Here is a 61133-nt window from a genome sequence, read left to right on the forward strand (position 1 = left end):
CTAACCCTAACCCTAACCCTAACCCTAACCCTAAACCCTAAACCCTAACCCTAACCCTAACCCTAACCCTAACCCTACCCTAACCCTAACCCTAACCCTAACCCTAACCCTAACCCTAACCCTAACCCTAACCCTAACCCTAACCCTAACCCTAACCCTAACCCTAACCCTAACCCTAACCCTAACCCTAACCCTAACCCTAACCCTAACCCTAACCCTAACCCTAACCCTAACCCTAACCCTAACCCTAACCCTAACCCTAACCCTAACCCTAACCCTAACCCTAACCCTAACCCTAACCCTAACCCTAACCCTAACCCTAACCCTAACCCTAACCCTAACCCTAACCCTAACCCTAACCCTAACCCTAACCCTAACCCTAACCCTAACCCTAACCCTAACCCTAACCCTAACCCTAACCCTAACCCTAACCCTAACCCTAACCCTAACCCTAACCCTAACCCTAACCCTAACCCTAACCCTAACCCTAACCCTAACCCTAACCCTAACCCTAACCCTAACCCTAACCCTAACCCTAACCCTAACCCTAACCCTAACCCTAACCCTAACCCTAACCCTAACCCTAACCCTAACCCTAACCCTAACCCTAACCCTAACCCTAACCCTAACCCTAACCCTAACCCTAACCCTAACCCTAACCCTAACCCTAACCCTAACCCTAACCCTAACCCTAACCCTAACCCTAACCCTAACCCTAACCCTAACCCTAACCCTAACCCTAACCCTAACCCTAACCCTAACCCTAACCCTAACCCTAACCCTAACCCTAACCCTAACCCTAACCCTAACCCTAACCCTAACCCTAACCCTAACCCTAACCCTAACCCTAACCCTAACCCTAACCCTAACCCTAACCCTAACCCTAACCCTAACCCTAACCCTAACCCTAACCCTAACCCTAACCCTAACCCTAACCCTAACCCTAACCCTAACCCTAACCCTAACCCTAACCCTAACCCTAACCCTAACCCTAACCCTAACCCTAACCCTAACCCTAACCCTAACCCTAACCCTAACCCTAACCCTAACCCTAACCCTAACCCTAACCCTAACCCTAACCCTAACCCTAACCCTAACCCTAACCCTAACCCTAACCCTAACCCTAACCCTAACCCTAACCCTAACCCTAACCCTAACCCTAACCCTAACCCTAACCCTAACCCTAACCCTAACCCTAACCCTAACCCTAACCCTAACCCTAACCCTAACCCTAACCCTAACCCTAACCCTAACCCTAACCCTAACCCTAACCCTAACCCTAACCCTAACCCTAACCCTAACCCTAACCCTAACCCTAACCCTAACCCTAACCCTAACCCTAACCCTAACCCTAACCCTAACCCTAACCCTAACCCTAACCCTAACCCTAACCCTAACCCTAACCCTAACCCTAACCCTAACCCTAACCCTAACCCTAACCCTAACCCTAACCCTAACCCTAACCCTAACCCTAACCCTAACCCTAACCCTAACCCTAACCCTAACCCTAACCCTAACCCTAACCCTAACCCTAACCCTAACCCTAACCCTAACCCTAACCCTAACCCTAACCCTAACCCTAACCCTAACCCTAACCCTAACCCTAACCCTAACCCTAACCCTAACCCTAACCCTAACCCTAACCCTAACCCTAACCCTAACCCTAACCCTAACCCTAACCCTAACCCTAACCCTAACCCTAACCCTAACCCTAACCCTAACCCTAACCCTAACCCTAACCCTAACCCTAACCCTAACCCTAACCCTAACCCTAACCCTAACCCTAACCCTAACCCTAACCCTAACCCTAACCCTAACCCTAACCCTAACCCTAACCCTAACCCTAACCCTAACCCTAACCCTAACCCTAACCCTAACCCTAACCCTAACCCTAACCCTAACCCTAACCCTAACCCTAACCCTAACCCTAACCCTAACCCTAACCCTAACCCTAACCCTAACCCTAACCCTAACCCTAACCCTAACCCTAACCCTAACCCTAACCCTAACCCTAACCCTAACCCTAACCCTAACCCTAACCCTAACCCTAACCCTAACCCTAACCCTAACCCTAACCCTAACCCTAACCCTAACCCTAACCCTAACCCTAACCCTAACCCTAACCCTAACCCTAACCCTAACCCTAACCCTAACCCTAACCCTAACCCTAACCCTAACCCTAACCCTAACCCTAACCCTAACCCTAACCCTAACCCTAACCCTAACCCTAACCCTAACCCTAACCCTAACCCTAACCCTAACCCTAACCCTAACCCTAACCCTAACCCTAACCCTAACCCTAACCCTAACCCTAACCCTAACCCTAACCCTAACCCTAACCCTAACCCTAACCCTAACCCTAACCCTAACCCTAACCCTAACCCTAACCCTAACCCTAACCCTAACCCTAACCCTAACCCTAACCCTAACCCTAACCCTAACCCTAACCCTAACCCTAACCCTAACCCTAACCCTAACCCTAACCCTAACCCTAACCCTAACCCTAACCCTAACCCTAACCCTAACCCTAACCCTAACCCTAACCCTAACCCTAACCCTAACCCTAACCCTAACCCTAACCCTAACCCTAACCCTAACCCTAACCCTAACCCTAACCCTAACCCTAACCCTAACCCTAACCCTAACCCTAACCCTAACCCTAACCCTAACCCTAACCCTAACCCTAACCCTAACCCTAACCCTAACCCTAACCCTAACCCTAACCCTAACCCTAACCCTAACCCTAACCCTAACCCTAACCCTAACCCTAACCCTAACCCTAACCCTAACCCTAACCCTAACCCTAACCCTAACCCTAACCCTAACCCTAACCCTAACCCTAACCCTAACCCTAACCCTAACCCTAACCCTAACCCTAACCCTAACCCTAACCCTAACCCTAACCCTAACCCTAACCCTAACCCTAACCCTAACCCTAACCCTAACCCTAACCCTAACCCTAACCCTAACCCTAACCCTAACCCTAACCCTAACCCTAACCCTAACCCTAACCCTAACCCTAACCCTAACCCTAACCCTAACCCTAACCCTAACCCTAACCCTAACCCTAACCCTAACCCTAACCCTAACCCTAACCCTAACCCTAACCCTAACCCTAACCCTAACCCTAACCCTAACCCTAACCCTAACCCTAACCCTAACCCTAACCCTAACCCTAACCCTAACCCTAACCCTAACCCTAACCCTAACCCTAACCCTAACCCTAACCCTAACCCTAACCCTAACCCTAACCCTAACCCTAACCCTAACCCTAACCCTAACCCTAACCCTAACCCTAACCCTAACCCTAACCCTAACCCTAACCCTAACCCTAACCCTAACCCTAACCCTAACCCTAACCCTAACCCTAACCCTAACCCTAACCCTAACCCTAACCCTAACCCTAACCCTAACCCTAACCCTAACCCTAACCCTAACCCTAACCCTAACCCTAACCCTAACCCTAAACCCTAACCCTAACCCTAACCCTAACCCTAACCCTAACCCTAACCCTAACCCTAACCCTAACCCTAACCCTAACCCTAACCCCAACCCCAACCCCAAACCTAACCCTAACCCTAACCCCAACCCTAACTCGAACCCTAACCCAGCAAGGTAGGTAATGACAGGCAACACAGTTTCACATTTAGCAAAATCTTTTGCAGTAATGGACTCAAAAGGTAGTGAAGGTTCAACAGTATCAGACAAATTGGTCCAATCAATGAAAAAATCCTTTAACACAATCTTCTCATTATTTAACGTAATTTCTAAAGCCGATAGCATTCGAATTTTTTTTTCACATTCATACACTTGGCGAAGAGACACATCATAATTGCCACCAGCTAGTTGTCGATATTGACCAAAACGATCTTCCAAACAATTCGTTTGCAGTTTTCCTAGTAACACATATTTTGCTCCAAGTTCGTTTATACAATAATCAGTTATTTCGAGTAAGACATTGGTGGTATGCAATTAACAGTGCTTTGAAAGTTGGTTTGGTGAGCTTCCCAAGTGCGCCATTCATGCCATCCCATTTCTTTAACCAGTCATAAAAATATTCTAAAAACTCCTTTGATACACTTTTTTCACAAGTTAAAGGCTTTTCGAATTCACTTTTTAGGCAACGACCTTTCATAGGAGCTTTTACATTAACTATTTTCCACCAGGTTGTAATGATTTGAGTAAATACACATGTATCTTGATGATACGGAATAACACACTTTTCACATAACTGCGATACACCTTGGGCAACATAATCATTAAAAACTTGCAATGCCAGTTCAACACTTTGCCTTTCAAATGTGGAAGGATTTAAAGCTTTCATAGATAAGGTGTAAGTGTACTTAAGAAGTGAAGTATGTTCGGAATAATACGTTTGTTTGATAGTATCAAAACTGGCAACATGCTCATGAGAATTGGTCGTAACAATTTTCTCGAACTTGAAATCAGGAATAATGAAACTTCTTGATTTGCATTTCTGATTTAACCAGTTATTTCGAACGCATTTCAAAAGGTGTACAGTACAGTGTCGAAAATAAAAAATAGAGGTCGTTCAGAATTAGCTGGGTGCGGATACACAACAGAAAGAGCAGGCGGATCAACAAATAACGACATCGCTTTTCCATTAATGGAATTGTTATCTGTTATAACAGTGATTACCATGAATCCGATTTTTTCAAGCCCGACAATAATTTTTTTCAATAAGTCAAACAATAAGCAGTGCGACATTTTGTTAGTTGGAAAAATATGAACAACATCTTTAAATTTAGAAAACATACCAGAGATCATGAAAGCAAAAGCTGTTCTTGCAGCATCAGTGCTGTTAAAAGCTGCACCTACAATGTTACCCCCTTTGTAATCATAAAAGGGTTTTATGTGAATTTCGTCCACAAGCAGCATTACAGTTTTTGAACGAGAGTCAAGTGTTTTTTATTTTAACTTGGTATACGAAAGAAATAAGTTTTCTTCTTGCTCAAGAGAAGGACACATAGCACAGGATAGAGTTAATCTTCGAATTGTTGAATAACTTGGCAAAAGGCAACTTCCTTGTTCGCGAATAAATCTGTAAGCTCGTGGTGAAACATTATGAAATAATGACGAAAATATTAAAAAGTCTGGTGAATAAACCGGTCGCTTTTGTGTCATTAAAGTTACCTGTTGACAAATAGGCTAAACCAGATAACATTTTCATAATTTAAACAACCTTTAATAGACATTAAAATACTAATAACAAGCTTGCACTTTAAAATAAAATCACTTTCACTTGGAAAGCTACAATTTTCAGAAGACAATAACAACAATTGTAATACACTCTCCAATGTGGATATGGAATTTACATGCAATGGAAAAACGTAATCATCAATTTTTGGCAAATTCACTGAGCTTTTATATACGGTCATGTTTAAGTGCTCATCTAAAACTGCTGCACAGGTAACAGCAGGCCCAGTTATATCATGGCTCTTTATTTCACAAATCAATATTTTGTCACGTTTATCTACAATCTGCCATGAAGAATCGAATTTGAACTTTTTCTTCACATCTTCAATTGAAGTCAAACTGTCTTTTTCCAGAGCAAGTGCAAACTCTTCTTTGCTGTTTGCGATTGCTTGAGAGAGCTGAGCGTTTTCAATTGTCTCAAGTTTGTCATGACGACTTGCTCTTTTGGATGTCGAAGGTTTGCTCAAATATGATGCACAATTTGGTAATTGAGATGGTATGGCGCCAGGTACTAATTTCGAAACTTTCAAATCATAAGACAGTTGTTTTCCTGTTCTCTCATCAAATGCAGAAACAGTTTTGCTGATTTCATGTTTGTGAAAGTGAAGTTTACATACCTAAAAATTACAAACATTTCTAAACAAAACCGACATTGCACATCCAGACTCATTGATTTGTATTTACTTGCTTTGTACATATACGGCATTTCTCATTTTGCAGTTCAAGCATTCGTGAAAGCTGTAATCCAGCTGACAGCTCAGAAGTCTGCTAAGAGTAAACACTAAACAGCTAAGAAGCATCTGACAATGTAAAAACTCTGCAAAAAGGGAAACATTTGCTGGCTCAAAAAGGCACACACTCTTTTGAACAATTAATCTATATCTAAACAAGCAGAACAACTCTATTCAAGCGTAAACTTAAAAGGGATTGTTTCTTTTGCCAATTCGCCCTTTTGAAACGCTATTTCTGTGCTGGCCTACTGGGAACATATCAATACATCGAAGACACGTTGGAATCTAGACAGGGACCTCAGAATACCGGGACCGCTCACTGGAGAATTTTCGGTGTTTTAGTGGCCACTAGTAGGGTAAAAAAACACACACGTTTTTGAGAATTATGAATGTGATTTTTTGAGGTCGGTAGTGGTCTGTTTTTAGCAAGCAAGTGATGAATCCTCATGATTTGTAACTTTATTATAACAGATGGTATTCCTTACATATGAGTACAAGCAATAACGTGGTGGTTCTCGTTTTAAGAGACTTAGCTGAAGACTAATTGCTACCCTACTGACTGAGAGATGACTTTTAAGCTTATGATTTTCAGGCTAACTTAAATCTGTGTCTAGCTGTTTCAGTGGCAAGTACTATTATTACTTCACTAGCTGGTACAAACAGGTTATTTTAAGCATAGATTGTAGTCATGGTCATCCCTTTTACATCAGCAATAAACATGTGTTGGGGTGGGTACCGTACCGTTTCTCCAGTTCTGGTAAACTTCCTAATAATTTTGTAAACTTTTGATCAGCAATGTTGCCTTTTACCTATCAGGCTACATACCTTAGGAGTTTTGTTTTGAAAAGAGAAAAAAGTCCTTTGCTTTGAAAGAGAAAAAGAATAGCCTACGTCATAACCAGTCAAATAGTGTTTCAGATTAAAAGACCGGAGCCGGTCAAATAGCCACTGCCTTCAATGTACGTTATATCACTAGCCTATCAGTTACTTTACATGATTTTATTAGGTTAATAATTTTTGCTTAATGTCTAAATAAATATATACAACTAAGGATAATGCTGTTATGCCAGTGTTTAGATACCATGGTGTTTACTTGCTGTATTCCAAAATGTAAAACTGGATATAAAACAACTAAACCAACCACCACTGAAAAAATCGCATTGTTCAAATTTCCAGCTGGTAAAATTCTACAACAAAAGTGGATTAGAGCAATTCCTCGTCGAGATTGGAATCCAACAGAAAAACATAGATTGTGTGCAAAACATTTCAATAATGATGATTTCATTACCACTTCTCATGATACAAAAAAGAGTCGAAAGATTACTCGCAAATCTGATAAACTGCAACGGATACGTTTTAAACCTATGGCTGTTCCACATGTTTTTCTGTGTCTTCCTAAGTATTTATCTACACCTGGGATCCCATCTCGACCTGCATCTGCAAGACTTAACTTAGGAAATGCAGCAATAACAAAAATGAGTGAAGATCTGTTACAACAGGAAACATTTAATGATTTTGCATCATTCCAGCAGAAAATAAAGGATGAATCATTGATAAGTAGGTACATTGCAATAAAGAAAGACAATTGTATGCAATTTCATTACATGAAATGCTCAGGGAACTTCGTTGATGCTCCACAGTTGCTGGCATCAGTAATTATTACTGATAGTATGGAAGTTAAAGCATGTAGCTGTATGTGCAGATAATCATGTTTGCAACAGGTAAGCTAAAATATGTTCTTATATTGATACATGTGCAGCATTTAAGAAATTGTTGTTTAGGCAATTGACATTTTTGGTGTGCAAGAAATTAGCTTGCTTTGTCAGCTAATGACAGTTAGTTGTTGCTAATCTCACCATACTCTTTGTCTTTAATCTCAATGTAGAGTTTGAAATTTTTTGATAAAAATGATTTAACTTGGTAACATTTTTTCTTTACAAAAACCTATGAGCAACTCACATTTGTTTCCGGTTTTGTGCAAAAGTGAGCTTGTTAGTGACATTGCATTTGTAGGCTATATACATATACATAATGTATATATCATACAGTATGTGAAAAGATTTGGAGTTTTAAATAACAAATGTGGAGTTAAAAAGTTTAATTGCATCTAGAATTTCTATCCTCTAGAGCAGGGGTTTTTAAACTGGGGAGCGCGCCCCCCTTGGGGGCGCGAGCGTTGTCAAACTATGTGACTAAACGTCGCGTAATGAAATTTTGGGGTCGTAATGAAATAATTTAATTTAGTCTAGTGCCGGTAGGTTGTAGTCTTGCCATGATGTCAATTGACCGCAACCGTCGGTATGAAATGTCGAACGATAAAATATAACCAATCGTAACAATTGATGCATTGTTACGCTATCATTGCTGTAACGTGCTGACCAAAAGTAACTTTACCGCTCGCAGTATGATTTCAAAGTAGCCTAGCAACTAGTTTCTGAAGGAACCTAGACTAAGTTTGAAGTAGTTAGTAGTTACTGTACAAGATTAATTGAGTATGGATCAGTGGTTAGGTTCCGTAGATTCATGTAGTAACAATGTTTAACAATGTTAATTAATTTGTAATAAAAGTTTATCTACGAAAAACCTGAAAGCCTCCAAATTAAAAAGGGATATTAACGTGGATGTCCCCATAATGGGGTCGCATAGAAATATATTTTTCAAAATGGGGTCGCAGAACAAAAAAGTTTGAGAAGTCCTGGTATAAGGTAACGGTAGCCTGTCATCGAAGTAGCCTATAATTAACTTTTCGATTTTGTTAATTTTAGCATTGATTTAAATATTAAATTTTAGTAAGTACTCGAAATATATTGACATAAAAATGAGAGGAAAAAAGAGAAAATATGATGAACAGTATCTGAAGTATGGCTTTATAGATGCCACAGCGAATGGTGAAGTCGTACCACAATGTGTGATGTGTTTTGAAAATCTGAGCAACGATGCATTGCGACCATGTGGTTTGAAGCGTCATCTTGAGACAAAACACCCTGGTCATAAAGATAAACCTTTGGCTTTTTTTCAAAGCAAGAAAGACTCATTTAAAAAAATGAAAACTGCGAGTAGCGAGTGCTTTCGCAAATTTTCATCTGCGGAAGTAGTAGTACAAGGGAGTGGGTAGCGTGGCGATACGCACACTTCTTCCGTTTTCGTCCACTTATCTGTGCGAAAGTGGCTTTTCTACACTTTTGAACATAAAAACAAAACATCGAAACAAACTTATTGATTGTGAAGCCGATCTGAGGTGTGCATTATCAGCTACAAAGCCTCGAATTAAACTTTTGGTTTCCAAAAAACAATTACATCCCTCACATTGATGAAAGCTAAATCTAAATTCCTGCAGTCATTACACTTTAATGTTTGCTAATTTTGTAGTTTGGTTGGGCACAAGTTTGGACGGCACGTCAAAGGGGGGCGCGGCTCAAAAAGTTTAAGAACCCCTGCTCTAGAGTGTGGTGTTTATATGGTATGATTCCAGTATGGTTTGGCATTTTGGTTTTGTGAAAGCAGTGTGTTGCACTGCTTTTAATGTTTGGTGCATACATAGCATCATCCGATGATAACAGTTATAAGCATAATTTTAATGCTCTTTTTCTCTGTGTGAGTTAGTTTGTTGTGTTATGGTAATTTATAAACTGTACTAACTACTGGTGTATGTATATTATATATATTACATTACATATATATATTATATAGTACATATAGTATATAGATTCTATTTGAATAAGACCTTCTGATGATCCGTTAGGTGAAACAATTTGTAAAGGCTTCAGATAGTAATAACTATATTTGATTTAATTCGCTCTGCTTTGCCTTTTTGCTTGGCATTGAGCACTTTTTGTAGTATTAATAGTTTTCATTGTTTTTTTTTATATTATATATATATATATATATATATTTTAGAAAGCTTTTTGTGGACCTTTGTGATGGGAATTTGTCACACAGCATTGATCACCCAACACGGAATGGAGAACGCTTGTTTATTTTATTCGACTTTACACACAACTTCAAAAACATGTAGGGGAGATGCAGGACCTATTATACAGAAGGACCTATTATACAGCGCTGTATTTTCTTTACTTCAAAATGAATGTTTTCGGTTTTTATGGTTTTGGATCGAGATTTTAGTCCAACTTAGTTATATGAAGTTTCGTGTGATAAAAGCTTTCGGTTCAAGAGAAACACAGGCTTTTCCATTTTTGGGTCAAAATGTAAATTTTTGGAAGTTCAGCAATAACGCGATAAATTTTGTTATTAAAGCTCTTTGCAAAAGTTTGCATTTATTTACGGTTGTGTGGTGATTAACCTAGGTTGTCACAAAATTTCAGAGTGATTGCTTGTGTAGATACTTTTGTATTAACTAAGAAATAAAAATGATTCCTTGAAGGACCTATTATACAGTAACGTCCAGGACCTATTATACAATGAGTTAAGGCACTTGAAGAATTAACTTTTGTATGTTTTAAAATTAAGCCTTACTTTTCTAGCAACATTATATTACACGTAAGCTCCAAAAGTCATTTCAACAAAAATAGTGAATTTTGGCCGTGGCGGAAAAGAGTTTAACACCCCCCTTATGAAGACGCCTCTCCCCCAATTAAGAGCTATTGATGTAATGCTAATCAATCTTACTTTGGCAATTAAAGTGTTTATAAACACTAAGTATTATTATTTCACATTTTTATGTTCTTGTTTTTACTGTGAAAGTGAAAAAACATGTTTTGTTTTTCAATGTTCGCTTGTGTATAATAGGTCCTGCAGGGGCAGGACCTATTATACACTCTTCAAAAAAGTTTGTATAAGCTCTAACTTCACAAAAATAAATCCGATTATCAAGATATTTATACAGTCAATAACCATTGACCTTGGCCGTATTCTGTAAAAAAATTGTCTAATTTTGATATGAGCTGAAAAAATGAGAGCAAAAAAGAAAAAAATGTATAATAGGTCCTGCATCTCCCCTACAACAACTTTCTTAACAGGAAAATAATGTATCTTCCCACTGTTGGCCATGAACAAATATTGGGTGAAGCCTGTTGTGCGGAATTCTCAAACATCAAGAAGCTGTAGGCCTATGCTCTAGAAAAAAATAAGACTCTGAAAATAGCCCATAGCTTGAAGAAAGTATCATTAAATCCAAGCAGTATAGCACGAACTTCTCAACATGCTCTAGGTAAGTAGATATGTTTGTTATACCTTGGTTACCTGTTTATTTCACTAATAATTATAAGCTTATAACAAACTTTATATTGTACATAGACATAATTTAATGTATTGTTAGTTAAAATAGCGGTTACTGTGAAGCCTTAAGTTTTGTAAGATAGCAGCTTAATGTCAAGCCTTCTTGGTAAATGACAACCTCTGGTTATATGAATAGGTTTGTGCTCTTTTTACAGCATGATTAATTGTTGAATGACTATATAATTATTAATTAGTAATCATTAAATTCCTTATCCATTAAGTTTGTTGTTGTGAACAATTCAAAAAAGCTTCATGAATGAGAGTATATTATACCATAATGTACTTTCCAGGTGTATTCAGTGAATCCACTGCCAGAGGTTTGAAATACTATCCCAGCACCTACCCTCCATTCATGCAGACTGCTCGGTACGTGAAATTTATGAACAACATAATTATGGAAAATCATGTCAGTAAAAGCACCATATAAAGGTAAGTCTTGTTTCTGAATTAAATAGGTACTGTCGCTAAGAACAGCCACACAAAAGTTATGGTTTTAAAAGCATTTTTTCAATCTGGCCAGAACTCAAAATCCAGGTCTGGTATATCCCTATTAGTGTCTACCGGTACTAAAGTATATTATACACAAAATAATTCTGGTTATGTTTTAATAGATTTAAGAAAAAGAGACCAAAGGTATATGGCGATGAAGGTAGTAGATGGTGAAAATCATGCAGCATTGGCATACTTCCAAGAAGCAACACAACTCTTAAAAGAATGGCAAGCATCTCATAGATCTGGACTTACAACCGAAACCTTCACAGCGTGCATATAAACTATGGGGGCACTCCCTGAATTAACTCGGCATTTGCAAGATAAACACAGTTTCCAGTATGTTCTGTCTGGCAAACTAATGTCGGATCCTTTGCAATCATCAGTTTAAGCAGAGCCACAATAGTGGGTAGATTGCTTGACCCACGTGTTACGTTGAATTCTGTTGTTTGTACTTTGTATGCTTGTGATATTTGATGTATGTTCCTACTTGAAGTCTCTGGCCTGACCCGACTGGGATACGAATCCGGTGAACAGTTACAATAACTGTTTGTACCTTTTCGGAAATGTCCAAGCATTGTTATGTTCAGGCTATCCAGTATCCACACCACCTTACTATTTTTATTAAAGAAATGTGGCCTTTTGCGCCAAAAAGGTTGGATGTTTTAAATGTCATTATCAAATTAAAACGGTCTAGTTTTAGTGTAGTACCGGTATTTGAAGAAACTTTCCCTTTCACGTATTCACTGTTACATCATTATCGCTGTAAATTGTATTTGGAAGCCAACTTTGCTACCGTTTATTGGTAATACAGGCTACTTGTGATAATCTCTAAAATGTGGTCTGATGAAGTGAGTTAAGTTGCCCTCAAAACATCAAAAAATAAATGTGGTGGATCAGCGTTATGTATTGACCTCTTAGAACATTAATTTAAGAGAGCATTAACAAGTTTGCAGGGTTTCGAAAATCTACCCTACTAGTGTCCGGGGCAAAAACAAGTGAGTCATCCCGTACTTCAGAGATCCCTGGAATCTAGACAGGATTACAAGAAAATTTCGTAATATCTCAATCAGAGCAGAGAAAGCAATGCCTGAATAAGATTTATTTGAAACAGTAAAACTAAACGGTTCAGCAGTCAGACATTACTTCCCAGACAGCAAATCGATCGTTTTTTCACATTGATTCAACGTCTGCAGACATTTCATAAACGGACTGATTTTCTGTTAGGGTTGAAACAAGTTGACAAAATAAGTTGAAAGTACATACTCGACTGGACTTTGTTGGAACAAAATCTTTACGTTTGATAGCATGGAGCCACTTCTTTTTTAATTCCTCGTCTTTTGGAAAACTGAAAACTTGCACTTTTAATCCACCATAATAATTTCCATTGCAGTTGGGAACACAGCACATATAAGGCATTGCAAACATTTTCTTGTTTTCTCACCAAATTTACAGAATTTATTTAAAAATAGATTTGAAGATATTATTTAAAGATAAATTCTAGCAACTAAACAATCTTACAATTCCTTTCAGTTTGCATTTATAACTAAGTTATCTAGCATTCACAATAGCCTACCTTGCAAAAAGGTAACAAAAAGAGCCTGATAAATGTGTGAAATAACCTAGTTGTTTAGTTTTCAGAATTATTAACCTGCTAAATAAATACTGCTATAACTTCTGCTAGACATTAACTTCTCAGACCTCGTCCACTGATCAACACATGACACTGGCACTGGGGCACTGCATTGCTGGTTTTGCCATGTGGTTAGGAAAAGAAAGCCTGCTTAGTGAGGCGTAACGATCTACCAGTGATGACGTCAATAAGCAGTGAAAGGGCCTTCTTCCTCTAGGTGGCGTTGGAGGTGGGCACCCGCTACTTTTAAAGTAGCGCGCTACCCGCTACCGCTACTTGGGCCAAAGTAGCGCGCGCTACTGCTACCCGCTACCAATTTGCAAAAGTAGCGCGCTACCCGCTACTTGGGCCAAAGTAGCGCGCGCTACTGCTACTTCTTCCGCTACTTTTGTCTAAAATGACACTAGGAAACACTCAAGTCCCTATACTGACGCAAAAATGACCTTGAAAACGAATGTTATCATTCGTTTACGCTGTCATCTTAACACTTTGCTCCTCAAAGGGAGGCCAGATTTGGCCCCCCCTCATATTTCCTTTAATTATTTGAAGCACAGTAACGCCATGCACTTGGTTTTTCTTGACTTTTCCTAAAATTGCCAGGCGGATCTGATGATATTAAATTTGATGCTAAAAGTTGTGTAGTTTTCTTGTAAATTCAAGATTTTGGTGAATTTTTGCTATTTCTAGCTAACTTCCAGCAAAGCGTGAAATGGATTACATTGCGATGACAAGCCATAAGCTCATAATTGCTTCGTGCATCGATATGCGCGAGCAGAGATAAGCATCCTCTTGCTTTCTTTTGTTTGGTTTGACCTCAATAATACAAAGCGCGTTATTTCTTATGCTACAAAGAAAAGCCAGTGATCGCAAAGCTGTTAATTAGAAACAATAGTAGCAAACGTTTTTTGCGTTATCAGCTCTACAAAGAAGAATAGCAATCCACGATCAAAATAGTAGGCTATGGAGGCCACAAACTATTCAAAACAGTTGTTTCAAGCAGATAATATTCATTGACGAATAAAAAACGTTACAATAAGAAATCTTCTCTTGGATAAAGACACGAAAACCTGGTTTCGAAATAAACGTTCTATGGAAATGCTCTCATTGACAAAACTTGCAATTGAGGAAATGTATCACTGCAAATGCTTTTGGGAGAAGCCGGAGAAATAGCGTTTTTGCAAACAGTAATTGTGAGATACACTCAAAATTATGAGATAGGCTCCATTTACACGTAGCAGCTAACTCGATGGCGTCCCTTCACTGCTTTATGTCGCCTACTTGTTGTTATGTTTTGTATTTTTGTTTCACAGTGCACTGTGTTTTGTTCCAAAGAGCGCAAAATAAAGATGATAATGCCTCATCTACATTACAACATATTTTGTAATGTAGGCCTACAAATAAAATGTACAATGTACACAATGTACATTACAAAATATTTTGTACTGTAGACGAGGCATAAAGTTAGGCGTCACATAAGACAAACAACAAATCAGCTTTCTTCATCATTGACATCTGAATACGTTGCGCCAATGTATAAGAGGCCGGCTATTGTGAAGACCCGCCATTTGTAAACGATCCGATTATACCAAAAGTGGGACAAACTAGTGGATCAAAGAATGAATAAACAATGCTGAGAAAACTAAATCTAAGTGACGAACAATAAAGATGTCTTCATTTATCTTGGAAAAATGCTGCCTAAACTTATCAACAAAAAATACCGTAAATAACGGCAAGGATCCCGAAAGCAGAATTTGCTCGACTTTGGCATGAATTTAGTCAGACATCTACAGTAATAATTCCACACATACAATAACGGGCTCTCAACTGCTGTAAGATACATAATAATCAACCTGGTTCTGGGCGATTTGTGTAACAGTTTAGGGGAAGACACTACTTGAAATGATGCACCACACAAAAGATTTTCAATGAAGACTGAGTCTAAAAACCGATGTGGATTGTGCTGCACAATAACTTCAAGTTTAGGACAGAAGAGGCACAAAATATCACGATAAAAATAAAAACCTTGTGGGAAATTTTCGAGAATCATAACACGATGCAAATACCATAAACGCTTAGTTTGCATGCTGCTCTAAGCTGGCCGGCAACCACAAAGGTAGACAATAGCCTACAGGCAGTTTATAATTCGATAACAGCGCAATGAACATTATAAATACGTAAACCGACAATTTTCTTTTACAAACGTTTTGCGTCTAATAGTAAATTTTCCCCCAACAATTTTTTGTGAAGCACTTGCAAACCACGGTTTTGTAAAATAATCCATCATTATTATTTTTTACTTCTCGGATATTGTAAAACGTCATCAGCAAAATCACAAAAAAAATTTCATTACTTCAATGTAGTAGGCCTAAGAATTTTTTATAGAATTGTAGCCACGTTGTTTCAACAAAGAAGCCATCTTTTAGCAATATAAAGTTATAGAAAATAATTTGCAATCATGCAAATGGTTGGAAAGAATCTAGGAAGTCTTCTCACAATCTGGCACAAAATGATTATGTTTATTGTATCTCTGTAAAATGTTTTACGACAAACTTTGAAGCTTCGTTATAATCATTTTTATCTTTGAAGTCAAAAGTTTTTTTTTTTTTGGCCAGAAACATAATCACTGCCTTGCTGATGTTGTCGCTTTTACGCGTATTTTTAGTGCTTCAAACAATAAGGACCCAGTCAGCAATCCAGTCCTTTTACATTGATTCAACATTTGTAAACGTTAAATTTATGTAGATTTGCTGACTATGGGTTATTTCACATTTCCTTTGTTCACGCATGTTCCTCAATTCGCTGTTGCATTATTTCGACCCTGGCGGACTAAAAATGTATTTTCAAATTGATTGACACAATCTTCAATAAAAAGTGAGCTTCGAACTTAGCTTTGTTGATGTAAATGCTGTATTTTTTGTGGATGTAATTTATGAGTCATGTTTATAAACACCCGTAAGCGAAATGACTTATGATGTGGCCTGCATGATATTTGTGATGCGACTTGACACAAATCCACAATTTCAAAAGCACCTAATTTGAACTTAGAAATTTCAGATAATTTCAACAACTTGTTCAATTGTCTTCTCTCTACTAAAAATATTCATACTACAATTTCAATTGTAGACCTAAAATACACAAACGAAGATGTAAACAGCTATTCAAGCAGGCTAAGGTGTTACTTATGAGAAATTTGGTTCCATAAAACTAGAAGCTAGCCATGAGTTTCGGAATGCATTAGTTTAGGATAAAAATGTAAGACAACAAACGCAGTTTTGTTTTTTTTTCAAATTCGTGTAACAATGTTACTCTGATTGTAACTATTTTAGAATCAGTGAGTAGCTTACAATAAGATTTGTTTGCAAGTCGTAAATTCTAATCAATGCAATGATTCGGCACACCGCACACACACTTCGTGCGTTCGATCGAGCTCTTTGTTATTTAGAAGTTTGCATGAAATCGGATTAGCACGGTAATTAAATAGCGGCAAGTTAAATCAAAATTGTCGTTTTTGGGTACCTTTGCAAAAATTGAAATATCAAGTTTAACATATAAAATTTTAAAATAATGACTTTTCAAACTTATAGACAAATGATTTGCTTTCACACCAGTGCAACTTCTGTTGAAATAGCATCAGTGGATAACACGTAACAGCTGATTGAATTTGATCCAAAAACGGCCCCCCCTTGAGCAGTTAACTTCCAAAAAAACGTTGAAAAGCAAAGGGTTAACATCGTTACAGAAAACACATTCTAAGGGAAACTTATTGTTAGGCATCTTTCAAAAACACGAGCATTTCAAGATGAGATTCACTAAGTCCTACCCACTTTCGCTTAAGCACATCTTTTCCAACAGAGAAAAGTCTCTCCACCGCAGCACTGGAAGGAATGGGGGTGTTGTATTTAATGAACAGATGTTTTGACTCGGTATTCGAAAAGCTCAAGGACTTGCTCCTGTCCGAAAAAAAGGCGTCCACAATTGCTGTTTCCTCCTGCAACGACGTTTCAAGGGATGGCGCAAACACTCCAAAAGTACATCCTCGGAGTCGTGACTGGTGTTGGTGTCACTTTTCTCGGTATCAACCTGGCTTGATGTCTCCGCAACAGTCGAATTACATCTGTCTTGACTTTTTCTCGCGGTGTGTCAGCATCATCCGTGGAAACGTACTGCAGAAATTGTAGCCATGACGTCTTGAAGGAGGGATGAAGATCGACATGATGCCATAACGCATTTCATGTCGTTGAAGCACTGGTTGAATCGTTTCTTCATTCCTTCAAGGACAGCAATGGCCGAGTGGTTAGTGCGTTGGGCTCGCAGTCGAGAGCCTGCATGTTCGACTCCAGCCACCCGCACTTGCTGTTGTTTCTCTGGGCAAGAAACTTTACGATAATTGCCTCTACCCAGTGATCGATTTCGAGTAATGGGTAGTACCAAATTTAAGTCATAAGTAGAGTACCGGATACAGACATTGCAGTCGGCTGCAGCGTGGGTCAGGTGTATGTCGGAAGGCGTACACCGATGCATAGCGCTCAAGTCCGCTTTCCCGCAACGCAGAATAAAGATAATAAAATAAAACAAAACAAACTCCTCACAAGTCACAAGATCACTGATCTCGGTCAACTTCTTCGCGCAAATTGTGATGGTTGGAAGCAAAACTCCGTAATAGGCCTTATATTCGTCCTGGAGAATGTCTAAAATCTGGCAGATAGGCTTCATCACATGGAGATATTCACCAAAAAAGTTGACGTCAGCTAGAAAAGACCGAAACTTTGCAACCAAACCGATTATATAGCTGTTTGACCACGCCAGTATTGCCAAAAAATCAAGCATTTTTTTCAATTTAAATTAAAAAGTAGCGGATAGCGGGAGTGCGAGTGAAAAAAGTAGCGCCTCTTCCGCTACCGCTACTTTGAAAAAAAATTAGCACCATTACTGCAGCCGCTTCTCCAACTAAAAAGTAGCGCCGCTACCGCTACTATTACCAAAAAAGGAGCACCGCTAGTAGCGGCGCTGTAGGGACCCGTGATGAATATCTACTGCTTTCAACCTTGTGCAAAATGTAATTCTCACATAACATTTACGTTTCTTAAAAACTCACTTGTTGTGCACAAACATAGTTTGATAAATAGTTTTCTACCCAGGAACCCAACAGTGAGAATAAATAGTTGCGTTTCTTAAGAAAACTCACTTGTTGTGCACCGAGATAATAACTACCACCCGCAGTTTTCCCAAGTGAGGCTGTTAAAATGGCCATTTATTGCTTTCAATCTTATTCAGTATACCCGCAGTTCACCTCTGTAATGGAATCTCACTAGCAGAGTTCACCCTACTTCGTAAACATATTGTTGGAATTTGCCAATTTTAAATTACGTAACTGTTTGCTTTTTCATTTTTCTGAAAGTGGTTTATATACCTCTGCACAAAACAATTTTAACTGAGACTCATAAGATAACTTTTCAAATTCAAAATCTAAATTCAATTCGAACTCACGAATAAAAGAACTTGAGACTCATTGTGTTACCTTTGTACCATCGAAGCTTTGTTACGCCAGCAGCGGTTCTGCTGTCAACAGGGGTTATAAACTTTTAAATCAACAATAAAACCTCGAACCCCTGCAGCGCTACAAAAGTAGCGCGCTACTGCCCACCCCTGCCCTAACCCTAAACCCTAACCCTAACCACATAAATTTTTAATTTTTTGTCAAAAGATGATTATGATGAGACTCGTAAAAAAAGAGTAGCCACTGGTTGCTGAATCAGCATCACCTGGGGATTCGGTGGAAATAAAAACCTATAGGGATAATAGCTAGTCATTTTCTGTGCTATAATTCTAATCCTAGTCTAATTTGTAAATACTAAAATTACTCTAATTATAGCCTAATTCTAATCTAATTTAAAAAACCTCCAAAAATTCTAGTTGTCCAAGTTTGGCTTTAACAGTTGTTCAGTGAACACTTTCAACACCTAAAATACACGCCACTGGGTAGCCCTATCAAAGGATGAATGTTGGTACATCACAAATGTAGGCTACTAACACCACGACCATGTTTTTCTTATTGTTTATACTTGCACCGCACTATTCTCTCTGCAGACGAAATAAAAGTTTTTCGCTCATTTTCTTTCTCCTTTCATTTTCATTCTATTTGAATACAAGGGAATGCTGGAGTAGCAGACATTGTATAGGTTCCTGTATTTTTACTGATAATATCATATTAAATAATTCAAAAAGAAGAAAATATTGAAATATTTGAACTGCAACATGACTACTGAGGACAAGGCAAAGATGGATGAGATACTGAAAGGAATGGCAGAGATTATGGAAAGTCAAAAAAGGTATGAGAAAAAGTATAATAATGTCCAAACCACTGCTGCACCCCCTGCTGCTGCTGTGTCTTCATCTTTTACAGATGGACTTCAGCAGGCCCAACGCTCGGAGTTGACGGAGCTAACTAAACAAGTTTATGCTCTGCAAGAACAAGTTTGGGAACTCCAGCACTCTGTATACAGGACAGAGCGAAAGCTGGATGACTTGGAGCAGTATGGGCGAAGCAATTGCCTCATACTTCATGGATGTACTGACAGCCCAAACAAGGGAAGTAATGTTGATTATTCTGAATATGTGGTAAACAAAATTAATCAAGTAGTTAAACCAACTAACTGCCTTACTTTGAGGGACATAGATGCATGCCACCCCCTGCCATCTAAAAAACTAAACAAACCAATAATTATTAAATTTGTTAGAAGGATGACAAGGGATGAAATTTTTTATTCAAAAAGCAAGTTAAAAACTGATGATGGTCCTAAACTATCGATTACAGAGTCCTTGACCAAACGACGTCTGTCATTACTTCGTCAAGCGAGAGATGCTTTTGGTTTCAAGGACGTCTGGACATCCAAAGGAATAGTGTGGTGCTTCTGGAATAACAAAAGGCAAGTAATAGATGATTTTTCAGATATTCCAAAAATTTTAAACCATAAGGCATAAAAATTTTAAACCTAACAGCTTAACTTATTTTGTTAGGCTGTAACATTATGCAGTTTTCATTTATCCTTTTGAAGCTAAACAAACCATATCACATGATATGTTATTACCGACAACAAAAAAAACAAACTCAGGAACCTTTTTACTTTATCCATTCTCTTAAACCTTAGCTTAGCTTTTAACAAACCCTATTTCATACATACCTTTTTGTTTTTCAATTCTACGTTTATATAATACATGTTATTAAAACCAAAATGTAACTATTGCATGAAAACAATCAGAAAAAATCAAAAATTTATTAAATGTTTAACTTGTCCCATTGAAGTTCATGTTAAATGTTGTAAAAAAAGTGCAAATTATCATGACACACAAAATTGGACATGTACCTTGTGCAGTGACTGGATTCCCCCTTTTGTCCATCTATCTAACGCCGAATTAGCTACACTGGTTGGAAGCCACAGTGTATCAAATCTTACCTTCAAGCCTGACTATCTGAATGATATGTTTGCTAGCACATCTTACACAAGCAGCAATGACATAGATGACCTTTTTATGCCTAATATATCTGAAACATATGTAGACTCAACAACTGTCAATAAACTAAAAATGGACTGCTCACTGGGGCCAGTGTTCACTTCATTATGTATCAATGCTCGGTCCAATGTTAATGTAAAAAATTTCACCAAACTTGAGGCCCTGTTGATGTCTATAAATATCAGTCCTGATTTAATTTCTGTAGTTGAAACATGGGTTCAGCCTAATTCAAAAGGTCCTTACTTAAACCTACCGGGCTATACATTCATATCAAATGCTCGAATTAACAGTCGCGGTGGAGGAGTAGGAATATACTTAAAAAGTGATATTATGTATACCAAGCGTGATGACCTAACCATTATGAAAGAAAAAGTATTTGAGTCTATTTTTATTGATATTTTTGTTGGTGGTAAACAAGTGACCTGTGGTAGCATCTATCGAGCACCTGCATTGGATGCTAAGTCAAATTTGGAATTTCTTGATCTGCTTAGTGAGTGCATGAATAACATAGGTACATCAAAACAATGCTACATAATGGGAGATTTTAATTATAATTTATTGGATTATGAAAACATCAATGTAGGCAATTTTACAGACTTGATGTTCTCAAATTCTCTTTACCCACTAATTAATAAACCTACTAGAATAACTGACACCACTGCAACAGTCTTAGATCAAATATGGTCCAATGTGCAACCAGGTAATGAAAGTCGGTGTGGAATTCTAATTAATGCCATCTCGGACCACTTTCCAGATATGCATTGTACAAATATTGGAAAACCCTCAGTTACATGTCATCAATATACCAGATCATTTAATCTCTCAAACATACAAAATTTCTCAAATGCTCTGTGTAGAATCCGCTTGAAGAATTGCCCCTTTTTTGACACTTCGTATTGCTCTCTGCTGCCGCCACTAAAACATAACAATCTCTGGCGTGCAGAATCTGTTGAATCTCTTTTTGTGTGAACTACCCTAGCATGAGGGTGTGCTAAAGTTCACTGCATGGCCTCTTCGACTCCCAGCGTGGCTTCTCTCAAAAGGTTTGTGCTAACTATGTTTATTTATTTTGCAGCACTTAACCTTAATGTTTAAAAATCAGATAACCAGATATAACAGACTTAAAGCATTTGGACAATTGAACTAAGCTCTGAACATTGACTTGCAAGTAATCTGTGGCATATGAAACTCTGGATTGGAGTTGCCATTTTTCCCCTCTCTTTTTCTTCTGAGCTAGCCTGGGTTGGTTTTTTTGTTAGCTCAGTTAGTTGTAGTATTTGGGTGGGTTGGGCCTTCTTGATCATAACTTGGGATCATTTGGTTTGGCACTCACATGTGCTATTGTCGGCTACCCCACAAAGTACATTTCCATTTTTTATGTGTATGGTAACTGTCTGCATTTTTAGTGTTATTTGTTAGTGCTTATTCATTAAATAGAATCACGTTGATATTGGTGTCAACATCATTTTTAAACAAGGTAATTGTTTGGTAAACTAACTTTAGTTCATTGGCTGAACTCTTGTGTGTAGTTAGTTTAATTGGCTTGTCTTTGAGAATATTGAAAGTTTAATTTGTTGCCTTTGCTACTGTTGCCTAACTCTGGTTCATTGGTTAAACCATTTTGGTGTGGTTAGTCACAATAGCTTGGTAAGGTATTTGATTTTTTAGTACGGTATGTATGTTAACTTGTGATTAAGTTGCCTTGGTAAACACAGTTGGTGTTTATACTGTAGACTTATTCTAGTGTATTGGTTGCACTGTTGTTAAAGTTAATTTGCCTCTTTGTTAAGTACATTTGGGTTGTTTTGTTCAAGTATCAGTAGTTGTGATAACTTGGCATCTGTGTTTAAGTAAATTTTTGGTATTGTAATTATATAAGTATGCATACTCGAAAGAGTATAGGGACACAGGTTAAGCAAAATGTAGCTAGTGAAGAGGGCTACCAGGCAGAAAAGCTGCACAGCTTAAAAAAGACACGGCAGTCTCACTTGGGCCTTCTCTCTAGAAGAGAAAGAGATGTCTTGGGTGCCTTAGCTGATGGGATTGGTGTGGATCAAGTGAAACAATTTCGAAGTGAGTACAATAAAGCGTACCAGTCGTGTATAGGGGCATGTTCGCAATACATGCTTGCAATCCCTGTCAAGCAAGAATACCTTGTTGAATTGGAAGATGCTCGCCAGCGATGGGATGAAGTACAGAAGCGCAAAGATAAAATGGATGCCCGCCTTTCTGGGCAAACTAGTCCTAAAATGCCAAGCTCGTCGAGTAATGCCCAAACCTTCCGCCAGTCTTCTGTAGCACCAGCCACTATTGGACAAGTTGTGCAACCTGGAGTGGCTGTCAAACAAAACATACGTGAGAGGGCAATTCGTGTAGCTAGGGAGGCTGCAAATGACTACAAGAAGCAAAAAGAAGAGGAGAGGTCTGCTGGTTATCGCCTTCAGTACAGGTCGGAAATGTACCCTCCTCGGCCACCGCCCCCTTCTCAGTCCAGTGATCATTTTCAAAATAGTGAACAGGGTGAGACAGGCAGTCATTATGTAACATACGATAAAGTAGGCCCTTCAGAGCCGTCACTAAATAGGACCAGAGTAGAGGAACGTAGGCCTGGCCGTTTGACTCCCTCCGGCTATACTATGGAACATTTTCCAGTGGAACCTGTTCGCTTAAGCCCGCCTGCTTTCAATTCAATTCCTTCTGTTGGAATTAGATCAACTCAAGATGAAAATTGGACATCCATTTCTCAAGACAGAAGACCTCGTGAACCTGACATCAATGGACTTGTTGACGCATTGTACACTAGGGTGGGTCGATTTTCACATGAAATTGTCGGATTCTGGCATAAATCGGTATTTAGGTGAGGCTTGCCATACTAAATAAAGTGTTAAAATTTCAATGTGATGGTGTGCTCCTAACCACTTACCCCAGGTGGTATGGAAAAATACAATTTTCTACTTCACAAAAAATTATGTTCAATAGGTATAGGCTACAGTGAAAACAAAACACAATTGAAATGTAATGAGTTAAAGCCACACCAGGATGTTAAACTAAACAACACAGTCTTTCTTTGATTCAAATATAGGCCGATACTTCCTTGCATCTAAGATAGAATAAATCATAAATTTCTTTTCTCCTTTCCGACAGTTTTGAGGCTGACCTCAGCGACTACACGAATCATTGTTTCAACGGCTTGAGTCTGTGGTGTGTATGACGACTTTACTGGGACTGACTTTATTGCATCCCAAAGTTCATCCTCACTCTTAGTGCTTAAGTTAGATGCTAATAATGGTGGTTCAGTGACGTCAATCGGTGTCCAGTCGATCATATCAATATAATCCTTGTATTAAGATTAAGTTAATCAGCAGGGCGATGGCATCTTCATATTATTGTAGATGAAAGCTTTCGTGCTTTCAGATTTCGCTTAACAGCTACTTCACGAATGTCAGGTCTATTGTCATGAAACATGGCATATAGCAAGTTTTCGGGGTGAGCTGCATAACAATTTTGCTTGATCAATTTGTCGATGACAGACTGCACTTCTACTGGCTCAATTCCATGACTGAGTTGTATCATAAGGAAAAGTAGCCTACTGCTGGAGCATCGCTGATAGCCTATCTGTGGCCATCTTAGTGCAAACCATACAGGCCCATATACAGTTGCAATGAAGCGTGTCAATGTCTTAACAGCTTCTGATGGATGGGTTTGACTAACATAATAGCGGCACATTCGATTTGCTCCTGTGAATGATTAGGCTATATTTCCCAGGATCTCTGTGTAAGAGTGCTTCAAAGCATTCCCCAGAACTGATTGCGTGGCAGATTTCCAAAAGGTACATTTGGTCTGTGCTTAGATCTTTGAATTGTCCAATTTCGGCAAATGAGGAGTTTCAATTTTATCAAACAATGCGATCTCCAAGGCTATAAGGTTTGACCACAGAATATCGCCAATTTGACCAATGAATGTTTCTGGACCAGATGTCTTTCCAAATAATCCAAATAGATGCTGCAATGGTAACTCATTGATGGGCAGCATAGGCCAACATATATTCCACTGAATTACATAATGGATATGATCTTCTATTCTAGCAATTACTCCATTACGATTCCCAGTGTTCACTGCTGTCCCGTCACACCCTGTTGTTCGAATTCCATCCATGTTCACATTCTCGTCGATCATACATTTTAAAGTGTCAACTGAACGACCACTTGGTGTTGTGACATGAGAGATGTAGATGTCACCAGGTTGTGTAAGAAAAACGTAATGGTATTATTTTATTTTTCTCCTGTGGTGGTAGTCATCAAAGACATATGATTCATCTTTTCTCCCATCGAAATAAAGCGATATAAAACTATTGACGACATGTTGGGTTGGTTTCAATCCAGTACGCCTCTTGACTCGGCTATGTCTCACTTTCCGTGAGTCCAATAATGATGTCTGTGGAGAAGTCTTTTCCTAACACATCCTGCAAAGTAGCAGTGACAATAACAGCAACTGTTTCGTCAGAAACCATCTTTTAATGGGCTTCCATTGCAACACAAGGGATTGAGATGGTATTGTAGGCACTACTTGTTGAGACACTCTCCATGAAACTCGAATCATTATCGGATGAATAAGATAAAGAGTCAGTTTCACAAAGTTTTTTTGTGGCGTGCTAAACCACACAACTATTAGAAGGTCGCTCACTGCGCAGGATTGCCGGATTGGGCGAAAAAATGAGATAAAATGATAAACATTTCTGCAACTTTTCACCCAATCTGGCAACCCTGTTATAGAAACAGAAGGTCATTGGGGTAATGGGTTGCTGAGCACAAAACGATTTTAAATTTTGAGGAAATGTTTAGAAGGTAAAGTGGCACCTATGTTCAAATTTATATGATAAATGGAGAAATCGACCCACCCTATTGTACACTATGACTACTTCCATAAATCGGAACCAATCCAGCATGGAACCGTTTGATGGTGCCCCAGAAGACTATCGGCGTTTCATCCGGCATTTTGAAGCATACACCATTCGGGGAGTTATTGATGCAGCGACAAAACTAGACAAGTTAATTTCTTCCTGTGTTGGTGAAGCAAGAGAAAGCATTGCAGACTGCATCCTCAGCTCTTCTCCAGATTTGGGCTACCTGGAAGCAAGGCGAATTTTGGAAAGCTCTTATGGTCAAATGCACAGCATTGTAAGTGCCTATACTAGAAAGTTAACTGAGGGAGCTTCCATCAAACCTAATGATGCAGAGAGTATTGTTAAGTTAGCTAGAGACATGCGTAGCTGTGAGATTGCTTGCAGTGACTTTCCCAATTCAGGTCTAGACACACAACAAGTCATTGGCTCCATATTTGGCCGACTCCCTATCTATATGCAAGACAAGTTTGTATCTTCTGTCAGCCATCAATTGGAAAGAGGACAAGCTGTGACCTTTTCCCAGCTCTCTCAGTTTGTTCAGAGGAAGGCCCAGGCAGATAGAAGTTTCCTTGGACAGCTCGTTGGAAGAAGAAAAGAAAAGGCATCAAGTACTGTCGCACCCACTGCTAGACAACCACGTAGAGTTTCAACATTCTTGAATCAAACTGTCGTAGCGCAGAATGCAGAGGCTGGTCAACCGAAGGAAGTCAGAGATTCTACGAGGTGTTTGGCTTGCAAAGGTGCACATCAAGTCTGGAATTGCCAAACCTTTAAAGACAAGTCTGGACCTGATAGGTGGAAGCTAATTTGGTCCAGCAAGCATTGCCTTAATTGTCTTGGAAACCATTTTGTCAGAAGGTGCCCTTCGTCCAGGACATGCCAAATTTGTAGACAGAAGCACCACACCTTGCTACATCAGTCTAGCCAGGATGGACGTAGGAATCATAGCCCAAGCTCGAATGCCAAGAGTCCTCATGGGGCCGGTGTTGTGTCCAATGCAGCACCAGAGAAGAAAGTGTGTAGTTGGTCACAGCGGTAAACCATAATTTCTTCGTGGGAAAATTGTAACTTAAAGTTCCCGGATCCTTTCGTCTGCATATAATGACCGAAGAAACACACACTTGAACTTCTTTTCAAACAGTGTATTTCTGTAAAAATTAGCCCACGGCTACCAAAACGAGGGGGTGCAACGCGTACACCACTTAAACTGTCACTACACAACAGATTACTTGGATAAAAGACGGAACTTTTGTCCAGCTAGCAAGCACTAAGCCAACAGTTAAATGTGCGGCCAACTTTCAAACAATCATTTTACGAATGACCAGAATAGATAGCAATATCTCAAATTCACGTATGCAGTACTGTGACGCAATAATGAAAGACAATTATGAAGTCATTTCAACAGGTGTTTAAAGCTAATGTAATATTTCCTGTTTAAACAGGCCCAAACAAGTCCTAACAAGTTTGACACAAGTCTATGAACGATGGTGCAATTTTGGCACATTTTCTAGCAACTTCCATGACGTAATATTCAGTAGACTTGAACGGTTTTATATGACGTTTGATTTGTACAGAGATTGGCCGTAACATAGCGGCCCCTAGTTATGACAGTCTAACATGGCATAACTAAAAAAGAATTGAAGGACAATCGTGAGCCAATGAATAAAAACACATGATACACAAATTGTTTGAATCACTCACGTTTAAGTTAATACGCAAATACAAAGGGCATGCAAAGAATGAACAGCAATAAGAATAAACACGACGATACATGAAATTGGTACCATAGGTATTAGGTACACGCAAAAAAATGACGCTATATACCATGGTTGCGCTAATAACCGACTGTTCCGGGCTCAGACAAGGGTCGGCCACCGCAGACAAAACCAGGCTCAAACCCTAACACTTAGGTGTTCTTTACGGGGGCGAGGCACGAAATATCCCTCAACACGTAGTCTACTTTCACTTTCCCCGTACTCTCATCATAGTTGCAGACGGCAACTTTGGCTCTACGAACCACAGGCTTCCCTTTCCTAATTTGTGGAACTACCTCATGCACCCTCCCAAGTTGATACTTCCCACGTTTACCAATGTCTTGGAGAGAACCTACCACTACAAGTTGACCAGGCTCCAAATTCTCGGCCATTTTTAGCCATTTTTTCCGGCCCTGAAGACCTGGCAAGTAAAAATCAATCCATTTATTCCAAAACTGCTGAGAAAGTGACAAATTGAACCGATAATCCCTTCTTAATTGGTCACGATCATGTGGTTGCCCAACAGCACAGTATGGGTCTAAGTATGGGGTCAAAAGTGAGGCAGGGGTGATGACAGTAAAATCCCTAGGGTCGTCACTCAAAGGTACCAAAGGGCGTTCGTTCACGATCCGAACGGCACTGCCTGTGTACGTAAGCAGTTCAATAAAATTGGGCTTACGAATTGAAGAGTCCAAAATGTGAAAAAATGCGATTTTAAATTGTTTAACCATTGCCTCCCAGGCGCCACCTTGCGCCGGAGCATACGGAGGTATAAATTCCCAGTTTATCGCTCTCTGTCTCAGGGCGTTGTGAAATTCAGCTGATTCTATCAACTCGGGTAACTTCTTAGATGCTGCCTGAAAGGTGCTTCCATTGTCGGAATAGATAGCATTAACCTGCCCACGTAAATCTGTAAACCTTGTAAAGGCAAGTAAAAAATCACTCAGCGACAATGACGTAACCAGCTCAACATGAATAGCGCGAGATGCCATACATGTGAATAAGAGTCCCCAAGCTTTTTTGTGACTCCTACCTTCAACAAAGGTCAATGGTCCAAGATAGTCCAAGCCGCAATCAAAAAAGGGATTCCTATGGGCAGTTGTGCGAGACAAAAGTAAATCAGACATGAGCTGCCTTATAGGCCGAGCTTTCTCAATCGCACATACACCACAATCATTAAGATACCTCTTCACGGAAGCATTACCATTAGCGATCCAAAACTTCTGTCGCGTAGACAACAAAGTGTGCTGTACTCCACAGTGCGCATTTCGATTATGATGCGACAGTACAACAAGCCTAGTGAAGGGGTGCTTCGAAGGCAAAACAATCGGATGCTTTGCTTCTAGAGAAATCTCGGGAGAATTACTTAAGCGCCCTTCAATGCGGATTACACCAGCATCATCTTTACCGACCGAATCCAGAGAATCACGTGACGTCACATAAAAATCATGCAGAAGAAAATAGTGTTTCCTATCGTTGTTAGGCCCACACTGACGACAGTTGTTTGCATGATTACAGTCCTTAACCATATGCTGGCGCAAACAGTTCAAGCATTTTCCAGCTTTCACAATGACATCTCTCCGACCTTTAGGTGTCAAGCGCAAAAATTCTTTACAATTAGACAAAAAATGATATTCAACTTGACCACGTGACGAACAACAAAAACATGCCGGTATGTCACTACGTCTGGCCACACCGCCGCGCGGTGCGCCAACAGCAGTCGAGTACTGCGAACTCCCTGAAATCACATTATCATGGGGTTTTACCGACGTCTGCCTAACCGGACATGAAGGCAATTTTCCTTTGCCAAACTTTTTAAAATGCTGCGACTCACCAGAATCGCCCATTAGCATAATGCTAAAATCAGTCGACTTGCGCGTTTCCTCCCGTACTACAAAATCAAACAAACTCTGAAAAGTAGGTTCCTCAGTGCTACCATACTGATCACCTAAAAAGTCAAGATAACGCTGCTTAGCGTCAAACGGGAGTCGCTTAGCCAAATCCAAAACAAAACGTCCTTCTAATTTATCACGCTGACCATAAGCTTTCGCGTAAAGCAAACACTGCGACAATTCATCTTTAAACTCTTTCAAATCACTGGAAGAGATCGAAGTCAATTTGCTACCATAGCGATACTTTCTAATTTCTGGTTCTGCGAAAAGACCTCCACGAACTCCAAAACGTTGGGACAAGCGAGCTAACGACATTTCTATCCTGTCTTCCTCTGACAAGCCAGGAGTGTCGGAAACCAAATTAGCAATCGTTTGTGCAGCTGTTCTAACACAAGCTGCTTGCAACAAAGTCAAACGAGTTCCCTTAAAGGGCGAAGCTGCCATCAAGGCCATAACACGATTTTTAAAGAAGACAAATGGCATATTATTACCATCGTAACCAATCAAGGCCGCCTTATCGAAGAACGTCCTACTATTTTGGTATTCAAAAAAGCAATCCTGCTGTTGAGAACTCGATTTAGCGGGAGAAGACAAGCTATATCCCTTAATGGGCTGAGTGGGCTCAGTCACATGCACAGCCCGATCACGATCCTCACATACGTTAAAATCAGGAGACACGATACGCCTCTCACAACCACCCAAATTACGTGTAGCTGGGCGATCAAAAACTAGCGGCGCTGAAAACTGTGAAGGGGGCAAAGCATTACTGCTAATGGCGGCCCCGTGACCTGTACGCTCTGGGGGAGGAGTTCGGTTGTAATTTGCAGACCTTGGCTCTACAGCCTTCGGAAGATCCTTAGCCGCGGCCCCGAGACCTCCTGAAACAGCTGGAAAACATGTGGATTGTACAGGTCCACTTACGGATTGAACAGGCGTGTGGAAAAGGTTAGGTAAATTAAACTGTGATTGATGTTCACTTCTGGAATGCCTAGAAGAGCCCTTCCTAGAGCTACGCCGGGAGCCCGCCTCTGATCGATATTCAGCTAAAACTACCTCTTTTCGTTGTTCAGCCCTCAACTGAGCGTCTTTGAGTGCGAACTCAGCAGCTCTCGCGGCGACCTCAGCCGCTCTCGCTTCGGCCTCAGCTCTCGCGGCAGCCTCAGCTCGAATGGCCTCAGCTCTCGCGATGGCCTCAGCAGCTCTTGCTTCGGCCTCAGCTTGGATCTGGAGCTCCTCTCGTCTTAGCTGCAGGTTAATTTGTGCCACTATCCGAGACGAAGTCCTAGACATCCTAGTGCTTACATTTGAGGCGCTATCCTCAGGATGTATGTCAGCATCCAACATATCTGAGAACTCACTTTCTTTTTGTTCAAAGTTATTTTTTAACGAGTTAAATTCGGGATCTACCCTATCACGAAGTTCTGCCAAGATTGCAGAGTTAACAATTTTACTCAAAAGAGCATGGAAATGCCGTAATTCCTCTTCTAAAGTAGATAACTTAGATCTAAAAATTAACAGTTCCTGCTTATCACTCAAAGAACCTAGGGCTACAGAAAGTTTCCCAATTTGAGTCAAAATATCCCGTCTAAGATGCCGGGCCTCTCGAACTGACTTAGCCTCATCGTTACTGGGTCCCTCCCCAGAATGGCCTGCCCGACCGCAAAGAACATCATCAGGCTTAAACTCAGTCGAGTCGACGGCGGTCGAGTCCCTGTCACCACCGAGTGTAGACATATTAAATGTTAGGGCTAAATTTAACAATTAAAAAAAAATTAAGTTACACAAACACACAAAATTAAGTTATAAAAAACTTAACTGCAAAGACCGTAAAAATACAAAAAAGAATTTAAATGCACGATACCGTAGCTGTACGAGTATGAAGTCCTAAAGTCCACAAAACTTGCTTGGATTCTTCGACTTGAATCTTCAAGCACAGATGGATTGCCTTTAATCTTCTTTCTTGCCAATAAATGTCAAGTTATTTTTCTTCTGTACCAAACTGAGAAGAAATGTCTTTACTTTTTAGCTTAAAGTTCTTCAGTTGCCTACCGAGAAGAAATGTCTTTAATTTTCTTTGCTTCTTTAGACTACCAACCAATAAGATCTTCTTTTATTATTTCTTTGCTTCTAAGTGCTTCTTAGCCTACCAACTACAAACTTCGTCTTTTATTTTTTTTGCTTCTAAGTGCTTCTGTGCCAAACACTAGACAGAGAATCGTCTTTTATTTTTTATGGTCACAGCGGTAAACCATAATTTCTTCGTGGGAAAATTGTAACTTAAAGTTCCCGGATCCTTTCGTCTGCATATAATGACCGAAGAAACACACACTTGAACTTCTTTTCAAACAGTGTATTTCTGTAAAAATTAGCCCACGGCTACCAAAACGAGGGGGTGCAACGCGTACACCACTTAAACTGTCACTACACAACAGATTACTTGGATAAAAGACGGAACTTTTGTCCAGCTAGCAAGCACTAAGCCAACAGTTAAATGTGCGGCCAACTTTCAAACAATCATTTTACGAATGACCAGAATAGATAGCAATATCTCAAATTCACGTATGCAGTACTGTGACGCAATAATGAAAGACAATTATGAAGTCATTTCAACAGGTGTTTAAAGCTAATGTAATATTTCCTGTTTAAACAGGCCCAAACAAGTCCTAACAAGTTTGACACAAGTCTATGAACGATGGTGCAATTTTGGCACATTTTCTAGCAACTTCCATGACGTAATATTCAGTAGACTTGAACGGTTTTATATGACGTTTGATTTGTACAGAGATTGGCCGTAACAGTAGTACCACCACTTTGCAACACTCTAGACATGGTGAGGTGAGACTTAAGGTAGTCCCAGTGGCTGTGTGGGGATCTGACTCTCAGAAATGTGTGAACACGTATGCATTTCTGGACGAAGGTTCAAACTCCACTTTGTGCACCATGAGTTTGATGAAGAAGCTTGGAAGCAGCGGCAAGAGAGTTGGGTATTCCCTTTCAACTGTAAATGGGACAACCCAACAAGAAGGATTCAAGCTCAAACTGTCAGCAAGGGGCATTAGAGAACAAAAGGTCATCCCTTTAGCTGATGTGTTAGCAGTACCAAGCTTGCCAGACTTGGAAAGCAGCATCCCCTCCAACGACATTGTAGAGCGTCATGCCCATCTTCATGGTCTGGACTTTCCTATGTTGGACCAAAGGAAAATTGATATCTTAATTGGTGCAGATGTCCAGGCAGCGCACATTGCTACAGAGTTCCGTCAAGGCAGAAGTAATGAGCCAGTAGCATGTCGGTCAGGATTAGGTTGGGCATTAGTTGGTCCCACTGGCGTTGAAAATCCAGAATCTATGGTGCACCTAAACTTTGTTAGGAGTGAAAATGTCTTGCTCCATCAACAAATGGAGCAAATGTATAACACAGATTTTAAAGATGCTGGTGTAGTCGAAGTAGTGCCATCAGTTGAAGACAAAGAAGCTCTAGCCATAATGGAGGATTCGGTGTTAAAGGTTGATGGACACTATGAAATTGCCTTGCCCTGGAAGAATGGCCATGTAAATCTTCCATACAATAGATCGCTTGCTGAGAAAAGACTGAACCAGCTGAGACACAGGTTTTTAAAGGACAATGACTTGTTTGAGCTTTACAAGGAAAAGATCCAGGAATATGTAGAAAATGGTCATGCCCGTCCAGTACCAAATGATTTACTCTCTCCCTCATCCAAAACTTGGTACATACCCCACCATTCCACTGGAGGGAAATTTAGAGTGGTTTTTGACTGTGCCGCAAAGTTCAAAGGAACTTCCCTGAATGAAAATCTGCTTCAAGGCCCAGACTTGACTAGCAATTTGGTTGGAGTTCTCCTTCGGTTCAGGCAGCAGCCAGTTGTAGTAGTTGCAGATATTAAAAGTATGTTCCACCAGGTGAGGGTGAAGCCAGATGACTGTGACAGCTTGCGTTTTTTGTGGTGGCCTAATAATGATCTTTCTTTACCTCCTCAAGACTACCAAATGTTGGTACATCTATTTGGTGCAACATCCTCCCCTAGTTGCTGTGGCTTTGCACTCAGAAAAGTGGCAGAAGACAATGAGTTAGGGGCCAGCCAAGAGGCAGTGGATGCCATAAAAAGTAATTTTTATGTTGATGACTTCCTTAAATCCTTTGAGACATCCGAGGATGCTAAAAGAGTTGTTCTGGAAATTAAAGACTTACTGCAGCAAAGTGGTTTTGTGCTTACTAAATTCATTAGTAACTCGGAAGAAGTTGTGGAGTCCTTACCTGATGAGTGTGTGGTGAAACCTTCTTTAGATCTACATCTAGACGAGGGTCCTGTTGAGCGTACCTTAGGAGTGCAGTGGAACACACTTCATGACAATTTTGGAGTGAAGATCAATGTGCAACAAAAGCCAGTGACACGCCGTGGCATTTTATCAATGGTCAGCCAGGTCTACGATCCTTTGGGATTTGTGCAGCCATTCTTGTTGCCTGCAAAACGTATCATGCAGGATTTATGCATCAGTGGCCTGGGTTGGGATGATCCAATACCTGAAATTAAAGCCGTAGCTTGGCAAGAGTGGGTAAGATGTTTGCCAGCACTGCAAGACTTGAAAGTAAGTCGGTGTTTTCGTCCAGCACAGTTCAAACCTATTGTGACAGAATTGCATTGTTTCTGTGATGCAAGTAATATCGGTTATGGCGCAGTTGTGTACTTGAGGATGGTGGACAAGAGTGGGAATGTGCATTGTGCCTTTGTCATGGGGAAGTCACGAGTGACTCCAGTGAAGCCCATGACTGTTCCGAGGTTAGAGCTGTCAGCTGCGGTGATTGGTGTCAATTTGGTTCGCTCAGTGAAAAATGAGCTTGATTTGAAGATTGATAGGACTTTCTTTTGGACTGACTCCACATCTGTACTACAGTACATTAGGAACACTGCTAGAAGGTTTCAAGTTTTTGTGGCAAACAGGGTTGCAGCAATTCATGCTGGGTCAGAACCATCACAGTGGCATCACGTTAGAACCAAAGAAAACCCAGCAGATATTGCGTCTCGTGGTCTTGGTCCAGACAAGCTTTCCAAAGCTGACCTGTGGTTTAAAGGACCAGACTTCTTGCAACTCAGTGACGAGTTTTGGCCAGCCGGTCCTGAAACCTTGGTTCCTTTACCTGAAGATGACCCTGAGATCAAAAACATGTACCGAGTGAATGCAACTGAAACTGAGGAACCTATTGAAGGGTCCCCTCTCAATCGCTTGTTAAACTATTTCTCTTCGTTTGTTCGTCTAAAGAGGGCAGTTGCTTGGATATTGCGGTTTCGGCGATACCTGAGGTCGAAGACTGAGCTTCCCAATCAATCAGGTGCATCTGTAAATCTCAAGGGCGACTTATCGGTATCTGAGTTAGAAACTGCCACAATTGAGATTGTGAAGGCAGTGCAAAAAGAAGCATTTCCTTTGGAGATGAGTTCGCTCCAGAATTGTAATGAGTTTGGTGTGGGTGGATCCCAAACTGTGTTGAAAACTTCCTCTGTTAAAAGGCTTTCTCCTGTGGTAGTTCATGGTGTGCTTAAAGTTAGTGGCAGATTGCACAAGTCTCCTGTCTCTCAGGATGTTAAACACCCTGTTATTTTGCCTAGTAAGCACCATGTTACGAATTTAATTATTGAGTTTTACCACCAACGTGAGGGTCACATGGGTGCCCTACACACACTTGCTGCCAGTAGAGAGTTATTTTGGATTGTTCGTGGTCACTCTGTAGTTCGACGTGTTTTGCACGCTTGTAGAAAGTGTCGTCTTCGAAACGTTGTTGCTGGCGAACAGATTATGGCGCCATTGCCCGAGTTTCGTGTTACTCCAGGGAAGCCGGCATTTGCATGTGTGGGTGTCGACTACATGGGTCCAATTATAGTTAAGTTAGGTCGTAGCTGGGTAAAACGTTATGGTTGCATTTTTTCGTGCATGGCCACCCGTGCCATTCACATAGAGATTTCACACTCCCTTTCCACCCATTCATTCCTGCTGGCATATCAACGATTCACCAACCGTCGAGGAACACCAGAGAAGATCGTGTCCGATAACGGTACAAACTTTGTCGGTGCGGCCAGAGAACTAAAAGAAGGAATACAACGATGGAATAACAGCATCATCCACAAGAAGTTTAGTCAACACGGTACACAGTGGAGTTTTAATCCGCCAGGTGCTAGTCACCAAGGAGGTGTCTGGGAGCGTATGATACGTACCGTCCGCAAGATTATGCTCTCGTTGACTGAAGAACGTTCACTAGATGACGAGAGCCTCATCACATTCATGACCGAGGTCGAGCGCATCATCAATAATCGTCCTTTGACCTCAGTTACTTCTGATCCTGACGACCTGGAAGCTTTGACTCCAAGTTCGTTGTTGACCGGACAATTGGCTGCATCTCTACCTACCGATGTATTTATCGAAGCAGACGGCTACCGTCGTTCGTGGCGTCTGGCAAATTGGTTAGCTGACCAGTTTTGGAGTAGGTGGCTGAAAGACTATTTGCCTACTCTTCAAGTTCGGCAAAAGTGGTTGCAACCCAAGCGCAACTTGCAGGTTGGGGACATTGTACTAGTGAAAGACGAGTGTTTGAAAAGGGGTATGTGGCCTAAAGCCCGAGTAGAGGAGGTGTTTCCCGGGACAGACGGCCATGTTCGAACAGTACGAGTAAAGACCGCAACATCTTCATACAATAGGGACATCCGCAAACTTTGCCTATTGGAGGCATCGGATTGATCAGGACATTTGTTTAAACCCATGCCTTTCGTGTAAACCTTCATAGTCTCGACTTTTCGATGACGGAATGCACAAGACATTTATTTGTAGTTACTGTATTATTTGTGTGTACTCTTTTGATTCAGACTTTCAGCCTTCGACGAGCGACGTAATCAACAGAACATTTGTCTGCATCAGAACTTTTGAACTTGCTTGCCTTCTATTTTTTTTGTGTTCTTTACTATATCACATGCCGCATCAAGTTTATTGCTGCTATTGTATCTACTCGTTGTAGGGGTAGCCTTCACATTTTAAATTTTATCGTTTATCTAACCTTTCCTCTTTGTGCTCATCGTTAGCTGTTCTCAGTCCTACTTGTCACTGCTGGGGTCGGCCATTGTGTTGTGTCAAGCGTCTTAATATGAATATAATCTGTTTGGTACAGTTATATTGGGGCCGGTGTAGAATCCGCTTGAAGAATTGCCCCTTTTTTGACACTTCGTATTGCTCTCTGCTGCCGCCACTAAAACATAACAATCTCTGGCGTGCAGAATCTGTTGAATCTCTTTTTGTGTGAACTACCCTAGCATGAGGGTGTGCTAAAGTTCACTGCATGGCCTCTTCGACTCCCAGCGTGGCTTCTCTCAAAAGGTTTGTGCTAACTATGTTTATTTATTTTGCAGCACTTAACCTTAATCAGATAACCAGATATAACAGACTTAAAGCATTTGGACAATTGAACTAAGCTCTGAACATTGACTTGCAAGTAATCTGTGGCATATGGAACTCTGGATTGGAGTTGCCATTTTTCCCCTCTCTTTTTCTTCTGAGCTAGCCTGGGTTGGTTTTTTTGTTAGCTCAGTTAGTTGTAGTATTTGGGTGGGTTGGGCCTTCTTGATCATAACTTGGGATCATTTGGTTTGGCACTCACATGTGCTATTGTCGGCTACCCCACAAAGTACATTTCCATTTTTTATGTGTATGGTAACTGTCTGCATTTTTAGTGTTATTTGTTAGTGCTTATTCATTAAATAGAATCACGTTGATATTGGTGTCAACACTCTGGAAAATATAGACATCACTTGTTGCTTAAATCAAACTGATGCTGATGAAGCTTATGAGTCATTCATAGGAGAATATACTAGTCAATTTAATAAGCATTTTCCTTTACAAAAAACACCTTTAAAAAAGAATAATTCTTGGTTTGATAGAGAACTACTACATCTATTACGAAGAAAAGAGCGTTTGTTTAAAAAGTACATAGCAAATAAAACTATTCACTTCAAAAAGAACTACACCTCTGCAAGAAACTTATACTTCCATACAGTTCAACAAAAAAAGAAGGAATTGTATAAATCTAAATTTGAAAAGCAAAAGTTTAATTTGAAAGCTACTTGGCAAACAATCAACAATCTATTAGGTAAATCCCAGTCTAAGACTAACCATGGCATCAAAATAAATGATAGTACAGTCATTTACAGATTAACTATTGCAAATCACTTCAATGATCACTTTTCCTGTGCTGCCCATTCCCTTACAAAAAAAATTCCCAAATTAAATACAATATTTTCAACATATCTCGATTCTCCATGCTCTGAGACAATTTATATTTATCAAACTACTTTGAATGAAATTGAAAATATTATTTATGCTATGCCAGCAAAAACTAGCAGTGGCATCGATGAAATACCATCCATAGTTGTAAAGTCAACCCCAAACAATATACTGCATGCTTTAACTCATATATTTAACTTATCCTTAACGAGTGGAAAATTCATAAATACATTTGGGGTCTGGACCTGCAAATCCAAAGCATCGATAGCGCAGACGATATCAATGTCATCGCACTTTCCTCTTCATCGAAGACTTTATCCCCTGCTGCTGGTAAGCGACTCAAACCATCAGCGTTTTGATGATCCTTCGTCTTCCTGTACTCAATAGTGTAGGTAAATTGCGATAAAAAGAGTGCCCAACGAGCCAAACGATTTGCTGCCAAAGAAGGTGTCGATTTGGTCGGGCCAAAAAGACTAAGCAATGGTTTATGATCTGTGACCAAAATGAATGATCTACCAAAAAGATATTGATAGAATTTCTTTAGCGCAAAAATTATCGACAAAGCCTCTTTCTGAATTTGACTATAGTTTCTCTGCGAAGCTGTTAATATCTTTGAAACGTTTGCTATAGGCCGTTCTGTGCCATCTGGGTAACGGTGAAACAAAGTAGCACCAATGCCCACACTAGAAGCATCACATGCGATACCTACCGGAAGTGACGCATTGAAATGTGTAAGAACCTCATCAGTAGATAGATGATGCTTCAGCTGAGCAAAAGAGTTTTCCTCTTGTTTTCCCCATCTCCAAGGAATGTCCTTTTTCGTGAGATGGTATAGTGGTTCTGCTACAGTAGAAGCGTTCAACGGTAGAAACTTCGAATAAAATTGTAAGGAACCTAAAAACGAACGAAGAGAAGATACGTCAGTGGGGGCAGACATCTCCAGTACGGCGTTTACCTTGGGACCTTTGGAGATGCCCTGCCTGGACAAAATGTGTCCGAGATACTCTACCTGAGGTTGTGCAAACTTACACTTGTCTTTCCTACACCTCAGGCCTTTTGAGTGAAGTCGATCGAGGAGCCGTCTAAGATTCTGGAGATGCTCCTCAGCAGTAGTGCCATTGACAAAAATGTCGTCTAGGTAGACTGCAACCCCTGGAAGGTCGGCTGTAAGGTCGTCCATGATCTTCTGAAAATAACCTGGAGCAGAAGATATGCCAAAAGGTAAAACATTTTGTAAAAGTACGCCACGGTGAGTGCTTAATGCGAGTCGTTTTCGACTGTCAGGACCAAGTCGAATCTGATTGTAGGCACCAGCCAAGTCTATCTTGCTGAAACCATACCCACCACCCAACTTTTGCATTAAGTTTTCTGGTAAGGGTAACGGGTGACGATGGGTCTCCAGGGAAGGGTTCACCGTGACTGAATAATCGCCACAAATGCGTAACTTGGCCTTCGCTTCTGAAGAATTTGAACGCTTACGAACTGGAACAACCGGTGTGCCCCAATCGCAAAACTGAACTGGTGTCCATACACCACGTGCAATGCCCGAATCATAGGCTTGTGCTAAGTCCTCCTTTAGCGCGAAAGGTACAGGCCTAGGTTTGAGAAAAACAGGTTTAGCATCAGACTTAAAATCTATGTCTAGTTCATAATCTCGTAAGCACCCGAGTTCAGGCTTAAAAACATTTTTGAACTCGTCACATAAGAGGGAGCATGCTTTCTCCAGACTCTTATCAGGCTTGTCGTATGACTGGATACTCTGTAAAGTAGAATAGTTAGACAGAAGGAATTTATCGATAGAAATTCCTAAAGACGAAATTGCATCACGACCTAGCAAGTTCAGTCCTTTGACTGTCGTGACTACAAAAGGAATATTATCTGACCTTCCCGTGGAAGGACAAGTTACCTGGGCCGTGAAAGAACCCGTGATCGGTACTAGATGCTTGGTAGCAGATTGGAACTGCGACACTGGTGCTTGCAATTGAGGTGCGCCTACCCGAGTCCAGACGTCGTTGGAAAGGAAATTTCCATTTGTAGCAGTGTCCAGTTCTAAGTGTGTGGTTACCGAATTAATGGAGATCGGTACTTCCAACTTTGAATTTCGAGGTTTTCTGCAAGAACTAGAAAGCATGTTAATTTCCTCGATACAATTTACCTTAGAAGGCTTAGAAGGTTTAAACTGTCTAGCTTTCTTTCGACAAACACTCTGTAAGTGTCCCGTGATTGATTGGTGAGAAAAACCTGCGGCATTTTGTCTTGTGCGACTGAATGTGCTGCTACAAAGGTGTTAAACCTCTTCCAATAGTCTGCCCACAGTTCAGTGGTGGCATCGAACGCTACGAACTTAGGTAAAGATACCTGTTGTTGTATTGTTGTTGGCTGTGATCTCGCAGTTTGGGCTCGTATTTCTCGTAGTTGTTCTTGGTGGCGCCTTTCTTGTTCTTCTTGACGTTCCTGGTGACGTTCTTCTTGTCTGGCAATTTGCTCCTTCGTCTGGCGTTCTTGGTTGGCAATTTGTTGTTGCAGGACTTCGATCAGTTTCTCCATGTTTCTAAATCCTGTAGAAATTCTGTAAAGATCCTGCCGGCGACGCCAGTTAAACGTCTGTTGTATTTCCAGACGTTTAATATAAAATAAACAATAATAATTGTAGCGATAGCCAACCAAGTGAGAAAACCATTTACCTCTTGTTACTTACTGATTCACTGTATAAAATCAACGCAATATATAGTAAGAAAGAAACGCAAAACAATCAACTGAGGAACGTGGTACAGAACGCTCAATTGATTACACGCGCAGTGCGGTGGTAATCAATTCCAACGTCTGTACCAGAAAACGCTGAACGGTGATTATGTAGTGACGCTGGTCACGAGTTACATATATTCAACGTAAATAAAATGACGACTATAACAGTTGGGGAAGGTGATACCAATCTTTAAAAAGGGTAGCTGCAAAGATTCAAACAACTACAGACCAGTCAGCCTACTACCTGTGTTTTCAAAGATATTAGAAAGAATCATGTACAACAGATTATACTCGTTTTTAATTAGACATAAATTTTTCTATAACAATCAATTCGGTTTCAGAAAAAATCATTCCACAAGCCATGCTGCTTCAATGCTAATAGAAAGTATCACCAGTATACTAAACGACAACCATCTTGCATTAGGAATCTTTCTTGATTTATCTAAAGCATTTGACACCATCGACCATAAAATATTGCTAGCTAAATTATATCATTTCGGAATAAGAGGCGTGGCCTATGATTGGTTCATGAGTTACCTGAGTAATAGAAAACAAAGAGTTGTTTTCAATGGCACACTATCTTCTAACATTAACAACATATCTTTGGGTGTCCCACAAGGGTCTATCTTAGGCCCTCTTCTATTCCTGATTTATGTAAATGACTTTCCTAACTGCCTTCAACACGGAACTGCAATTATGTTTGCAGATGACACCACCATTATATATAAAAATAAAAGCGTTTCTGCTGTATATGATATTGCAAATCAAGAGCTTGTATGCATAGATCAATGGCTATCAACAAATCGATTGTCTCTAAATGTCACCAAAACCAAACATATATTATTTTCAAGTCAAGGAAGCAAGACACTATCAAGCCACCCACCCTTAAATATTCGAAAAAACAACATAGAACAAGTTGCCTCAATAAAGTTTCTGGGAATAATTGTAAACGAGCATTTGTCATGGAAATCTCATATGGAAATCTTGCTTCAAAAAATAAGATCAACACTTTGCGTGACAAAAAAAATTAAGCCTTTCCTAAACAAACAAGCACTTCTCTCCATTTACCATTCTCTAGTTGAGAGTCAGATATTATATTGTATCTCAACATGGTGTCATGAAAACAAAACTACATTGCAAAAGCTACAACGTACATGCAATAACTTTCTTCGTACTGTATTTAACATTGACCGCAGAGAAAGCATAAAAGGTGTAATGGGACTCAACAATTTAAAATCAATTAACCACATGAAAACTACAGAGATTGCAACTTTCATGTTTAAATATTCAAAAAAGCTGCTTCCCACAACATTCAATGATATAATTATGTGTAAACAATCAAGTAGCCTAACAACAAGAAGTAATTCTCCTTATATTCCGATATATTGTAGAATTAACACTTGCAAACAATCAATACGGTACATGGGGCCAACAGTTTGGAACAAGCTTCCCCCTACTATAAGAAATGAATGCAAAACTGTAAAAGGCTTTAAATTAAAAATGAACAAGCTAAATCTTTCTTAAAATGATCCTATCTAAGTATTACATGCACCAAACATACTAATATTTTTTTTTTTTGCCCAGAAATGATAGGCCAATGTGTGTAGATTCATTAGCAAAATAGTAAGGTTGTAAGTACTCCTACTGGCCTTCTGGTTCTTGTGTTTTTTGTCCACAGAAGTTCTACAGAGTGTTCAGAAGTTTCTCCATCCTCTTCGACTAATCGCCATCTTTCGGTGAAGCGGTGGCCATGTGCTCCAACCAGTTGTTTTTTATATCAATATCTTGGACTGGATCGTCATGCTATTGTCTGATTATTTATCTATTTTTCTAACATGCCAAATTGGATTTCTTTATCACTTTTGTTATGGTTTAACGTGTAAAACATATACACAGTAACCCAAATTTATCATATTACTGTGACATGCCACTACTACTTCCCAGCTAGCGATGCCTGTCGTTTTTGCATTAATTCAACGTTTGCTAACGTTGGATCAGTGTGGAAGTGACGAGTTTAGCTGACTGGGGTTTAAAATTATCGCTTTATCAACGCAACTTTTATCAAAGCACGCTTGATATCTTCAAGACATAACTTCCCTGGGTATAATTGAATTTCCGAAAGATGATGATGTTGTTTTTGCTAGTTTGTTTTATTTGTTTTCGTCATTGTTTTCAGTGTCGTCAAGTTATAGCCTATCTATTTTGTGAGTCGTGCAAGGCCTATGGTGCGTTGCGCTTGAAATGGCTTTGCCCGTGGTAGGATTTCTTTGTGGGGTTTTCTTTGCCTGCCTTGCTCTTCTTGCTATGAGCTAAACGCATCAAGACGTGTTCCCCTTAAGACCATCAGCACTCTTGATAACGCACCATGGCCGATCTTCATAGCAACTGTCCATACAAATCTTAAATATATCAGCTAAAGCTATGTGGGCTAATAAAGCTATAGCCTAAATTTATTTGTTTTTTTTTGTTTATTAACATTTTATTTTTTTTATTTTCTTATATCTTAAATTTTTCTGAAGGTGTTGCGACCGTGCCAAATTTTTTTTTCAACTCAATAACTTACTTCGGTCACAAGCACGTTTTTAACGTTCGCATTTTGTCGCTTCTACCTTTTTCTCGACCTTTGCTATGTTGACGTGTATTGTTTTGATATGATGGTCAGAAATAAAAACAACTGAACTGAACTGAACTCCTGAGAGAGAAAACTTTTAGTTATTTTTATTCATATTTCCATGAACCTATGACGTCAATCACGTGATGGATTTCGGGAACAATAAGTCAAAATTCATATCCAAGGGAATTTTCAGCATTATTATGACAAACATTGTGGCCACAGCAATTTGACTATCACAAATTTAAGCAACAGTGTTGGTATTTCCAGGTTTGAAGGTTGATATTGATATAGGTTAAGAGATCCGGTTCCCTGTGTGAAAGAACTACAAGGTTTAGTCTGGTTTCATAATGCTTTCATTATGATGCAATAGCAAGGCTTGAGAAAACTTTTTTAGTTGTAGTGTAGAGTGTGATTTAAACATAATTTCTCTCACAGTATTTTATTGACGGTTGATTGGTTGTTGAAATCCTAATGCTTACACAAACTTTATGTACCGGTACAAGTTTAGTTGTGACAATTTTATTTCTAGATGCTTTAAATCACATCAACATAAGTCGCAGACATTGACAGAATAAAGTTTCAAATTGTTGAATGTAGTTGCTTGCAGGATATGTTAGTCAATCAGACACTACGTGCTGCTGAATAAAGAGATTTTTGATATTGAAGTATCATAGTGGAATTAATACCAATGGGTAGTAGGCAGTGGCGCGGGAACTATTCTTCTCTAGGGGGGCTGAAGCTGCCGTAGTGTTGTGAGCTTCTGGGGGGCTTTGCCCCCCAGACCCCCCTTACGTGGGAGAACATTTAAAACTGGTAGTAGGTATTATCGGTCCCCCTACAGTGTGTAATAAGACGCCAAAAACACACACATTGTAAGTTGTAAGTAACGAAGAACGGCAACAACAAAAGCAGCGTTCAGGAAATTTAAATGAAAACGAAAAAATTAGAAAGTGATATGAAAACGACAGTTTGTGAAAATGAGTTCTCACACGCTTCCGAAGATCGCTTTTCGTTCAGGATTTTCTCTATGAGCTGTGTCATGAGTTTTTTGACATCGACAATGTTCAAAATGTTTTGGTGGACATGCATCAACGCAAGACGAGTAGGCCTAAATCTTTTTTGTGTCATCGAGCTTTTCAACCACGTTTTCAGGCGCCATAGAGCAGAAAAAGAACGTTCTGATGATGCAGCTGAAATCGGGAGGCAAAGGCAGAGCTCCACAATTTTTCACGTTTCTTTGAAAAGATTTAGTCTTCGAGGGTTTAGTTGCGATAATATCTCAGCAACCTTTTTAACGGAGTTTGCGGTTTTTCCACTTACCATTCGCTGAGCATTGAGCAAGGTAAGTTCCGTTTTTAGGCGATCTTTTCTGATGGCATCGGGTAAGCTGATCTCAGTATCAGATCCTCCCTCACCGTTTGCACAGCTTGGAAGGGCCTTCTCTCTGTTGGCTGCTGTAAGCAGATCCACTTGGTCGAATCTTCGATCAAGCTCAGCTTGAACAAAATCAAGGGCTTCGATGTATTGCCGTTTCCACACTCCTTCTCCCGCAGACGACAAACCATCCGATTCCTTTGTGTTTCGAAATCTTGCTAGAGTTTTGCTCACTCGGGAATTCTTTGGCGTCGTTAGGTTATTGGCAGACACAAAGACGTTCGCTGCTTCCACAAGCATGGAAACGGATTAATCTTTTTTGAGATTTTTGATCCGTTTGCAGAAAATGGTGATGATCCAAAGATGAAGCAGAGATTTTCTTGTTTTGGAGCTGTCTTGCGACGGCTTCTGCAAACTAAAAAACTTCACCGCTGCAGGTAATCTCAAAATAAATCAACATCGCGTGCTTATTTTACCAAGCTGAATATCTTTGCACGTGCGTCTCCTGTCATTGCACTATCTTCTGTCATGTGGGTCAGACATTGCAACAGCCAAATAGGGTAGGGTAGCACTTAACAACATGAGCAAGGGCAGAAGCACGAACGCACCAACGAGTAGGAAACAAAACCAGCAAATTGCAGGCAACTTCATCAGAACCAAAAAGCGTCATAAACAAAGATTTACGTTTAGACGATCGATTCACGAATTACAACTGCAACACTTTAAACGAAGTTTAAGGCATCGGCAATAAGCCTAACCTCCTTTACAACGTCTCGCAAAATCACATCGAAAGCATGATTACTGCAGTGAATGTATAACGATCCAGGGCATAATGCTTTAAGTTTGGCCGCACTCCGTTATAACAACCAGATCTCTTGCTGTTTTATGCTGCAAAGTGGATATTGCAGAATGATGTCCAATAAATGATGGACCGCCGTGTTAGTAAGGAGGGTGGCTGATACCGCTACTGCGAGGTATTATACCTCCATGTGATTGACGACTCTTATTGCGAATGATGAGCGCGACCACACGTAACAGGAACTCGATTCATCGTAGCAATTATTGCTCGAATAATTTTCTGAAAATATGTTATGTACCTTAAATTTTCACAATTTTCTAGGGGGGGCTGAAGCAATTTTGGAAAATTCCAGGGGGGGCTGAATTAGCTCTAGGGGGGGCTGAAGCCCCTTGAGCACCCCTACTTCCCGCGCCCTTGGTAGTAGGGTCGATGTGTGTATTTGCAACCATTGAGGTAATTGCGTCCACTTCACAAATTTGTAAATATTTTTCAATTGAAAATAATTTAATAGAAAAAAATTTAGCAATTTATTTATCAATAATGTTATCATAACTTGTGTAAGTTTTATCTTTTTACGTTAACTACCATGTGACTGCTTTTAAGTTTTCACATTTTTGGATTCCTTGGGTCTTAAAATGTCTGTCTAGCAATTTTCATCCATTTTGTATAATCATAGGTCAAGAAATTAGAAATATAATAAGAAATTGGACAAAATCACTGAGGTGGAACAGGCAAACATGGTGAATTTTCCAATGACCATAACTCTACTACCTAATATTTAAAATTTTCCAAAAATTTTTTTGCATTCTTCATATTTCTTTGACATCTACAAGTATGCTAAATTTCAATAAAATCTATGACATGTTGTGTAACCCATTTGCTCATTTTGCATGGAATTGACCCTGCTACAACATCTCAATATTATGGTGCACCGTCTCCCGCTTTTTTTTTAAAACTGGTTTTGTAAATTGAGAAGTGTGTTCCACTTAAGGGTGTTCAATTTCAATTATTTGAATATTCGACAGTCTTCATTGTCGACATTGAACAGCTCTTCATCTGGGGTTTTAGATTCTTTCCATCCAAAGTGTCTATAAACATGCACTAATTTGGCAACCCTCTCATTGCCCAGTCTATTTCTTTGCTTTGTGTGGATTAAAGCCATGCTACTGAACAAGCGTTCTATTTCAGCACTGGATGGTGGGCATGATGATATTGCTATCATCAATAAACAAAACTTCTTTACTGGCTCATTGTTTGCAACTTTTCTTATGTATTGCCAATATTTAAGCACTAGGTGACAATTTTTTCATTGATTTGATAAAAGAGATGTTTGGAAAAATAGATGTATCTCTATTCCTTAGTTTCATATCCTGCCAGTAGGAGAATGAATTGTCATCTTTTTCAAAAACACAGTTGCGTGCAGTTTCTTGCTCATCTGCAGACAAAGTCATATATTTTTGAAACTGATCAACATTGTCTCCTTTATTTTTTTCTATTTTTCTTCTCACTTTTCTCCTTCCCTGAGAGTAGCACATTAGACATCGTTTTTGAGGCCTTTCTTTTTTTTCTGTGCGAGGAAGCGTTTTAGGAAAGTGCTTACCACTGAGGGACTCGGACTGGGAAGGCTATGTGAACGACCTCTATTGCTTTCCAGCAAAGTGCTGGAAGATATCAGTTGGTTTGCACGCTGCAAGTTAAACTGAAGCAATTAGTCACAACAGCACAACACTGACTGGCGTGGTCTTTGAGCTGGAGGTAGACCATCTGAATTCAATAAGAAATTACTATTGGTAGTTTGGTCCTGCCAGCAGATAGTGAGTTAGTACGCATTGAGAAAGTGTCAAGAAAAAACTGAAATAATATCACTCTGTGATGATGCGAAGCTTTATCAATTTTATCTAAGTATTATATTATATTGATGCAATTCAGATGGAAAATGTCATGAGATAACAGCTAAACAGCTGGCTAGTCATTATATTGCATAAGAAACTCCGCAAACAACACATTTAGAAGTTTTAAGGGTTTCCCCCAGTTTTACCCGGTTTCCCCCAGTTTTACCCGAGGGACCAACCCTGGCCTTTACCCTTCAGTTTAACTCCTATCCTTCCTCATGGACGAAACACGGTGTCTATCGCTGTCAATTCGTGTTACAATTGGTTGATAAGAAACATATATTTGATTGGATAATCTAAATGGCTAGCGTGGAAGCTACACTGTTATGATTGGCAAATCGCAATTGCTCGCTGTACTAGTAAGTACTCAACTTTGTGCTGATAGCCAGGAAGAACGCTCCCTTCTTCACAACTGGAACATGAATCACTTTATCTTTGTGATCACGTATCAAAGGAAGAAAAGTATAAACTATCTAGGTGTAACTTTGGATGAGCGATTGTCATGGGATAGTCATATTATTAATCTGAGAAAGCAGCTTGCAAAGGTCTGCGGCATTTAAGCTGAGATACATTGCCCCATTAACAATATTACAAAATTTATATATATTATGCTTTGTTTCAATCCAAGACCCAGTACGGTACTCGATTATAAATTGGGGAAGAGCAAACTCTACATTGCTTGCTCCACTTCAAGTGTTACAAAACAAGTTCATCCAATCCTGCTTATTTTTGCCGAGGTCAACAAATACAACTGTTCTTTATCACCAATTTAATGTGCTCAGAATTGAAGATATTATTAAACTAGAGACTGCAAAATTTATGTACAAATATGTGCACAAAATGCTGCCCGCCCTGCTTTATTTTTGTAAACGAAATTACCATCATAAAAACCGTCAGAACCAAAAGAATGATTTGTATTTGCCTTCTGCAACGTCAAACTCTGGTAAGAAGATGCTGTGTTTTAATGGAGTGAAACTATGGGATCAAATACCAAAAGAAATACAAAAAAGTCTTATAATACTTTTAAATTTAAATATAAATGTTTATTAAAGAATTTGTACAATGATCACTCCTGAAGCAAATCATCTGCTTATTTCTCTGCGCAGTTTTTTTTTATGTTACCCTGTGTTATTCCACTGTTAATGTATTATGTAAAGTGCTGGTATTGTGCATATGTGTTGATGTTTTTAATTTTGGGTCTTTTGTTTAAATGTTTGGGTGGCAGTTGACTTTGGTGACCTTTTGGTCTTTTGCTGCCATCCTTGTTGTGCGAATTACACTGATCTACAAAGAAAGATTTTTTTTTGCGCCATGAACTTTGAAGACTGATTTAGAGTAATTTTGGGGTGCTGAATTCGAATCTGACCTCAGATTTATCCTATCACGTCATGTTTGTGAGATATGATAACAACAAATTGTTACTTTTGTCAAAAGTGGAAGATTTGGCATTGCGTTTACCACCAACATATGCAGTGCTATAACGAAAGGTTAGTGTTAGACAGGCCAAAACAGCTTAAATAAGGTTACCGTACTGGACAAACATTGCCATAGGCCTGCTTAAATCTTTGTGGTTTCATGCAAAACATTGACGGGGGAGGGGGTCAGTTATACTTTTAGCCTCCCTTTTAGCTTGTTATTACTGCCTTGTTAATAATGTTGCTTTAGAAAACAAATTGGTATCAAAATTATAGTTGGTGGGTGTATTTCAGCTACTTATGCACCACATGGCCTGGATTTCTGGATATGTGTATGTGCAATAAACGCAACGTCAAATCTTCCACTTTTGACAAAAGTAACAATTTGCTGTTATTAAATCTCACAAATCTGACGTGATAGGATAAATCTGAGGTCAGATTCGGATTCAGCAACCCAAAATTACTCTAAATCAGTTTTCAAAGTTCATGCCGCAAAAATCGTGTAGACCAGTGTTGTTTGTGTTTTTTTTATATTGTTGTTTTTTTTCTTTCTTTTTAATACAATTTTCGTAAAGAGGTGACTTTCTTCAACCATAAACAGATGAAACCAAGCAACCACACGGCATTTAACATAATATATATATTAAACTGAACATAAAAGTTTATAGTTTATGTTCAGTTTAATATAAATGTTAAATGCGTGTGGTTGCTTGGTTTCATCTGTTCTTTCTTTTTCGCCAACAAAAATAAACTGAACTGAACGTGAACGTATATCAACTTTTTAAAATGAACTTTTCGGTTCACTACCAGTAGTGCGGTACTTCCTTGAAATAAATTAATGACATATATATTTCTAGGATTCTCTCATCTGTGTTTGACAATGCTTCAAAGTGTTAGCGCATGGACTTACAAATAGTAGAATCTGGACTGGAAACGCAGTGACCAACAGTAGGCCAACAGTGGGCCAACAGGGTTAGTTACTTGTCTGTTGGCCCACAGTTGGCCAACTGTTGTACCAACTGTTTGGCCTACTGTTGGTCACTGCGTTTCCAGTCCAGATTCTACTATTTAGAAGTCCATGGTTTGCGCTACATGCCACTTGCTATGAAAACTTTCTGTTTACATAATTACTCTGCATATTAGGAATATGTTTATAAAACATTCAAATTGCTTTAATTTTTCATGTTACAGAAAGTAATTTAAGTTACAAAATGTCTACTGCCCCTCCTCCATATGCACCAAGTGATCCCAATCAGCCCCCATATAACCCGACATACCCACCCCAACCCCCAGTGGGCCATGAAGGTTATCAACAATCACCTGGATATCCTCCTCAAGCTCCGTATCCTCAGGGAAACTACCCACCTCAGGGGGCATACCCACCACAACCTGGTTACCCCCCTCAACAAGGCTATCCCCAACAACCATACCCCCCTCCAGGTCAACACATGTCAGCCGGACAACGCCAAGGAAATCAGCCTACAACAGTTGGTGAGTGTTTACAATAAAGATGTGCTTGTCTCACTCGCATTAGCTCTGCACTGGTTTGCTGCAGCTTTTAGGTGTGATTATGTCATGGCCAGGGCAACCAAAAGTTTTTTTCTGCTTTGTTTGAAGTTTATAAAACGTCTATAAACTAAATTTCAGGCTGACACCATGAGGGGTTTCAAAATTTGTAAGTAAAAAAGGGCAAAATTTATTGTAAGGTCCAGTTTTTTTTGCCCAAGCCCACCAGCATGTGCTGCAAAAAAATTGGTATATATATATAATCCGTTTGTAGCAATGTTGAAGTAATGATCTTGTTTTGCCCGGTGCTGGACGATTAAATTTTAGGTTTAAGCATGGGACACTGATATTTAATAGGCGATGATATTTCATCACATTTGCTTCAGGACTGTGGAGTCGGGAGTTTTGCATGTCTGAAGTTGGAATTTTTAAAATAGGCCGATTTCGGTTTCAGACAAAACGATGAACAATAATTTTTTTGTAGTTTATTTTCAATCGATTTTCAAAATATAGTTTCTTGTTTTCTGTATTATGCTTTAAAACTTTACCAAAAAATAGAAGTGTTTCATCATCTACCAATTTTGATTATTTGATTATATTGGTTTATGACGATGAAACACTTTTCACTTGTCAGTTTTTGTGAAAGTCGCCATTTCAGTATCGATCACAAGTGAATTTAATTTTTTAAAAAATGAAGAGGAACAAAAAATTTAAAAAGTCTGGCAACACTGTAGCCGGAGTCGGCCAGTTATAAATTGAAGAGGCGGAGTCGAATATTTTTTGCCCGGCTCCACAGCCTTGATTTGCACTGCCTGCTGAGGATCTTCCAAGCAACCTCTGTATGTTGGGAAAAAGTTTCCCTAGTTCAAAAAAAATTGGCAAGAAACGACAACTTCAAAGGTGGTAAAGTGAAAGCAGTACTTGATGTTGAAGAACAAATTATACTGCGGAACCAGGGATATATAAAGATGGGGATACGAAGGCCTTCATTAACTCTGACAATAGAAGGGCATCTGTTTATCGTAAATAATCTCTGTTTATCGCCAAATGACAATTGGCACCGAAACTAGTTTAATAAATATTGTTATGATAACCTGCATTGCTCTCCTGGATACCTAGTATCTACTGCATGCTCATGGTTACTTGTTAATTCAACTACCCGTATACTTGCTTTGCATCTAACCTACTGCAAAGCCAAAGGCTTTGCTGAGAAAAACAGCTTACTGATAACTTTTCAACTGTATTTCCATTTTCCAAACAAGTATTTTTTAATTATGCCCTACGTAACAATTGCTAACTGTCTTCTGTAGCTGACTGTACCAGCTGCACTGCAAAACTTTCTGCCATTTTAAAAGGAACCGCATGTTTAATGCGCTACAAACTACTGCTCTGGTAGTGTCGTGAGAATAAGGAATTGCTGCGAGCCTTCGTATCCTATTCTTTACATATTCCTGTCAGTAACTTCAATCGCTGTGAGCCTTCGTATCCCCTTTTTTAGATATCCCTGTCAGTAACTTCAATCGCTGCGAGCTTTCGTATCCCCTTCTTTAGATATCCCTGTCCAGGGTTTTTTTTAAGGTTTGGTTTGGGTGACCGCTAAGTAGTTTTAAGAGACCGCAAGTGTTTCATTTAAATACCAAAAAATAGCCATATTTGCTTAAGACATAGCGAGAAACAACCATTACTTTTCTACTGTAGTTGCAAGTCCAAATTTTGGGAAACGCTGGAGAAATTTGGGGGACCGTTTCGGTCCCCCAAAACACCTTAAAAAAAACACTGTCCCTGTCAGTAACTTCAATCACTGCGAGCCTTCATATCCCCTTCTTTAGATATCCCTGTCAGTAACTTCAATCGCTGCGAACCTTCGTATCCCCTTTAGATATCCCTGTTGGTAACTTCAATCGCTGTGAGCCTTCGTATCCCCTTCTTTAGATATCCCTGTCAGTAACTTCAATCGCTGTGAGCCTTCGTGACCCCTTCTTTAGATATCCCTGTCAGTAACTTCAATCGCTGTGAGCCTTCGTTTCCCCTTCTTTAGATATCCCTGTCAGTAACTTCAATCGCTGCGAGCTTTCGTATCGCTACAAGCTTTCGTATCCCCTTTAGGTATCCCTGTCAGTAGCTTCAAAAATATTTAAAGACATTCCATGTTTATCTTTTGCGGTTTTTCAAGTGACTTTCGTTACTTTTGGTGTCGTTGCATCTTCTGCATTTTTAGCTTATTTATGTTTGGTTTCGTCAGAAAGAAAATGTCCTCACTTAATAGTTCTATTTGTAATATGATTTGTATCTCGCATTTGAGTTCCAAACGCAGGAAGTTCATTTCTCAAATTTGTAAAATAAAAAGTCAAAATTCAAAGTTTTTACGTCAAAAAATTGGGTTAGGGTTAGGCCATGTGACGTGCCTTGAGCATTACGTCACATCATCATCCAGTTCCTTTCTCTCGTCGAGGGTTGGAAGCAATGAAGCGCCAAGTTTAAATTATGTCACTGATGTAACGCTAATATAAACGCACCATGTGCTATCGCGCCATACATCGTGTGCCGTATGTTCTTCACTTAATTTCTGCTGATATCTCCGGTATCTATACATCTTCTAACTTTTCGCAATTTGTTTTAGTCTACGTGGAAAAGGACCGGCAGAAGAACAGAAGAGACGATTCCGCGGATTGCTTCCTCATCGCGTGCTGCACCGCCCTGCTCTGTTGTTTCTTGTTAGATTAGCTATGACATCACAAACGTATCGCTTCGTGTTAATCGGTTGATGTTTAGAATAGTTCTTGTTGAATCGTAGGACTTTGTACATATTTTTCGAAGCGCAATTATCTTGTACAGCAATAGTCTGATGTGTTACCGCGTAGTTAATGAAGGAATTGAGTGTGAGGTTTGTTTTATTTTTTGATTAATTCTTTTTTTTCCCTCCCAGTCGCACTTGGCTTACCAACATTTTCATTGATACTTTTCAGTTGATATTATTACATCTTCGTAAACCACGAGCCAACTTATTATTTCAACCGTGATTTGTGGTACAGTTTGTCGAAGGAAGCGACCCTATGACAATCTTGTTGATATTTTCTAAGCATTTATTTAAAATAAAAAGGTTTGGTTTTTGAATCTTTCGTCTGACTGACAAAGCCTTGACAGGTTATTTGTGATAATTTCACATACTTTGAGAAGCTTTTTGACGCATGGTCGGTTACCGAGATATTGACAGAGTGAAGTTTCTGATTGTTAAGTGTTGTTGCCCGAGAATTATTCCATTCACTATGTGCCGCTGAATGGAGAGCAGTCCTGAAATGCGTTGCTGAAGCGCACACCCCGAGAGTCGAACTAACGCCGCGTGATCTTGAACTGGACGCGTAAGTTATTGTTGTGGCACAATTACATTTGTTCCGGTGTAGCAGTCCAAGAGTTACTGCAGGCCAAAAGTTACAAGGGTTGCCAAATATTTCATTCCAATTTTATTTATTTTTGTTTTTAAAAATAATTAAATTTTTAACCTCTCAAAAGGTCAGATTAATAATTATCAGTATTTTGTAATGTTAATTGACAAGCTTGCATTAGTTTGAGAGCAGTGAATTCATTACACTTAGTTAAAACAATTTTCGCTTTTCTATCGATTGCGAAAACGTCGGGCACCCCTTGTAACTTTTGGACTGACAGGAACTTTCAGACTGCAACGCCGCAGAAGCAGTCCAAAAGTTACTGCTCTAGTGAGTGGGTGTGCTTTTTTGAAATTCGTTTGGGAAAACTTGTAAATGGACTGAAACTTCACTTGGTCAGTAGATTAAACCTTCTGCAAGTATGCGAAAGATGAATCCCAAGGATAAATATTCTCACCACGAAACCATTATTCTTGACTTTAAGTTTCGTGCCACGTGTTTTCGACGGAAATTCATTGGAATCTCAAACTGTTCAACACTTTCGTAAAAGTTAAAGCCTTCCCCCTCGTGTGAGACTGTGATAGCCTACTGACTGAAGGTTGATGGCGTTTTGACTACCGGTTGGCCTACATGTAGCCTTAGAAGTTACTTTATATTTCTTCAAAACGATAGTTATAAAAAACCAGACCAAAAATAGGCTCAGTGCTTCATTCACTAGAAAACTTTGGTTTTAACTTTCATGAAATATATAAAATATAGTCACAGACTATGTTCGTCAACTACAACTCAAGACCAGTGGTTATAACAAGACAGCCTTCAAATGCAAACTTTGCACGATATATTAAGGCCTGTAGTTTATTAAATGCCACCGATTCACGTATAGCCCCGATTCAAACTTTGAAATGTTTGGAGCGATGATCAATTAAATTATTTGTTTCAACAGCGCCATATAGCCTACAATGAGTCAATAAAACACTCATAAATAACACTACATTGTGAATCGTAGGTTGCATCATAGCACAATCAGGATGACAGCAAAAGACTATAGGCTAAGTATAGTCATCTAGTCCAGGGGTCCGCAAATACTTTTTGGTGCGACCCAAAAAGCAATCCTTCGAAGTCTTCGCGACCCAAACGTTTCGGAAACATATAATTTTGCGCAAAACACTTTGCAAATTAATATCAATTCCAATACGGTCGTCCCCACTTATTAAGGCCACATCGGGACCGGACGATTTTGGCTGGGGGAGACAATTTTCTACCACTCCTATATCTTCAGTAATTCCGGAATGGACCAAATTGGGCTTAATAAGCGGGTGGACCTATTAACCGTGCGCTTCGTCGTCGTGCAAGCCTCTGGGGCCGAGGGTCTACTCTATATCCTTTTACCAGCCCAGACTCAAGATGTTCCCGGACTACACTGGAAGGCTATTAGAGAGCAGCCAGTATTTAGTTTCATCATCCATGACACGCAGACCTTCCACTCCGTTAGGTGGCTTGAAGATGGTACAGTTATTGATGATGTGGTCTGCAGTCTCTTCCTCGGCATCACAGGAGGAGGAAGAGGCCAATTCCCCAATGGCGCATGGTTGACCGGAAAAGCCCGACGCCCGTACAAAGACGGTTGAGGCGCACCCATGCTTGTCTTTGTAGTGTCAGGCCGATGGGGCATGTGTCGGCGTTGGGGATGAACGAATGAAGTCCGGTGGTACTTGACTTCCTTTCAGAATTCCATTTATAGTCCGCCCAAGTAGCCGCAGAGATGAAGTTCATCTGCTGCGTTGATAAGAAGTTGAGCGGCTGGCACGAATGGTTGTCTTGACTTCAGTCGACTGGGGTGCTGGTTTGGGGAAGCAGAGATCTTGTGGTGGAGAAGATGGTTAGGCTTTAGTGCCCGTCGGCTAAGAAACAGAGTGGCTTGTTCGTGACGAAGCTCAGAAAGTTGGATGCCAGCGAGAATGGCAAAATTATCCAATGGTGTGGGACGCATGCATCTGGTAACTGTGCGCAGGGCGCTGTTTATGGCAGTGCCGATGTTATGGCAGTGTGCACTGCAGCACCAAACAGGTGTACAGTACTCTGCTGAAGAGTAGACAAGGGCTAAGGCTGCTATACGCAAAGTGTCAGCCCTCGCCCCCCAGCTGTGGCCTGCCAGGCGCTTGAGTAGTGCAGCGTGGGATGTCATTTTCTTGCGCAGTGACACCAAATGGTGGCGGTATGTGTACGATTTGTCTAGTGTCACCCCAAGATATTCTGGTTCGGGGCAGAAGGTCAGAGGTTTTCCATTGTTCTGAACATGTAGCTCACGATCAACTTCCCGACTGTAGGCTATAGGTGGAAAGCTGCCGCCAAAGTTTTGTTTTTGCTAAGTTTCAGTCGCCAGTTCTGGAGATAAGCTGAGAGAGTTTTCATGCCCTGGCTCAAGCTGTCTTCCAGGCTATATATATAACCGTGGGCTTAACTACTGTAGGCCTACTACAATCGAAAGTATAAATTTTCTTGTAGCCTACCAAATTGTACGAAACTCAGCACATCAAAGACTATATGATTGTATTTGTTTTTGCCATACAAGTTATATTTATGGTAATTTTAAACCGGTTTGCGACCCACTGTGAATGGTCTCGCGACCCAAATTTGGGTCACGACCCAGTATTTGCGGACCCCTGCTAGTCAATCACCTCCCCATGCAAACTTATTTGCCAACGCACGTAAGGCACGGACACAACTTCAAATGGTATAATACAAACAAATCAGGTTAAAATGATAGCCTACGTAAATTGTTAGGTTACAAATTAAATTTCATTCCAATACAGCAACAATTTCTGGTACAAAACTCATGTTTTAACTTTCATCTTATTTTCGCTTCATTCCAAATTACGTTTTTGCTGTAAACCATGTTGTTAAGATGCAATGGTGAATAAGTTTTCAAGTTCAACATGTTTCCAATGTCGAAATCATTTATACAAATCTGCTGCAAGCGTCAAATCTGACACCCCTGTTTTAGTAACTTCTGGACTGGCAGTAACTTTCAGACCGCGTATACGCGGTCCAGAAGTTACGGTAACTTTCAGACCGCAGTAACTCCTGGACCGTTACACCGGCTCTAGGCTTTCAATAGACATTGAAACTAAATCATTACGGTATATTTTATTAAACAAAATTTAGTAGCCTGAGGCCCACAACTTGTAGTTTGTTGTTAGGGTTAGTACAAGAGACTAAACTAAAGCTTCGATGGAAACTGTTCAAGAATAACTTCAAAATAAACATTTGCGGTCATTAAGTAGCCTAGAACAGTTATCCATGTTGGAGAGCACTTGTGGCCAGCAATCAACACTAGGGTGGCTCATTTTCCTTGATGTTCTTTAAAAATTTTGTCAGTTTGGAAGAATGTTCCATTTTGCTCACTGATATTTGCAACCAAAAAATTTTGTTGGGTTTTGACCTTTGACCCTGGTTCACCCAAGGAGAAATTCTGAATTTTTCCTAAAATATTAGTAAATTTCGAAGTGGTTCAGCAGTATCTGAACAGGGGATTTCTCAAAATTTGACCACATGATTTTGACGTCACTTCCTCTGTTAACTTCCACGTGGAACATCTTCACCCTACTCCAAGTCTTGAGAGTCACTAATAGCAATAGGCTACTGCATACTTTTAGTGTCATTTTAGTTGATTTTAAAGCCTTTTCGCGGTCAGTGAACCTATGATCACAGACCAACAAAAAAATTTGGGCACAAAAGGAGAGAATTATTTTGGAGTATTTTTGGGTCCCTGATTCCGAAAATGCACTTAGTTTTTTCGAATTGGCTCTAGTTTTCCAGATATTCGACGATGAAAATATTTTTGAAATTGTTACTCAAAAGCTTTCAATTATCAAATACTTATTTTCAGCCCTGTTTACCATTATGATGTCATAATTGCACTTGTCTAGTTCAATTGGTTGATATGGTACGAAAATTCAAAACGCAAGCAAGGGTTGAAATGAACTGTTAATTCAGTGACGATCGGTGAGGGAAAGCAAGGAAAGCAGTGCTTACCTGAGCGAAAACTATGCAAAATATAATGACTGAGCTTTAGGTTTAACTTCTTATTATTTTTATCACGTCTATTTTAACTTGAAAATTACTGTGTTCGTGACTAAAATTACTTGTAACGCTTGTAAGTAGTCTAAGTCCTCACCAAACCGCATGTCTTGCCTATAGAAGCCAATTAACGCAAACGCTCCTGTCAGAAACAATCACTGAGGCTCCAGGGAAATCAACTATCAAAGTTGCTTTCCCCACGTACAAAAACGTCAAAAAACGCATTTGTTTTATCCAATCCTTACCCGTTTTGCAAAACGTCACCAGCAGCTGCTTAGCCAATCAGATGTGTTGTGGTTAGAGTTGCTTTCCCAGTGACGTCAATGCGTACAATGGCTGGACTATTTCGTCATACGCACAGAATGGTCCCTCGTCACGGTATACAGCACAGCATCATAAAGGCGAAAAGATTGTTGCTGTTTTTTGATGTCTCCTTGCCATGTACTTTGGCCTACTAGCTTTCATAGTCATGCCTTTGCCCTTTTTACAGCGTTGATATAACGTTACTTCGCCAATGAACGTTCAGGTGCGGATGCAATATTTAGTTTGTTAAGCTTCTATACGCAGGAGACAAACTTATCCAGCTTTTTGTACAAATTGCTTGCGGTTGTAATGTTAAGGCCTAAGTGTTAGTTTTTGTAGTGTAGGCCTAATTGAATATCTGAGAATGAACATTCATGACGAATTAAATATTTAGACAACTATTATTCCATGTCTAACGCTGGATTTTGGTGCTGCAACGTTAAAATTAAGATTGTTTATGACTTCTAAACATTAAATGGATGTATGATCACGACATAGGCGAAGCACAATTTGACAGATTTTTATTTTTGATTTGTTTTGGAAATGCTCTCAGAGCGCGCCGAATTTGAAGTGTTTTTCAAAAATTTCTGGGGAAGGCCCCCCAGACCTCCCGCTGGTAGTGTTGCCTTCGGCAACACGCCTTCGGGCTTCGCCCGACGGTTACGCCCTTCGTGCCTACTACCTTGGTGCAGCATATTTTCAAGTTGCTCTCCCAACCACCGAACGTCACTGACTGTGATTAATCTAAGGGAGACATGAATACTCAATGAAAGCAGTTGTAAATCAGTAGGCCTACATCATAAAAAAAATAGCTCTAAAGTCATGTGTTTGTGAATGCAGCCTTGTATTGAAAAGGTAGGCCTACTGAAATGGATACTTGTACAAATGAAATTTTATTCTAAACCTTTGCTAAGGCCAAGTCTTTGCTGCAAGAAGTCTTTTTTCTGGTTCATAGGCTAAGAAATGTTATATATGCAGAGATGTACGTATACGCCGCAGACTTGCGGCGTAGACTTTTTGTTTACGCTAACGCTTGCGGCCACATTTTTTTGGATAGTTTGCGCTTGAGGCTACGCCGTAAAGTTTTCGCGGTTTTTTAGCGCACAGCGTCAACGCATACTTTTTAATGTATTTTTTTTTGCTACAACACGCCAATACCTTCCAGCGCTGCAGTTGAAAGAATGTTTGCAATGGGCAAAGACATATTGGAACCAATTAAAGCACAGCAAAATGTCAGACAAACACTTTCAGATGCTTGTGTTTCTTCGTGGAAATTCAAAATAAAACTTGTTTGTTTCAAGTGGTTTATACCGTGTGAATGTTTGGCACCTAGCAAACAAACTTAGTTTACGCTAGTGTATGCGCTGACGCTGACGCCGCCAACTTTTTTTACAAGTTACGTTGATGCATACGGCGTATGGTTTTTCGAACGTTTGCGTTTACGCTGACGGCGTCAATATTTTTTGTATGCGCGTACATCACTGCATATAGGCTAATAAAATATGCCTTTGACAAGTATAATGCTGTACAAACAACCCAGGTATATTTTACTGCTTGAGGCAACGCAGAGGAGCAACGCATTCTGCGATAGATACAGCGCTATATAAAAGCAAGCATTATTATTACTTTGACATGAAGCTGGGTGATCAAGATAAGTTCTGGGTTCCTCCTAAAGTATGCAAACATTGCACTCAAACCCGTTTCTGATGGGCTCAAGGCTAAGAAGAAGTTCAGAGTGCCATGGCATAAAAAAAGCCGTAGAATCACCATGAAAATTGATACTTCTGAACGGTGAGCATGTTCAAGAGAAGTTGGAACATCATGGAGTGTGCACGGCATCCATTGCGTGGACGTTGCCATTTATGTTTCTTCTTTGCCCTTTCTTGTTTCAAGTGGTGATTTGCTTGAAACAACAAGAAAACGGGCATGACTGAGAGTAACCTCAATACCTTCAGTAATGCTTCGGAGCAAGGTCAAGCTTTTTTCTCAAAATCATTTCTACCACCTACTGTAGTAGTTACAGATTTAGTTATCAAAAGTGGTAGCTGGAATCTTGGCTCCTCATCTCAATCAACATGGTATTCTTGACTCCGAGGCCAAGATTACATTATTCCGCAGCAAGGATAAAATTCTAAGCAGCTACTTTACTGAAAAACATAACTTTGTATTCTGTAATTATATAAATGGCCTTCGTACCTTGACGGGTGTTGCTCAGTAGGCCAACCACAATAAAGAATTGCGTTTGTTCACCGATAGCTTTGTTTTGCTTATTTGTCTAGTTTGTTAAGCAAAACAATGTAGGCCTATGCACTTTGTTTGTACTTATTAGCTTGTCAGTGTTCATGGAGTTGCTAATTAAACTACTTTTCTTGCTACAAGTTTGTGTTACTGCCTCTTATTGTGTCCATTAAGATGCTAGAATGCATTAGAAGATAGCCAGTGAGCAGTTTCAGGAATAAGCGAAAACTCGATATTTTGAAAAAATTCAAACCAGGTGAACCAGGGTCAAACGTTAATACTTTTTTTGTGAAATTTGGTGTAGGAGATACATTTACCAAAAGGAACAATATTCCAAACTGACGAAAGATTTAAAAGAAAAAAAATTTTTTTCGACATTTTGAGCCAGCCTAATCAACACCCTCAGACTACTGCTTCATAAACATGTGACACACGTTTGAAGCCGCGGCAGGTCACGTTGGTATATTCAGGCGCAGCAGCCAATGGAATGTGTGTTCATCGAGCGTTGTTAGCTCCATATATCTATCCTGGGTTCGGTATAGCCTACTACATGACATAGATAATGTGGTATGCAAACTGAAAGTCTGAGCCACATGCACAAGATGGTGAATCGGCGAGGCCCCATGGAAACATGTTGCTACGGTATTGAAACGGCCCACCCCAGTTTGCAAGCGATTGAGCTTCACCCATTCCTTCCGAGTTAGTTTTGCTCCTGGTGGAGCATTGATATTGGGAAGGACCTTGAATTGAACTGGTCTTGCGACTTCTTTTCGCTCACTGTTTTAAACTTCGGAAACGTTGGAGTTGCAGCAGGGCGTCGAAATTTCAAGCGCTGAAGCCTTTGCGCGTGTTAAAGCGGTTGAAGACAATCTGGTTGAGAAGATGGTCAATAGTCATAGCTTGTAAAACCAGATTACGTAAGTTAGATTTTCTCTACGCAGTCTAGCTGGCGCAGTGCCTGATAGGCTAGTAGACCTACCGGCATATAGTAAGTAGGCAACCGGTGATAATTTTTGTGGTGGTGTTGAGCATGGCTGCGGAGTAGGGTGGATCGTTTTTTCAACTTTTTGTCTTAATCGCTTATTAATAGTGCGGAAAAGTTGTGCACTGACATTGTAAGCACTACACAAAAAATAAT

The 61133-nt window shown here is 39.9% G+C and overlaps 3 protein-coding genes across 3 annotated transcripts; all 3 read left to right on the forward strand.

Annotated features, from left to right (window-relative positions):
- The first annotated feature begins 25727 nt into the window (after positions 1–25727).
- LOC145771714 (uncharacterized) lies at positions 25728–26759 on the forward strand. The gene has a single exon (XM_082583441.1). It carries the CDS (start codon positions 25728–25730, stop codon positions 26757–26759), a length of 1032 nt encoding a protein of 343 aa, XP_082439567.1.
- A 5547-nt stretch (positions 26760–32306) lies between these two features.
- Positions 32307–36113, forward strand: LOC145771715 (uncharacterized). The gene has a single exon (XM_082583442.1). The coding sequence runs from the start codon at positions 32307–32309 to the stop codon at positions 36111–36113; it is 3807 nt and encodes a 1268-aa protein (XP_082439568.1).
- A 13517-nt stretch (positions 36114–49630) lies between these two features.
- Positions 49631–53105, forward strand: LOC145772313 (uncharacterized). Its single transcript, XM_082584189.1, has 2 exons — positions 49631–49976; positions 52612–53105. Exons 1-2 carry the CDS (start codon positions 49697–49699, stop codon positions 52713–52715), a joined length of 384 nt encoding a protein of 127 aa, XP_082440315.1. The 5' UTR covers positions 49631–49696; the 3' UTR covers positions 52716–53105.
- The last annotated feature ends 8028 nt before the right edge of the window (positions 53106–61133 follow it).

Source organism: Aplidium turbinatum, chromosome 6 (assembly GCF_918807975.1).
Source record: "Aplidium turbinatum chromosome 6, kaAplTurb1.1, whole genome shotgun sequence".
NCBI lineage: Eukaryota > Metazoa > Chordata > Ascidiacea > Aplousobranchia > Polyclinidae > Aplidium > Aplidium turbinatum.

What these genes read in the sequence shown, in the direction of transcription:
- LOC145772313 (XM_082584189.1), top strand. Translation starts at nt 49,697, where the DNA reads ATGTCTACTGCCCCTCCTCCATATGCACCAAGTGATCCCAATCAGCCC. An exon ending in AAATCAGCCTACAACAGTTG is followed by an intron (nt 49,977 to 52,611) that starts GTGAGTGTTTAC and finishes AATTTGTTTTAG; the next exon opens with TCTACGTGGAAAAGGACCGG.
- LOC145771714 (XM_082583441.1), top strand. Translation starts at nt 25,728, where the DNA reads ATGACTACTTCCATAAATCGGAACCAATCCAGCATGGAACCGTTTGAT.
- LOC145771715 (XM_082583442.1), top strand. Translation starts at nt 32,307, where the DNA reads ATGAGTTTGATGAAGAAGCTTGGAAGCAGCGGCAAGAGAGTTGGGTAT.